General features: G+C 46.7%; 1 protein-coding gene across 1 annotated transcript; it reads left to right on the forward strand.

Moving 5' to 3' along the window:
• The first annotated feature begins 9057 nt into the window (after positions 1 to 9057).
• Positions 9058 to 48222, forward strand: ADRA1D (adrenoceptor alpha 1D). The gene is made up of 2 exons (XM_066317207.1): positions 9058 to 10187; positions 43842 to 48222. The coding sequence occupies exons 1-2, from the start codon at positions 9221 to 9223 to the stop codon at positions 44408 to 44410; spliced, it is 1536 nt and encodes a 511-aa protein (XP_066173304.1). The 5' UTR covers positions 9058 to 9220; the 3' UTR covers positions 44411 to 48222.
• Positions 48223 to 63092: the final 14870 nt, after the last annotated feature.

Below are 63092 nucleotides of genomic sequence, written 5' to 3' on the forward strand. Positions count from 1 at the left end.
TAGGTGTATGCTACAGTCACTGGGTGGTTGCTTGAAAAGTTTCCATGTTGTGTTTAGAAATTCACCCAACAGTGCTGCCCAAGGCCCCTTGGAGCAGCAAAAAAGAGGAGGAGGTGACCATGTCCCCTTCTCAGCAGCCATTGGTAAGGCTACTGAACTTCCATGGGATTTGGGAACCACATGGATGGTTCCCAAACCCCATCAAAGCTCATTTGCAGAAACAGGACTTGTACCAAAATGCAAAACCACCAGGGAAGAAATTTGGAAGCTGCAGCTCCGTAATGCTTCCCACCTGAAGAGCTATCCTTACACTGGGAAGTCTGACTCAAGGCATCTCATTAAAGCTTTGCAAGGGCATCCTTGCTACATCCTTGCATGGGCATTCACCTGGAAAATACATCTGTACACAGCCCCTGGCTCCCAAAGCAGTTGCTCTGCCAAGCTCTGGAGCCCCAGGCATGTTTTTCTCTTTCCACTGCCCTTTCTCCTCTTGCCAGCAGAAAGCCCTGCCCTGGAAGGCCAAGTTCAGTGGCTGCAATGACAGAGCAGCCCAGGATCACTTGGGAATAGCTAATAAGGAACTGATGCTGCCATCCAAATACCAGAGCCATTGCAATAAGGTCATTCCTTTAGCAAAACGTCTAGTAATGGGCCTTCTCTGACCCGTTCACCTCCAGACTAGAGAGATCTCTGTAATGAAGCTTTGCTTTTACTGGCCAGGACAAATCGGTTGTGTCCTTCTGGCTTCCAAAGCTGAAATACAGCCCTGCAGTTACTTGAGAGCCAGGGGAAAGAGAACAAGGCAATCCCACATGTCTCCTGCTAAAAGCAAACATCTGGCTAATGCCTTCACATGGCCATTGCTATGCTTGTTGCTAAACTCCTTGTTCTTTTAGCTCTCTGGGTTGCAGCAGATTCAATACTTAGACCAGCAGCTAGAGACACTGTTCAAATACATCTCAAATCTGAATATTTGCTCAGGTGCAATCTCTTTATTGGAAATAATATTCTCAGACTAAGCAACATTAACATCACTCAAGGGGGCATTTCTCATTGAATTAATAGGGAGATTTTTCAGAACGTCAGGGTTCAAGTAAAAAAAAAACACAAACGCATTTCTTACTTCCATCGGAATGTCAGGGGAGGCTGAGCTGATCAATAAGGTGTTGAAACAGGGAGAAGGAGATGCTCTCCTCCTGCTGCCAGTTCTGCCATAGGATTCCACTTTGCAATGCATTCCATTTGGTCAGAAGAAAAAAGCCAGGTATAACAAAGAAATGTAATTCTCTCAGTCCCTGACTGCCCATGTTATAGAGCCAAAGAGGCCTTAGGGTCCTGATGGAGAGAGATGGCTGAGCTCAGCCCAAACTTTGCTTTAAAAAGAAAACAGAGAAACCACCACCAGGGAGTAGAAGACACACAAAGCTGGTGACTGAAGACATCAGTGGAGGAGAAATTGTCTTCCTGGTGAAGTTTTCACAGGGAGCCACGCACCTTCATGCCATGGCTGCACCTCCACCCATGTGTCCTTGTCCTCAGGTCCTCAGCTTAATGCACACATTTTACTGACCCCTGACCCAAGGTGGACATGAGCTGAAGAGCCTAGTCAGGGGGTGAACTTCCTTAATGCCACAAAAATAAATGAGTCTGAGATTTATTCCTCATCTTTAAGTGTTCTAGGTAGATTATTAAAAACTACCCAAAGCCTCACACAAATTGAACACAGATCTTTTTAGTCTGTCACGAGGCAGCTCCTAGAGTAACTCTGGTTAGTTCCAGCTGAAGGCAAAGTTGAGGAACACCACTCAGTTTGCAGTCTAATTATAGTCTGAGCCACTCATTTTTGTGCCATGTTCTAATATTTGCTTGTACTTACTTGTGTTAAATTGAAGTGTGGAAGCCTGCAAGCTCCCTGTGTTCCCTTAAGAAAGCAAACAAGCTCCTCGTAAAAATTACAATGCAACTTGAACTTATAGAAATAGTACATATTTATTTATGTATCATAAAAAGAGAGTTCCAAAAAAGTTTAAGTCTGTTGAGCTTTATCAGAATCAAGATCATTACCTTGTTTCTAAAGCACCCTCCTGGCCTAGACCAAACCCATGGCCAAATTACCTTCTTGCCCCACCTCTGCCAACAGAGCAACTCCCTTGGGCACCCAGCATCACCCTGATGCCCTGCAATTGTCCCCTGATGGCTAAAGGCAAGTCCCCAAGCCAAACACTCAGGATCCTCTTTGAAAAACCTCTTGTTGTCCCAGAATCTCCATTTCTCTACCCAGCTCCCCATCCATTAAAAGATCAGCTGATGGGACAATGACTTTTTCGAGTTTTCTGGTTATCTTATGACTGACAGGATGGAGCAATGTCATGACAAGGTCTTGGTGGGTCATGCAAGAAGGACACAAAGCTATTAGAGAGTGTCCAAAAGAGGGCTGTGAAGATGGTGAAGGGTCTGGAGGGGCCATACCAGGAGTGGTAGAGGGCCCTTGGTTGGTTTAGCCCAGAGAAGAGGAGACTGAGGTGAGACTCGTCTGCAGCTCCTCCAGAGGGACAGCTCCAATCTCTGCTCCCTGTGACAGTGACAGGACCCAAGGGATTGGCTGGAGCTGTCCCAGGGGAGGTTTATGTTGGATTTTAGGAAAAGGTTCTTCCCCCAGAGGGTGCTGGGCACTGTCCAGGCTCCCCAGGGATTGGGCACAGCCCTGGGACTGCCAGAGCTCCAGGAGAGTTTGGACAACACTCCCAGGGACAGGGTGGGGTTGTTGGGGTGTCTGGGCAGGGCCAGGAGTTGAACTGAATGATCCTTGTGTGTCCCTTCCAGCTCAGAGTATTCTCTGAGTCTATGAAGTCCTAGTTTGGTGTCCTTTTCCAAAAACTGTTTCTCAGGCTTTTATTTATGAGCCAAAGAATCACCAAGGAGAGGCAGATTGTGACAAATCAGAGGGGCTTTGGTTCAGGGCTCATTCCATATCTGCCATTTGAAACAGCTGATGGTCTGGATTTCTAACTGGTAGGAAAATATACAGTAATGGCAAATAAACACTGACATTTCGGTGAAGTGAAATTTCGCAAAGACACAAAACTGCCAACAGAAATATTTTTGTGTGATAACAGGGCAATTTTTTGTTGCAATTTTGACCTTTTGTAGCGTTTTTATTTATATATTTGGTTCTGCAGTGATTTATCTTTTATGCTGTTATTTATTTCATTCTATACATCAGTGACTAGCCTTTTTACATCATCATTAGCAATTTTTCTGCTAATTGCTAGTTCTTCTAGTATTTCTGGAGTAATTAGCTTTATGTTTTGCTCATTCCTCCCTGAACAAAAAATGTGTTTTGCAATGTGGATCTAAAATGCTCTGCCTGGTATTGGAGTGTTTTATTATATGGCATTTAACAGAGCAAAAGGCAAAAGAAAGAACATCCCTGAGGAATGCTTCATTTTGAACACATCAACATTCCCACTGAAATAACAAACACGTCCCACCAGCCCTATAAACCACACTTTATCTGCTTGTTCTATCTACCCATCCCACCTGCCTCGGCCTCCCAGACAGCAACGTGGCACTCAGAGCTCTTCCTCTTCCACAAACAACTCCAGCCTCTCTCTTTGGCTCCTGCCCACTGGATCAGGCTGGGACTGAGATGTGGGGTGCAGGTCTGCACCTCCTGAATGCTCACATTCCTTGTGTGCCCATAGGCACTCCTGGCTGATGGTCCAGAAGGTGCTTTACCACCTCACTTTATGCCCTGAAAGCTACTTTGCCACTCCATTTTATCCCCCTCTTTTATTTTTTTTTTGAGTTTGGAGGGGCTCCAATTTGCCTCATCCTCCCTCCTCCACTTGCCATGTCAGCCCGTGCATCCAGGAAGCCAAAATAATTTCTGGTCCTCAGTGAGTTCACTGTAAATCACAGCAGGGAACCTGCCAAAGCACCTTCCCTGTACTAAGAGTGTGGTCAGAAAGGAATTCACGTGTTTGATAATTCTTTTCCCAAGGGAGGGCATTGAGAGCCCACCTGCACTGCTGCATCCAGCTCTGGGTTCCTCTGCACAGGAAAGATGTGGACTTGTTGCAGGGGGTCCAAAGGAGGCCACAGAGATTCTCCAAGGGCTCGACCACCCCTGGTATGGAAACAGCCTGAGAGATTTGGGATTGTTCAGCCTGGAGAGGCCTAGAGCCCCCTCTAGTACCTGGAGAGGGACTTTGGACAAGGGATGGAGTGACAGGACAAGGGGGAATAACTTTCCAGAGGGCAGGCTTAGATGGGATACTGGGATGGAATTATTCCCTGTGAGGGTGTGGAGGCCCTGGCACAGGGTTCCCAGAGAAGCTGTGGGATCCCTGGAAGTGTCCAAGGCCAGGTTGGACGGGGCTTGGAGCAACCTGGGATAGTGGAAGGTGTCCCTGCCCATGGCAGGGGGCTTGGGATGAGATGATCTTTCAGGTCCCTTCCAATCTAAACCATTCTGTCTTTTTTCTTTTTTTTCCCCTTTTATTCAGTTGTTCCAAAATTAAATTAAAAACCTGTAAGAGTAATAAATTGCTCTCTGCATCAGCTGGCAAGGATCAAAGAAAGTTTAGACTAGACCAGAAACCTTCCAACCAAGAGAACAAGGAGTCCACTGAAGGAAGAGCCTTCAGCCACCGTGAAGGGAGGTTTTGGAAAAGACTAATCCATCTTCAGGAAAGGGGCTTGGACCAGATCTCCATTGTCCTTCCCACGTGTGGTCTGAGATCACAGCACTTGAGTAGGGGAGCAAACAGTTAAAAACCAAACAGAGCGGTCACATTTCACATGAAAAGGAGCAAACTGGGAAAAAATAGTAAATGTAATAAGATGTGCTAGTGGCTGGGATGGTTTGTGGGAGCAGGAAAGCAAAGGAAAAGGGAATTGTAATTCATGTCTGAGCAAGTTTAGGTAGATATCATTAAAGGATGTTCAAAGTTTCTTTTCCCCCACCTTTATCATTCAGTCAAAAAAGTTGTTTCCTTTTCCTTCCTGCCTCATTTATTAAGCCATAAACATTCACAGCATAGCCTGCCTTCTTCTAGTCTTCAATAAAATTGCAAGAATACAAAACCACCAACAAAACATACATTCATCATAAAAAGCTTCACTTACATCAACAAAAAGAATTCACCCCAACAAAGTTATAATAACTTCTTAAGATCACTTAGGTTGAAAAAGAATAACATCCCAACACCAGCAAAGGTGGATAGTTTACCCCACCCCTCATTCACAATCAAAATCAAAATTCCCCACATTTCTAATGGTCTGCAGCAATTGCCCAGTCCAGGTTTTGCCCATTACATCTCCCAGTTATTGTCCTGATCTCCAATTCTCCGGAACCCTCACATTTGGAAAGAAAAGGTGCAGCACAACCATCCCTTGCAATCACTTTCAGCTCATTTTTAATATGCTTGAAGACCTGGGAGCAGCACAGGAGCCAGCAGAGCTGGACATGACCTCAGAGGGACAAGCAGTGAAGACTTATCTGACTTTTCCAGAGGATTTTTGAGTGCCCTGGCCAAAGCAAGGCAGACCACCTTTACAATCAATTAAATATTATAAATTTGCCACTGTTCTGCATTGGCTGTGAGCAGGATTCATTTCTCCCAGCTCTGGATCCAGGGAATGCTGCAGGCAGATATACCATGGATAATTTTCCTTTGCAGAGCAAGAGTAGAGTCACAGAACCATGGTTTGGGTTGGAAAGGACCTTAAAGATCATTTATTTCCAACCCCCTGCCACGGGCAGAGACATCTCCCACCCAGAATACCACTCTCCTTGGTATAAACCCCAGAGTTCTTTCAAATGTTGATCAAAATCCTTTAAGCCCTGGTGTTTTAAACCAAAAAATTGCATTGCCTTTCCTTTCCAAGATTTGGGCATAACATGTAGTTACAGCACAGCCAACACTGTTCACCAGGGGTGTGTGTGTGTTTATCTATCTGTTCATATCACCAAATGGCCCCACCTAAATCCAGGATAACTTCTGCCCCAAAAGGGTAAAAAGAAAGGGAGGGAAGGGATGAAAGGCATCAAGAGGGAAGAGCTGTACCTCCAGACTGGCAAGATCCCAGGTGCTCAGACATCTCTGTATGTGTTTACTTCAAATTCCTCCATGCAGACCTACCCCAACACTTTTATTTGGATTTAAGTGCATCAGTACACATCCGTTCCTCATTAGTTTAAATTAACCATAATGGCCCTGATTTGGAGTGAAACAACATGAAAAGCAAGGAGGTGACTGATAGGATGGCAGTGAGCTCTAATGTGCTTTAGCCGAGAGGCAGTGACAGCACAGGATGTGATCTCTCCCAGCCCAGGTGGGGAGGGCAAAGGCATCAGTGCAACCCCAAGGGTTTTCTGTGTGGTTGGGGCAGATGTGGCAGCTCCCAGGCTCTCACCCCCACCAAAAATTGCCCCTTCAGTTCTCCCATCCTACCCTTGCAGCCCATTCAAGCCCTGCAGTCCATGCCAGCAAAAACCTCTCAGCAACAGGGACAAGTTGTGTCTGGAGACACCAGGAGAGGAGGAGAGCTCACCCAGGGAGAGCAGGATCAGGGCAGATGCAAAATCTTCATCTCTATGAACCTCTCTTTTCTTCCTACATGGTTAAAATCCTGCTGTACACGAGAAGCTTCAGTCAAGCCTTCACTTTGGAGAGAGGCACATGTTTTCTTTATCTCTGGGTGTCACTGGATAGATTAGATGAGATATATTTATCTCCACAGCAATCTGTGTTGCTGCAAAGATAGGGCTACAAAATTCCATGGGATGAGATCTTCCCATGCTGAGTTTAGCATCCCAGTAAGAAATAATCATTCATTTTGGTGGCTGACATGTTTTCACCAAAACATAATTTGACCTCAAGTGTTGGGTGTTCGGGCTTTTTTTTTTTCTTTTTGATTCACATTAAAAAAAGCTGTTAAGTGTTTGTTGGGTGGGTTATTTTAAGCAAAACCATTCTTATGAACATTTTCCTTGTGCAGTATTTGTTCCTATTTTCTTGTATTTTCAAGTTTTCTTGTTCTCAGCAGGGCCAAAAACCCAGATAAGGGAGTTGGGTGAACTCTTAAGGAAGGAAAAAAGTGCATGACAGAAATGAGGAAAATCAAAAATGTGTCATTTTCTGCAATGATTATCAAGGGAAATAAACGAATAAATAAGCTATAATATTTTTTGTCCACTTTCATACCCACTGATTTTACAGACCTCCTACACTCTGACAGCACCAGTTCAATCATCCCACTGTCCACTTGGCCTGCCGTTTAAAACAACTATTTTTTAGGGAAAAAAAAAAAAGTTGAAAAATCATAGATAAACATACTCTAAGGAAATATTTCCTGTGTACAGTAGAAAGAAGGAAAGCCTCTGTTCACCAGTGGGGTCAGTCCCCATCGCAATGTATGGAGGCAGGTCACTGGGAGGAAACCAGTGTAAACAGGATCTGCTTTTATCAGTGGGAAAAAAAAAATAAAAAATCCCTGTTTAAATTAGCCAGAAATATGTGCATATGTGCCTATATGTTTTAGTCCCAAGCTGCTGTGTCCAAGCCTCACTGCAGGGTTCAGTCATGGAACATGGAACTGTCCCCAAATGCAAGACCCTGACTGTCCCTTCTGCTTTGGGAAGGAGCTCATGAGGGAATTGCCAGCACCCCGAGCAGGATGCCTGGGCTGGGAGGTCAGGATTGGGAGAACAGGGTTTGGCATGGGAAGGATGCTTGATGGAAGCTCTGGATGCAGGACCATAAAGGAAACCTGGCAAGGCATCCTCCTGGTGGGGTGTTGGGGCTGGGGGGGATATGCCAGCCATCGTCGTGGTGGGATACCGAGAGAGGGACATGCCAGCGTGGCGGGGCATCCTCCGGGTGGGATGCTGGGGCTGAGGGAGGACATGCCAGCGTGGCGGGGCACCCTCCGGGTGGGATGCTGGGGCTGAGGGAGGACATGCCGGCGTGGCGGGGCACCCTCCGGGTGGGATGCTGGGGCTGAGGGAGGACATGCCAGCGTGGCGGGGCACCCTCCGGGTGGGATGCTGTGGCGGGGGTCCCGGTGGCACGGGCGGTCCCCAGCGGGACGGGGCAGCCCCGGGACCCCGCGCCGCGGGCAAACCCTGCGCTCTGCTGCCCTCCGGCGGTGACGGGCGGGAGCGCCGCACCCCGGGACTGCACCCCGGGACTGGGCGATCCTCCTGGGGCTGCCTCCCAGGGCTGAGTGACCCTCCTGGGACTGCATCCCAGCGTTGAGTGATCCTTTCTGGGGCTGCACCCCAAGATGAGTGATCCTCCTGGGGCTGAACTCCACTTCTGAGAGAGACTCCTGGGGCTGCACCCAAGTACTGAGTGATCCTCTTTTTGAGACTGCACCTCACTTCTGAGTGACCCTACTGCGGCTGCACCCCACTTCTGAGTGTTCTGCCTGGAGCCGAACCCCACTTCTGAGCGTTCCTCCTGGGGCCGCACCCCAGTTCTGTGAGACCCCTCCTGGGAGCTGCACCCCACTGCTGCGAAACCCCGATAGCTGCACTCCAGTACTGAGTCACCCTCCTGGGGCTGCCCCCCAATGCTGCCAGACCCTTCCGGGGCCGCCTCCTCCCTGAGCGTGCCTGGACCCCCCGCATCATCATCTCGCCTGGACCCCCTGCATCATCTCTCCTCTCCCCGCCTGCTCTGCTGCCGGCTTCACTGTACCCCGGGCTCGCCTCGTCCTGCGAAGCAGCGCTGCCGCCTCCTCCTCCTCCTCCCCCGGCGGCACCTGACGCGCGGGGCTCCCGCCCGCCCCCGGCCCGTCCGGCCCCTCCCGCCGCCGCCGCTCGGAGCGCGAAGCCGCGGAGCCGCCGGGCGCTGCCGGCTGTGCCCAGCGCAGCCCCTGGAGCATGCGAGGGCGGCGGGGGGACTGTGACCGCGCCGCCCCCCCGGGCGGGCCGGCGGCGGGGCTGAGTGCCGGGGACAGCGGGGACGGGGGGCAGCGCGGGCGGACGGCGTGAAGCGGGCGGGGGGCGACGGGCAGCGCGTCCTGCCTTCCCTCCCTCCCGCTCTCTCCATCCCTCCGTCCCTCTCTCCGTCCGTCCCTCCACCCCGGCCGGGGGAGCGAGGTGCGGAGCGCGTCTTGGCGGGGGCTGCCGGCCGGGGATCATGCCGGGGGAGCTGCGCCTCGGCACCGCTTTCTCCTCGCCCTCAATGGAGCCCGGACGTTTTCTACAATGACTTTCGCCGAGCTGAGCAATGGCAGCTTGAGTGGGAACCGGACGGGACAAGGCGGCCAGAGTGCTGCCAACCGGTCCTGGGGGCTGCAAGGAGAGGAGACCCCCGAGGGCAACGGCACCACGCTGACTTTCGCCTTGGATGTGCAGGCGGTGGGCGTCGGGGTCTTCCTGGCCGTCTTCATCCTCTCGGCCATCGTGGGGAACATCCTGGTCATCCTCTCGGTGGCTTGCAACCGGCACCTGCAGACGGTCACCAACTACTTCATCGTCAACCTGGCCATCGCCGACCTGCTGCTCAGCACCACCGTGCTGCCCTTCTCGGCCACCCTGGAGGTGCTGGGCTTCTGGGTGTTCGGGCGCATCTTCTGCAACATCTGGGCAGCGGTGGACGTGCTGTGCTGCTCTGCCTCCATCATGAGCCTGTGCATCATCTCCGTGGACAGGTACATCGGCGTCAAGTACTCCCTCAAGTACCCCACCATCATGACCGAGAGGAAGGCGGGGGTCATCCTCGTGGTGGTCTGGCTCTCCTCCATGGTCATCTCCATCGGGCCACTGCTGGGCTGGAAGGAGCCGCCGCCGCCAGACGAGAGCATCTGCAGCATCACAGAGGAGCCGGGCTATGCCCTGTTCTCCTCCCTTTTCTCCTTCTACCTGCCCCTCATGGTCATCCTGGTGATGTACTTCAGGATTTACGTGGTGGCCAGGCGGACCACCCGGAGCCTGGAGGCAGGGGTCAAGAAGGAGAGGAACAAGTCCATGGAGGTGGTGCTGCGCATCCACTGCCGCAGCGTGCTGGAGGAGCCTCTCTCCAGCACCCGGAGCAAGGGGCACAACTTCAGGAGCTCCCTCTCCGTGCGGCTCCTCAAGTTCTCCCGGGAGAAAAAAGCAGCCAAGACTCTGGCCATCGTTGTGGGTGTTTTCATCCTCTGCTGGTTCCCCTTCTTCTTCATCCTGCCTTTTGGTAAGTGACTCCATCCCGGCTCTGCTGCCTGGGGCTGATCCCCTGGGGACTCACTTCTTGGGACAAACTTTTCAGGACAAAACTCATGCATGGAAATGAGGGATAGGTGACTGAGAGGTGAATAAACCAGCGATGAATTAATTCAATTAATTAACACTTATTCAATATTTATTAAGCAAAGTCATATAATCAATCAAAGTAGATAGCAAATGAATAAAACAGCAGTATAATAATTGCTTTAATTAATTCATTCTGCGTTCAGCATTTTAATTAATGAAGTTCAGGCTAAGGAGAAAGCAGGCTGTTTCAAACAGACTGTTTTTATGGCACAGTGGTCTCCAAACACTTCACCTGGATATGCCCCTATGAGTCCAGGGAGATGAGTGAGGTTTTATCCCTTCAAGGAGTGTGTCAGAGCCTGAAGCACAAATCTTGACTTCCCGGGTTGCTGTTGTTGTGCAGGCACCTGGAACAGGACCAGGTGTTAAGGGTGATGGGTGAAGATGCCATGTCGTTTTCCAGGACCGATCCAGCACCCCCAGGAGCTGTGGGCCTGCTGTAGTGCCCATGTGCTCATTTAGAGTTTTCTCATGAGTTGTGCTCTAAAGTTTTGGCAAGTTGGTTGTGAAAAGGATGCTCCCCTCTGCGTGCAGGGGAGGCTGAGCAGGCACAGAGCCCACCAGGGACATGTGATGTCCAAAGCAATGTGCTCTTCCAGCACCAGTGGCCCAGGATGTGCAGGGAAGCCAGTGTTCCTCATCCTGACAGCAGGCACCCAGCACAGGGGGCCTGACTAACCCTCTGGAATGCTGTAGCTAAACCGGAGCTGGGAAGAAAGAGATTAAAATAATTCCTGAGTGTCAGCAGCAGCTTTTGCACGGAGCTCAGCAAAGCAGAGAGGTCTGTCATTCCATCTGCCAGCTGGGACCCACGTGTCCCGCAGCCCATGGGGGACTTGTGTCCCACCAGCCCCGCAGCCAGGGGAGCATTCATTACAGCTGGGGCTGCACTTTTTCTCAGGGTTTTTCAAATCCTCTTGCCCGAGGCTGCCTTTCAAGTCAGTGGGAACAGCATTGTGACTGCAGGACAGATTTTGACCTGCTGAGGTTTTGAGCTCCCTCCAGCACTGGGGCTGTTTCCCTGGGCTGTGTCCCCAGGGACAGCTGGAGCCCAGGGCTGTGAGACACCCTCCAGTGGGATAATCCACTGGGATTGATGGTGCCTCAAGAGCTGAGGTGTCCCTGGAGTGGTGAATCGGGGCTGTGCATGAATCTGCTCTCACCATGCTGCTGTCTGCTGCTTCTTTGCTCCAGGGTCTCCATGTGGGTGAGGGTGGTGTTTGGGGGTTTGGCTCAGCTCTCCACAGGGCTGAAATCATTGCTGTGAGGAATTTCCATCCTGTTGGGAGCATTGCAGTTGATAGTATAACTCAGGCAGGAAGCAGTAAGGCTGCACTGAACTCCTCTCCCTGCAAGACCCGGGGTAAATGATCCCATTTGACCGTGCCTCTGTTTCCCTTTCATAATCAGATGTACTGGGGGGAATGGAGGGGAGGTGGTGTAACCTGCAAATAAACAGTTTGGGAATTGTGGGGCTCAGGGAGATGCCAATACATAAAGGCTAAACTCTCTGAGCAGCCCCATTCTGATACTCCCTTCCTTACCCAACCACGGCAGAAACCAGCTCCAAAACTCATTTGTACAGTTACACTTTAAAATCACTAAATCGTGGAATGTCTTGGGATGGAAGGGACTTTAACGATTGTCTAGTTCCAACTACCTGTCAATCTTCCATCTAATGAAGCTGGAAATCAGGATCCCGTTCCTCCGAGTTACTCCCAGCATTTCGAACTAGAGAAGGAACCTCAGGCAAATACTTTTCAGTAGAAAAAAGAATATTATTTTATTTTGTTTAACCATACCTGTTCTGCTTTGAAACTGTTGAGCCAGCTTCTCTGCTAATGTAAATCAGAGAAGTCAAAGGAGGCACACTGATTTCCACCATATAAAAATCCAAACTTCATTCTTTAGGTACCTCCCGTGAACCCATTTGCTTCCTCGGAGCACACAACTGGCCAAGTCCTTTATAAACACAGCTTTGATCTTTACTTCCTGCCATATTATATGTATAATATAAACACTGCAAAAGTTCATTTATTTTATTACTAAAAAATATGCTGCCTCTGATTTCTCCCCCCTCCTTTATTAATTGCAGTTTCCTATTCAAATCTGAGAATCATTCAGTGCTGTCAAGAAGGGAAGAGAAACTTATAATCTTGGATTTTACAGCTCAGAAGACAGGTCTGAAACTTGCAGAAATGAGTATATTTTACTGTAAATTCACAAACTGAAGCAGGCTGGGGCCAACTTTGCTAAACAGAAGGCTGTAAGTGGTAAATTTGAATGAGTTTTATTTATTTAATTAGACAAAATTAGGTGAAAGAATTTGGGATCAACTGTAAATTATATTGACACACATTTTAAATGAAAGTGAAATTCCCATGAAAAACAAAATAACTTTCAATTGAAGAGCAATGTATTGTTTCGACTTAAGAGTAAGTGGGAATTTATTAAAATTCAGAGACATTTCAAATTGAGCCTTCAAATCGCATCAAAGTGAAATGAATAAGTGATCTGTTTTCTTCTGAAAATATCCAAATGTTTTGACTTCTTTTTCTCTCTCTTTGACATGAATTTGCAAGAAGCCATCGTTGAGTCACGCTGTTCACTAATGTCTGAATAAAATTTTTGGTAAAATTAAATTTTTCAAGTCACAAAAGACTCTCAGCTCCACTTAAAAGTCCTTCAGCTGGGAAACTTCCGTAGTCGTGCCGTGCTCAGTGTCTCTAAGTCTGCACACATCCTTGCCACTCTCTGCAGAGTAGCTCCCACATTAGTTACACAGGAGTGACATTCATCACATCAGTGCCAAAAAGCTGAAATAACCCAAAATTTCAAATAACAAGAGCTATGCATGTGCTAAATGATGTCAGCTGTTTCTCCATGCTCAAATAACCTACAATGACTTTTTCTTTAAATCAGCTCAAACTCCCCGATACCGCCACAGCCTGTTTATCAGCTGAGTAATTTAACTCCCTCTTGGGTGTGTGGTCACAGTCCCTGAGCACGGGATGCTATCACCAGGAGTTTAAATACAATTAACAGCTTCTGTGGCTAATGAGGATCTTTAGCACCAGGTTGTTCAACCCAAGATGAAATCCCAGTTTGTAGCTCATGTTTAGGTCATGTCTTTGCCAAGTGTGGAGAGCAGTGGAGCTTTCCCCAGCCGCTCTCTGGGGATGCTGGGAGGTGGTTCTGGGTTTTGTGGCAGGTTTCCTGTTCCCTGAGCAAGACAAGAGAATTCCCCTGACAAGAGAATTCAACTGGAGGCTTTTCAGAGATGTAGGGCCAGGAGTTTAAGGTGGGTTTGTAGCATAGGGTTCATCTCCCTTTGGTTGTCTCAGGCCATGGAGGTGCTCCAAGGGCTGATTGCCCTCTGGTCTGGGGCCAGGCTGGGGGTGTTCATCTGGAGAGCAGAAGGCTCCAGGAAGTCCTCAGTGCCTAGAGGAGGCTTATAAAAGGAGAGAGAATGACTTCTTGTATGGGTAGAAATGGATAGGACAAGTGGCAGTGTTTTGAAACTGCCAGAGGGCAGGGTTGGATGGGATATTGGAAAGCAATTCTTCCCTGTGAGGGTGGGGAAACCCTGGCACAGGTTCCCCAAATAAGCTGTGGCTGCCCCTGGATCCCTGGAAGTGTCCAAGGCCAGTTTGGAGCAACCTGGGACAGTGGGAGGTGTCCCTGCCCATGGCATGGATGGTGCTGCTTCCAACCCAAACCATAGCGTGATTCTATGACTACAAAAGCATCCAGGCACAACTGATGAGCTGATGGTGTCTGCACTGCAGGTATTTGCAGAAAAGGGGGATATACCTAGTTTAGACTTTTTACTCAATGATCTCTGAGGGCTTTTTCAAATTCAACAATTCTGTGACTCTACAGAGGCTTCACTGGCTCTTTCGCTAATGGAAAATCCTGTTAAAAGTTAGGTGCTGGGTTTGTCCTTGCAGTAGGACCCCTGTTAGGTGGTCAGGGAACCAGAACTCCCTATAGGTAGATAGTCACCTGCTTTCTCAAACCTGATCCAAAAGGAAGTAAATAAGAATAGGAGTAGGGATGGAGGCCTGATTCCCATCACTCTTCAGCTGGGGAGCACCAGAAGTCAATGTGAGGCCTCAGGCAGGACCATCCCAGGAGTGGAGGTCAAGACCTTCTCCATCAGCGCCTCAGAAGGATCTAGGAGGAAACAGCCATGCCTTGGGGTCAAGGATGGGCTAGCTGGTACCCAGGATGGTGCCTTTGTTTTTTAAGCATGTTCTTTATAGTCTGAGCTCCCATGGTGGGCTCCCATGTTTTTTATTCTTTGGATTTGATCAGAGATCAAGGTTGGTGTGACAAAGAAAGACATAGTTAGTTCCACACAAGGATGAAGGCCACAACCCAAGGCTCCCTTCACCCTGTCCATCCACGAGTAGCAGACAAGGAATGCCTGAAGAGATCTCTAAACATGGATAAAAACCCTCCAGACTGATAGTCTCAGGGTTGCCTTGGGTTGGTGACTTGCTGTGTTTGCAGTGGAAGCTGCTGCTCGTTTCCAGGTGTGATCCAGAAGAACAGTGAACTGGCTTTTCCACCTTCACCCTGAAGGAAAGGCAGCTGCTACACCAGCCAGGCTCTGAAAAGTCTCCTTCAAGCCAAAATATATTTTTAGCCGCTGTTTGACATAGGGCAGGAACCCTTTCACAAAGTGTTTTGCAGAGCCGTAGCAGTGCTCAACTTCAGGAAGTGCCACTTGTAAAATAAATGATGGGGAAAATACTGGGAAAGCGCATTTCAAATCTATTCTGGTAGAAATGGAGACTCTAATTCTACGCTGATAAAAGAGCATTTAGCATGGTTTCCTAATAGGAAAAGGGCTTATGTTATCACTCTGTGCCTGTGATGAGCTCACCACCTGATGAACTCTTTTGTGATGGAATCACAGAACAGTTTGGTTTGGGAGGGACCTGAAAGTTCATCTCATTCCACCCCCTGCCACCCCTCTTCCACTAGAGTAGGGGGCTCCAAGCCCCATTCCCTCACCTGACCTGGTCGCGTTGCTCTGGATGGAGCCCATCATCAATCCCAGTAGCATTTGAAAAAGTGCTGAAAGTGCTCTAATATCCCAAGTTCCTACAAAAAATGGACAGATGGGTGAAGGACTGAAAACTTCTAAACTTCTGTCCCTCACAGAAGGAAGAGTGCTCCGAGTGAGCTCAGCACCCAGTTAGACATCAGAAAATACTAAAAATCTACCACAAGACACAATCCCAGGAAAACCCCAAACTTTAGTGTTGTTGTGCACAGGAGGACCTGATAAAAAAAGGTGATTTGAAAGTAGAAGGATAAAAGTACATTTAATTACTTTGATTGTCAGGGTAGTTCCTCGTATCTCCTGGAATTTTCTGAGTTATGGTGGAAGTGGCAGAACTGATGTAGAGAAAGGAATGCAAATTGCTCTGGAATAATTATGTATGACCCAGAGCATCAGATCAAACTGGAACAAGAGCCCTTGGGATGAACCATTCCATCTGCCACATGTTTCCCGTTGTTCCTGGTTCACAGAAACCATACAGTGATTAAAAACACCAGCAAAGACACAGGACCTCAAAAGCTGCTGGTACCAAGCTCTGCTTGGATTTATTGAACATCATCCAGGCAAGAGGCACCACAGGATGTTCCCATCAAATGGGCTCATGCCAAATTACCATAAATTAATTAAAATATAGAGGGTGGATGGATTCATGGATTCATGGATCTTCCAGTTCATCTCCCTTTCTCAAGAGGAGAACACTTGGCCCAAAACCATTCCTGAATCATTTCAAGACTATTCTTAAAGCATTAGAGTGAGAGGAAATCCATTGCTTTCCCTGACGAATTTTGCTTTTGGTTCAGCAGCACTCAGATCTGATTTCTGCTTCTCTTTTTCCCATTCAGGGTGTCTGCAATAGCATGAGGGCTGTGTAGCAGCCTGCCAGTGTTATCCTTGGGGCGTGATAGCAGGGATTTGTGCAGTGGGAAAGGCACAGGGACGCATGGGGATGTACAGCCCAGTGGGCTAGCACTGAGGAAACATTGGATTCACCTACAGGGATTGTGTCTGTCTAAAGAAACTCAGCAGAAAAACAACGTGGGAGCTGGGTTTCCCTCCAGGGAAAACACATTCCCATCCTGCAGGAGGGCACAGGAGAGAATTACAAGTAGGCACATGGATAACAAGCCTATGAGTAAATTATGCAGCCAAAGCATTAGTGTTGGTTCCATCCACGAGCCCAAGTGCAGAAGACACTAGGGTGCAGAAAAACAGGGAAACACTCCGTATTTGTTTGGAAATAATCAGCCAGAAACAGTTATTTGAAGCCCAAGTGTTTGCTACCCATTATCTGTGTGGGAAGGCAGAGGTGGACAGAGGGGTTCTGTGCAGTTTTTGCTGTTATAAGATGCCTCATTCTGGGCCTTAGCTAATGATTTGAACACCCAGATTTGAACATCTGCTCTGCTTCTGCCTGGCCAAAGCAATGCGGTGATTTGGAGTAGGACCCAAATATTCCATAACTTGTGGAAGGGATTATTCTGCTTCCAGTCCACCCTCTACACCACCAAATAAAACTATTTAAAACCAAATGTCCATTTTTATATGGCAGGGTCCTGACATATCTTGAGGCTGTTGCTATAAGGAGTGTACCACAAACTGGGGAAAAAATAGACCCTGAAAACTTGAAACTACTGGAATTCAGTGAACAAAATGTTACAAAATCTCTCAGTGGGAGTTTTGGAACCAATACCAGAATACACCACCTAGATGTAAATTCATCTATATTAAATTGGGTTTGATGGCTTTATTTTATTTGACAAAACAAGTGTGTTTCTTTGGGAAAGCAACCTGAATTATCTTCGGATGGATCAATAGGAGTTTTTCCTGCTGTGATTACTGTGTTGTATTCTAGGTAGGGCTGACAGCACCTTTTGATCTTATGAGACCCTTCTGGGATAAAGATCCAGTTTGTGATGTCAAACATTATCTATCAGGTGAAATTTTCCATTCTGTGTCTCTGTAACAAGCTGAGATTGCTCTGCCAAATAGGAGACAACATGGAATGGACAAACCTGTGAAAGATGACAGGCAAAACACAGAGTTTGGTTCTTGGGGTCTATATCCTTGCAGATACAAAGCAGGAGATTTATTTCCATAATTTCTTCTGGGATAACTTGCTGTATTGATTCTACAGTTCTGGTGAATCAGCTTTGTTCACTCATTAGGATGATGTTTAGGAAGAATTCCTTCATGGAAAGTGTTGTCAAACACCTGCAAAGGCTGCCTGGGCAGTGGTGGAATCGCCACCCCTGGAGAGTTTTAAAAGCCATGTGGATGTGGCACTTGGAATGGTTGGACTTTGTGATCTTAGAGAGCTTTTCCAACCTCAGTGGCTCTGTGATTCCCTGCCCCTACTTCTGCCTGCCCTGCATTCTCTGGTTTGGAGCTCTATAAAACTGTCACGTTGAAACAGAAGACTGCTCTTCGCCCTGCACCATAATTCATGGGTGAGATCAGCCCAGGGATGGATTAACTGGAGTGGCTGGAACAGGAGATGGTTTTTTGCAGCTCCTAATGAATAGCCTTTCTCCAAGAGGGCTCCTAGCTGATGCCTTTGGAGCCAAGCCCAAGAACCACCAGGTCTGGTGGCAGAAAACCAACTGCTAGCTTTGATCAAGAGAGGGTATTTCCTCCTCCTGGGCAGTTTCCAACCTGAGGCAATTCACAGATCAGTCATTAAGGCCCCTGAAATGCAGCTTTTATTTTTACCCCCTCCAGTAGCTGGCAAAAAAAATTTAAAAAGAAAGATTTACAAGGAATTCCTGCTGGGAGAAATCCCTGCACCCGCCAAATCCAAGGCATCTTTCCCGTTGTTCACAGCGAGCAAATTGATGGCATTCAGTTAAGGAAGATCAGCAGGAGACTGGGAATACAGGACTGGCCCCAGACAGCTCCTTCCAGCACAAATCTGCCCAAGAAGTGTGCTGGGAGCTGTAGGAGCATGGGATTGTTGGTGCCACTTGGTTTCAGGACCTGGAATCAAACTTGCTCCTCTTGTGTCCAGGAGTTTATTTGTCATGGTTAATGTGATCCATGTTTCCCCCAGTGAGCCAGAGGCTGGAGCAGGTCACAGGGGTTTCCCTGTCTGATCTCCTGAATTAAAGAACTCCTGGCTGTAGTCTCCTGCAAGGTTCTTGCAGTGCAAGACTGCAAGTGCTGAGAAACCCAAGAACAAAGCTGCAAACCTTCCAAAAAATGTCCATGATGGGGAAAAAAATAGCCATAAGGCAGCTCTGCAAGAGATCTGCAGTTAAAGGATCAATTATGCAAACATTGGGCAGGGAACAGCCCCCACTGCACAAGAATCTGGCCCCAGACTTTGCTGGAAGGGCTGTGCCAGAGCTCAGTCCAGGAGACAGGAGCAAGACCTTGGTGAAAGCATTTAGGTGGGGAAAAGATAAAAAATAAACTTGTTTGGAATTAGGGAAAATCACATCCTAAACCTAAAACTGATGGTTTGTAGCACAGAGACAGTGAGGAATGGGGGTATCTTTGTGGCAATGAGGCAAGAGGGGGTTAGGGCAGCAGGACCAGGAAAGGGACAGGAATCTGCCCTGCAGAAGGGGGATGATGTGAAGCCAGGCACTGCTGAGTGGAAGATGTCACCAGCACAGTGGACTTGTGTCACATCTCATCCCTGGATGTTCTCCAGCTCAAGTTTCCTCAGAGCAGCTCCACAAATCACTGAGAAACAGCTCATGAGTAATGTCAGGGATCACACAGGGCACTGACCCCAAAATCCAGGGGCTCAGTTTTGAGCCCCAAGGTCATCAGATGAAGCTGGGAATGGTGTTGTTTCTTGCCCTCTCATCTGAGTGTCCAGCAGGGGACCTGACACCTGGATTCCCTCCCCAGCTGTGTTCTCAGAAACACAGTTTGGAAGGGTATGGGGCACACACAAAACACAGCAGTGGTGGCAGCATCAGCTGCCGCTTGTCCTGGTTTGAGACCAGAGGACTTGGGTTCAGAGCAGCTTCCAGGTTTCAAGCCTCAGCTTTTGAAGCCAAGTTCTCTCAGAGACACTTGCCAAACTGCACCAGGAAAGTTTTTCAGCCATGGGCTTTTTCTGTTCCCATGGTTCCTTCCATAGGAATTATCTGGAAAGCTGTGAGGATGCAGTGTGAAGTCCAGCTGGCAGCCAGCCACGAGCTTGTGGGGATTTGGAGAAATAAAGCAGAGTGACTTTACATCACAGGGTTCATTTTCTGTGTATTCCTCACTCAGAGATTATCATGGAATCACAGAATGGCTTGGGTTGGATCCTAAATGCCATTCAATTCCACCCCCTGCCATGGGCGGGGACAGCTTTCACTGGCCCTGGTTCCTCCAAGCCCCATCCTATCTGTCCTTGAGCACTTCCAGGGATCCAGGAGCAGCCACAGCTTCTCTGGGAAACCTGTGCCAGGGCCTCACTACCTTCTCAGTAATGAAAAAGAAGGAGCAAAGGGCAGGATTTTCCAAATACTGCATCTCTCTCTTTCTTCTGCCTTGCAAAAGCCAGATGATTTGGGATTAAATCATGCTGTGCTTCACTTCCAGTGACACCACACAGTTGCAGCGCTCTTGGGCTCTTTGCAGACTGATCTATCATGATGCACAAGCCTATTAATCACGTGCTTCTGCCTCTTCTGTGTCAGGGGCTGTTCAAACAGTAGCGTTATTTCTAGACTGGAGCAGCTCAAACTAGTGGATCCAGATGGATGTGGAGGCAGGAGAGCACCCCGTAGTATCTGCAGGCAGACAGACTGCAGTTTTGCCAGCATTTAGGCAAAGGAGTGGTGCAGATACTGGCAGAGAGCTTCTGCTCTCCTGAGAAAGCCACCCAGGAGAAGGGAACAATTCCCATTGCACCTCCTCACCTCCCTTGCCACCACCTTCCCTCCTGAGTTGCCTTCCCTGAACACCTCCTTAATCAGTGCTTCCCTTCCCATCCATGGCTCTGATAGACAAGGAATGCAATCACTTCTGGTGTGCAGGTCGACAAAGAAATTTGGACCAGACTCACAGGTGAAGATTTCTGTGTTGTCTATCAGCAGATGGATGTCTCATCTCCCATTATTGTCCATGCCTACAGAGCCTTGATTGCTCACCAGGCTTGGATTGCAATTTACTTCCCTAAAATATGTCTGGTGCCATCCCTAATGGAGATGAGGAAACCATGTGAGGTTTTGGTTGTAAAACAGGATGGAGAGAAGCTCCATGCTCTTCTAGAAGGACATCCCGGGTCCAGGAGGGACATCCCAGGGCATTTCCTCAGTGGTATAGGACACGTAGGTAACCTCAGTGTCTGCTTTCAGATGACCTGGATTGCACCCTGGATTGCTTTCCCAAGAAATTAAAAAGAAAACCAGACACCCTCATGTGAAATACATCCAGTAACCTCCCCACACTAACGTTTCATTCTCTATCCCATAAACTGGAGTTTAGGGTGAGCCCTGCAGCTTGATACCTTGGCATGTCAATGCCTTTCCTTCAGATGCACCTATCCACAGGCAGATTCTGAAGCTGTGTCCTGAAAATGAAAAAAAAGGGGTCACTGCTGCCTGCTCAGATAGGCTGAGGGGAGCCAGCCTGGTTTCCTTCACATTGCTGCCAAGGATTAAAGGGCACACCTTTGCTTCAGTGCAGGAGTAGTAGGAAATATTTATAAAAGTCCCTGAATAAAGGGCTTAATTTTTGCTGATGGGAAGAGACAGAGAAAAAAAGACATTTGTGTGATTTTACTGGTCTGACCTGACCATTTCTTCTGTAGTCTCCATCACTTGGCCTTTGCTCCAGGAAAGCAGGATCCCACTGACTTCCATAATAGATGGGAAATGTGGATTTGTCTGCCAGTTTGGCCTCTCCATTTAGGACAAGTAGTGACAGTAAAGTGTAGGACAGGGTGGTGGTGCACACAAAGCTTGTCCCATCACAGCTTTAGGTCTTTGCCCACCTGCTAATGCTGAGATGGTGAGAACCAGGAACACACAAAGCCAGGTTGGATGGGGCCCAGAGAAACCTGGGAGGTGTCTCCTTGTCCATGGCAGGGGGTTGGAGCTGGATAACCTTAAGGTCCCTCCAACCCAAACCACTCTGCAACTCCATGGTTTTATAACACATGTAATGCTCAGATTCTTCCTGGGATTCATTAGCATCCCTTAACGACCCCAGTGGGCAGCATGGCTGCTGCTCTCCTACAGGAAGGACCCATGAACTTCCCCCAGAGGTCAGGGGAATGAGGACGTGGGCGGTTTCGTTTTCCTGCTGCAAGGACAGGACAAGGGAAAGTATTTACATTCAAAACAGAACTTTCCCAGTGTCTGTGGCTGCTCGAGTCAAAGGCAGGGAGGGAAGGGGACCGAGTGGAGAGTGTTTACATTAAATGGGGCCATCAGCCTGTCAGGATGAATTCCACACGTTCAGCTGGAAAAGGTCTGTTCCTTCCCTGTGTACTCTCGCTGCACACCCCTCAGCATGCACTCAGAGAAACCACAGGTGATTAAATAAACCACCTAATGTATGGAACAAAAATAATTTGTTCCAAAACCATGCATTTACTGCTCAAAGCAAAGCTGGATGACTCACAGCAGAATTCAGATCAGCCATTGGAGAGCAACACTGCAGAAATATGATCACGTCTGCCATCCCACCAAGTGCATTGGCAATCCCTCAGGTGCCTTCTTCCTTTGTAGTTCTTCTTCTCCCTTTTCCTGATTCTCCTCCTGTCTGTACCCCTCTGTAGCTCTGGTGGCAAATAACATGGGCAGTTGTCACATTTGGAGAAAGGATTGACTGCAGATCCCCATGGATCAGCCATGATCCCATTCATAATCACTTGGGCTTCATGTGTGTCCCAGTCCTTGAACCTCTGTTGCTGTGCCTTGGGAGAGGCCATTCTGGATCTTACCGCATCCAGTTCTTGGAAATTTTATTGTTTGCAGTGGGAACATATCCGTGTCTCCTTGCAAATTCATTGGTTTTGTGTCCATGTCATCTTCTTTAAGTAATTAGATTCTTTCCATGGACTTCACACTTCCAGCAAGCAGCTTCTTAGTGGTCTTCTCCCCCTGTGGCCTCTGTTTTGTTGAATCCATCCCACTTAAATAATTGCTCCTGCCTTTACAAGCCATATTCCCCCAGTGATCCATCTGGATTTACTCCCTTTTAGGTCACTGATGGTTTGGGTGCTTTGGGAGACCAGCCTTGTACTTTACACTCAAACTCTTGAAGATGCAGCAGAAAAATGTGTGTCTGGGCAAGCAGCTCTTTGTGGTAATAGCCCTGATGTCCCTGTTAGAAATGGTTCTGACAGATCACACTTCCCACCCGGAGAAGAGACGGAGAAGACACCCACCCTGACTGTGTTGGCGAATGTCCCCTGTGGCTGCCTCTGTCCAGGCTATGCTGTTTGGTGCTCTTACTGTGAAGCTGGCACTGGGTTTGGACAATTCTGGGTCATGCCGCAGAGATCTCCAAGGAAAAGTGTCTAACAAGTAAATAGTTGCTCCCTGCCATGCCCAAGCTCATGCTTGGGGTTGTACCATGGGGTTAATTTCATAAGCCTGTCTTTTTCACTGCGGTTTTGTTCCATAAGGGATTTTCCATAGGATCCTTCCTCCAAACTCAGCTGGAAATATCTCCCCAGATCACTGGAGGAGTCACACCTCGAAGCCCTGAGGTCTCCATCTGGCAGTGCTGACATGTGGATGAGGAAATGCTGTTTCCCTGCCAGATATGAGTCATCCTCCCTCTCCAACACTCCCTGATGGTCACCAAGGGGACCGGGTCAACCATCTCAGCAAAATGGTCTGGGAAAGTCCATTTTTCTGTCTTCCTATTTATTTCTTGACACTTCTAAACACCTTCCTCTCACTCTTCTTCAGCCCAGGAGTGACTGCATTTCAGGTTCATAGGTGACTAAGGAACCTTTTTTTTTATTCCAAACTGCATCTTCAAGGAGGCAGCTGTACCACACACATTTGAAATAGGTCTCAGAGTCCATGAGAAATCACTTTGCTTGTGAAGAGACAAAAGGACTGAGCCAGCTGTAGGTGAGGAAACCCTCTTCAGGGTCTAGCAGGCACTCAGGCAATGCTGTGGGCACTTTTAAGGGCTCTGCAAAGCAAGACACTGAATTTAGGTATCTGCATTGGGGTCACCACTGTCACCTGGCACCTGTAGAGATCTTTGTACTGAGAGATTGTTTTCTTCTTTCACAAGGTTAAATCCTTCCTCCTTGAGTGGCTGTTGGTCTCCACTCCACTCAGAATGCCTTTTTTGTCCCAGTTCTGCTGGTGCTAGGCTGGTCACTCAGAGGTTTCAGCACTAGCAAGTTTTCCCTTGTTTCCATCCTCTTCTTGGTTATCCTTATTGCTTATTGCTCGATTTCACTCCCTGCAGGAAACAGAAACACTGTGTCAGGTTTTGACAGGTAAACTGGAGTTTGGGCCCTGCAGATTTTAGCAGAAACCACGAAGTCTGACATCAGGGCTAAGCCATCCATTCTCCCAAATACTGGCACGGAGTAAAACCCATCCCACTAGGCAGATGTTTCCATTAAATTTGGGAATGTCTGCAAAACCACTCAGAAAAGGCCTACAAATGAAAAACAAATTGAGCTGTTTATTGCCATTAACAAACAGGAAAAAAATAAACAACCCAAACAAACAGCAAAACAACAAAGAATGTGATCATTTGGGAACAATTTGTTATTTGTTATTCCTACTAATAAAATCTATTTGGACTGAAGTTGCATCCAGGAACGTGTGTGTAGAAGCTGGAATTTCCATTGTAGAATGGTGATTCCTCACTCCAAAGACTTCCCTGCCTTGTTTCTGTGAGTTTAACTGTGCACATCGTTGACCTCTGGGCACCATTAGTTTGTGGGGCTACCACAAGTGCTGCACAGCAGATGCACAGAAGAATATCAAGCATTAAAATGTGAAAAGGCTTTTCATTTCCAGTGAAAAGTTGGATAATGAGAATGTGGAAGCACCCAGGGGAGATCCAGAAGGCTGATAATGGTCCTTTATCAACAGATTTAGAATCCACCAAGGGAGGAGTTGGGCCAAAAGAAAATAAACTCTCTTTTTCAAAATGACCCATAATGTCCTGTTTCCTCTTGAATTTTGATTAGGTTTGATTTGTAAACTTAAATGTAAGCAAATTTTAATATAAAATACTTTGACATGTGTGTTTCTCCCTACCTCAAAAGAAAAGTTTTGCTTAGAAAACATTCAATATTGAAATTCGGCATTTGTTTTCCAAATTCTTTCTTTCTCTCTCATCTTCCTTGGCAAAAATAATTTGATGAGCTTTTCCACATGAAAATTTGTTTTTGTCTCCTCCAATATGTGAATGAAAGAGGCAACAAATAAATTTATGGTGCCAGGTCAGGATCAGGCACAAGGACAAATCCCTTCCAGTGTTACCTTCAAATTCCTCTCTGGTGCTCTGGGCATGGATGGTATCACCCAAACCTCCTGAAGTTGGCCAGAGCTGGGACATCAGTGCCCCAGGGAGCAGGAATAAAGGCAGGTTCATGACCCAGGAGATTCCTAGGCTGACAGTCTGCAGGGCCAGCCTGTAATTTGGGCTGTTTCCCCTCCCTCAGTGGGAGCATCCAGGGATTTCTCAGTGCCAGGACATCAAAGAGGAGATTATAACCAGCTGTCTCATAGACCTAATTGACAGCAGGCCTCTTTATCCCACAAAGAGGTCTCTGAGGGAACCGAGAGAGGTCGAAAAGAACAAACAAAGGATCATGGATGTTCCATGGTGTGAGGAGGGGAGAGATCACCTTCACCCCAGGGTGACCTCCAGGGAGCAATCTCCAAGCTGGTCCAACCCCCCTTCCTTCCCTGAGGGCAGAGTGCATCAGTGGACTCTGGATTGATTTGTCACCAGGGTAATATTTAATGTCACCCAACTTCTTCATCTTGTTTACGTAGCCCAGTGCAAGGACAGGGCATGATGTCAGTACAGGCTGGGGGATGAAGAGAGAGCGACCCTTGGGGTGCTGGGGGATGAACAGCTGGACATGACCCAGCAATGTGTGGCCACAGCCTGGAAAGCCAACAGCATCCTGGGCTGATAGCCCAGCGTGGGCACCAGGGAGGTGGTTCTGCTCCTGTTCCCTGCTTGGGTGAGACCCCACCTCCAGCTGGAAACTGCCTCCATACCTGGGGCCAACAGCAGGAGGATGTGGAGCTGCTGGAAAAAATCCAGATGAGGCCATGGAGATGCTCCAAGGGCTGGAGCTCCTCTGCTCTGGAGTCAGCCTGAGAGAGCTGGGGGTGTTCACCTGGAGAAGGCTCCAGGGAGAGCTCAAAGCCCCTTGCAGGGCCTAAAGGGGGCTTTTAAGAAAAATCCAGAGAAGCTCTTTACCAGGGCCTGTAATGACAGGACAAGGGGCAACAGTTTTAAACTAAAAGAGAGTAGGCTGAGATTAGATTTAAGGGCAAAATTTTTTACAGTGGGGGTGGTGTGGTACTGGCACAGGTGGCCCAGAGAAGCTGTGGCTTCCCCTTCCCTGGAAGTGTCCATTTCTTAAGGCACGCTTCAACCATCTCCAATAACTGGAAGAACTTTCTTCCAATAGAAGGTGAAATTGTCTGAGTAGAAGCATTTTTTCCTCCATTTTCACCAGAAACCAAAAGAATAAGAGGCTCAATTTGCCATTGCTTGCTGCATTTCTATTCTAAATCAGCAGCCAACTTGGTGCCTCATCCAGCCTGGCTGGGGAGGGAAGTGTTAGTTTTTCCAGCAGCCAGGAGTGCAGGGCTGAAATGTCTGGTGGCATCCACCCTGCTGCAAAGCACAAACCTGCCTCTATTTTCATTTTCAAACCCTGAAAATGGCAATTCCAGCTCCAAAATTGGTGGTTTAGCTGCCTGCAGGTGATTGATTGCATCTCTTGCATTAAATTGCTGGGAAATTATGCGTTATATATGTGAGGAAGGAACTAGAAGAAAGAAAAGAAGACCATTAAGCAGAGGTTAAAGTGGGAATGGAGAACAGATCCATCTGTGCAACCTCTCCCTTTCTCCTTCCTTGATGAGTTATTCCAGAAGGTCCAGTGCTCCCCAGTGTCAATCCAGAGTCAGCAATAAATACAAACTGGTCACATTTGACCTTGTTGTAACATTTGGGGTACGGACTCAGCCTCCTGCACATCTGCAAAGCACTTGTCACTGTCTTGGGTGCAGTGGCCCAAAGTGTGTGAAACATTTATGTGGAATTTACGAGATTCCTGAGTAGCTGCTCTGGATGGCTGCCAGCAAAGGAGGATTTCATTGGGAAACGCCAGTTGGAAAACCAAGCGGAAACGTCCCAGGTTCAACAGCCTCCACTTCAATCACTCCTCGTAGCTCCAGGGCAGCCCTTCCATGCCAAGTTTCCATGGCTTTCTTACCATGCATCCATCAGAGTGAAACCTTGGCAGCTCCGGGCTAACCCGGGATTGACTCCTGGATCCAACACCAGTAACCTGGAAGCCCTGAGCATCCTGGCTCCAGAAAGGATTTTTCTCATGCTTCAAGGCTTCCTGCTACAAGTACGTTAATTTGGAGGACTTCAGGACACTCCAGACAGCCAGATTCATAAATTCCAAGGATTGCAGGATTTTCATTGCCTGAACTTCTATGTGTCCCAGTCCAGGGAAAGCCCAGGGAATATACTTAGCCAAGGACTTGGCATTTTCTGCACTTTGTGGCTACGGAAGCTTGGGAAAGAGGAGAGAGCAGTGCAGATCTATCTAGTGGTGGTTGACTGTTGCCATGGTTTTTTTCCATGGATTAACAAGTGTTTCCATGTCAGCTGGTCGTTGTCAGGTTCCCAGGAATCCCTTTTAGACAACAGTGTGCATTGGAGGTTCTATGAATTCATTTTTTTAAAAAAATTCATAGCTCTTCAGAAATTTTCATTAACTTTTTATTGTTGCTGGGTTGTTTTGATTTTTTTTTTTTTAAAGAAAACAAATATCAAACACTGAAATTCCCCCCAAACCACGCATCTGGATTTCCAGGTAGCTCTGTTCCTGAGCATGGATTGACACATTCTGCAAAAGAACCAAGTCTTAACAATTCCATCTAATCACATTAAAATCATGGGGATTTGGGCCACTGGCTTTGTGGAATTGGAGATGACTGGGGATGGGAACTGTCTTAAAAGATGATCCTGTCCCTCCCTTTACCTCAGGTCAGGGAAATAGATCTATGAAATGAGGATGTGGTGTATTTCTGTTACATGGGAATTTCTGGCCATCCTGATGTTATGAAACTGGTTGCAGTGTGCAAATCTGCTTTTGCTGCTTCATGTAATCCAGGCAGAATCTGCATCACTACAAGTCAGTTCTGAACAGGTTAAGACTGAGAGAAAAGCTTTTCCATCCTACAGCAGTGTGACATAAATTCACCCAAAATCCAGTTCCTGATTAATACTTCAGCCTTTGCTGTCTCCCCTTCCCCAACAGCTCCATTGTCCCAGTCTCATAAGTGACTTTCTTTATCCCAGACTCCCATACACACACCACACACCTTTCATCCTTCCAACACTCTCACCCCTCCAACTGTCTGAGAATGTAACTGGGATCCCTGGAGCCTATCCCTGTTTCAAATGGATGTGCTGTTATCAAGGAAGGACTCTGAGCTGACATTCCCATTTCTTTACCAGGCCAGGACTGACATGCCAGCCTTCCATTTGTCCATATGTTTCCCTGTGCATGGATAAGGCCACGTCTGTCTGAGGCATGGCCAGAGATGAGCTCGTGCCCTTTGGCACCTGTTGTGAGAGTGAGATGTCACCACAGGGAGGAAAGCACAGGAGAGAGTCACTGGCTGTAGCTGTTTCCTTGCCCTGTGAACAGAGAATATTTTGATGGGAATCTTCAAACAGTGTCCCCATAAAAAGCATTAAGTGTGAGAAGGAGAAGGGAGATTTTTTTTATAATAAGCTTTTTTGTTGTTTGAGGGTTTTTACTTCTCTTGATCTTGGTTATCCATAGTCTGCTGGTTTGAGAAGGGAAAGCTCACACATCAGGAGAAAGGCATGTTAATAGAGAAGCCCTTTTTCGCGATGTTTTCCACTAATACATCCACTAATACAAGCTCCTTGGAGGGTCCTTAGAATCACTCCCAGGTGGGCTGCATGTCCCACAGATACAAGGCTGTATCAGCAGTCAGATATCCAACACCGCAAGGGCAGCCCAGGCTGCTCCCCACAGCTGTCCGCAGAGCTGCAGGACAGTTTTAGCACCTCGTAGAAACACCATAGAATAATTTGGGTTTAGAAGGACCTCAAATATCATCCAGTTCAACCCCCTACCATGAGCAGGGACAACTTCCACTAGCCCAGGTTGTCCAAGCCCCATCCAACCTGGCCTTGGACACTCCCAGGGATCCAGAGGCAGCCACAGCTTCTCTGGGAAACCTGTGCTGGGGCCTCACCGCCAACAAAGAGAGAAATTTCTTCCAGGTACCCACTACCCTGAATGTCACACACTGATTTCCTCAGCAGCACAAAAAAAAAAAAAAAAAAAAAAAAAAAAAAAAAAAAAAAAAAAAAGTCGAGCTTTAATGTTGCTGGGACCTGAATGAGTTTCACGGCTGGCTCAGGGCTCTGCTCATGGCATTCACAAGGTCCTTGCAGACTTTGACACCTGGTCAGCAAGTGCCAGTAACTTTCTTTGTGAGGAAGGGCCCAAAAAGGCCTCTGCAGTGCTTGTTTCCCAGCTTTGTTTGCTCTGGGTAATTACTGGTGCACCAAAGAATATTAACTCTGGACATGAGAGCACGGAGAGACTAACTGCTCTCAAATATCAACAGTGTAGTTCATTGTAATTAATTAAATGCTGACATGATCCCCAACAAGCAAAACCTTCATTATGCTCAAATTAAACCCCCTGACATGGATGCTTGACTCACTGTCAGTGCCTCCAAGTGCAATCAAATGCATAGAAATGCAGACATCACAGCACACGTGTGGAACACAGGGAAAGATCTTACAGCAGAGAATAAAGGTCACTGCTGTTCCTAATTAAAGCAGTTTCTAGAGCAGACAAGAAGTTTCTTAAATAGTTCTTGCACTTATAATGTCTGAAGTTCTCTGTGTCAATATAATTTTTACAACTCTTTTATATTCAAGACCCACCACATTTTGGGATGCAGTTTCAAGATTTGAAGGGACTGCTCTGTCTGCAGTGATTCACAGACATCTGCAGCCCTTAGCACCTCATTCAATAATTTTTTCAACTCCCCCATAACTCAAAGAAAAGTTTTCTCCCTGACGAGACACTCAGCATTAGCTCAGGACTGCAAATAATGGAGAATCCCTGCCTCCAGTTATGCTTTTCTTCAATTGCTTTATATCCTTGCTATTACAAATGACTGCTTTCTTCCCAGAGTAAATTTATCTTGCTAGAACTTCAAGCCACTAAATTTTTCTACCATTCTTGGCTAGATTAAAGACACGTTTGCTATCAGAAACAGCTTCTCCTGTATTTCACCATGAAGTGTGAGCAAATCACTTCAGTTTCTCCTGGATAATGCAAATACATCAAGACCCTTTAATCTCATAGTCTAAGTTGAGTTTTCCAGACCTTTGTGTTGTCTTGTAGAGGTTCTCAGGGCATTTTCTGTCTCCTTGGCTTCTTTTCTGCTCTGTGGGCAGAGAAAAGGGACATGATTTTCCATATGAGTAACCTCCATTTTTCAGTACCTCTTGGTCTGGTTCACCTGCTGCTGTTCTTGGCATTTTATGATGTGAGGGTGAGTTATTACTATGAATTCCCTGTGACATGTTGGTCCTAGGTGAATCACACCTGTCTTTTTGCCAGCAGCCCTGACAGCCATTTTGTGAGGGAGGTGACTGTGGGAGAAAGTCATCAGCTTGCTCCTGGAAAGAAAAACATTCCTCCAATGAATCATTTAACTAAAATATTCCCACATGCTACTGTTCAGGGTGAGCACAAATACTGATCCAGAACTGACATTATTGCTAATATATAGTACTGGGGTTGATGCTGGGAACTAACATGTTCAGAAGATATTTTCATGCTTAATGCCTATGAGTTTATTGAGAGTTCTGTGGGCAACAACCTTTAAAATCTGTGCCACGACCTTTATATTAGGGATCATCACACGGCTCAGCTTCACCCAGTGGTACAGGATATTTAATTATGAACAGGTTGGTAATATCAAAGAAGCAGGTCAGTGGTGTTGTCTGAGGCAGATGGCTTCAGTTGCCAGGGAATTTTCTCTTTTCAGTGTTTTTGCTATCTGGAGGAAATTTGTAGGGGATCTGCATTAAAGGCAAGTTCAGTCCTGCCTCACATCAAGAGCAGAGTCTTCTTACACAGCCTTAAATTCATTGCACAAAGAGGGGACTGAACAACTCTGCTCAAAGATCTTCTGACCAAGACACCCTGGGGACCCACTGGGAACCCCACAGACTCCCCCAATGTCCCCCAGAATCACCCCAGGTTTTAGACAGCACGGCTGGTAGAAGTGCACAAGCAGAGCCAGTCATATATGGCATGGGTTTTTTGTTCCCTTGAAGTAAGAGCACATCAAAGTCACCAAAGAGGGAAGTGGCAGTCAGGAACTAGTTGGTGATGATGGAAAAAAGAGAGGATAATAATTTCCTGGCATGATTCCTTTCTTGGTAAGGGCTGTCACAAAAGCATCACTTTCTCAAGGAGAGGTTGAAAGCCTACCTAGAGTCCCTTCCCTAGAATGAGAAGTAAACATGCAAAAATTTGCATATCCAGGAGCTAATTAGGGTCATATCAAGGCAGGGAGAATACCCCATGTGCCATGTCTGATATTTCTGAGCAGTGAGTGAAGAGCAGTGGGAGCAAAGAGACTTGTTTATCCAATGAAAAGGTGGAAGACAGGCAGGCAGAATCTCATGGGCAGCACTCAAAGTGCCACAAAAATGGAATGCAAATCTTCATCCTTTCCCTTCAGGTTCAGAAATTAAAAAATAAATAGGGATAGGGCTGAGATGGAGCAGGAAGCATGTCAGTGGAGAGAACACCTCATTACCATAATGAGACACTTTGAGACACTCTTCTCTCCTCAGCAGAGATCCCACTGCCCTGTGCAGGCATTTAAACCAGGCAAATGCAGCATGGTTTTTGCATTTTTTCTCCTGAAATACCTCTTTAAAACTCCCTGTGGCTGTAAAGCTGATACAAAACCACTGTGATGTGAGAGTTGGCCTGCTCCCACATTTCTTGGTTCTTCCCAGGATGGTCTCTGCACTTGTCCCAGGCTCAGCTCTATGGATAAGACAACCAGGCAGCCAATTTTTGCCTCTTGCCTCAAAATATGTGGCTTAAGTGCATCACTGCTGAATAACCAATAAGAGCATCCTGCTGTAGTGGTGGCATCCCTGCCCATGGCAGGGGTTGGAATGAAATTATTTTTAAGGTCCCTTCAAACCCAAACCATTCCACAGTTTTGTGGTCACATCAGAGGGACGTGACCTTCCCTGTGGAGATGAGGGAAAGGACTGAGTAAGAGGGGTCCTTCACAGGCAATCAGTGCAGCATTTACCAGGAGAATTTATCCCTTCAAGTTAAGGGTTTCAGGAACTGTTGGGAGTGATGAGGATGTTGTTATCTCACCACTCCTGATATATTTTTGGAGCTCAGTTCCACTGACCCATTGTTTTCTGAGAGAGGGGGGAAAATGTCTCTTTTTGAAGTGCATATGTTTAGAGCTTCATATCAGCTGAAAAATGTCTTTCAGGGTTGGGGAGAGACAGATCAACTCTTTGCTATCTCCCCTGAATATTTCCAGTTTGGGGAAAAAGACGGAAATATGGTTTGGGGTTTTAAGTTTCCCGTCTCATCGCAGGAAAAAACTTAAAGAAAGAGAAAGTGAGTGATGAGAAATTGTGGATTTTTCCATGCAAGCTAAAGCCAAAAGGGCTGTGCCTTGGAGCCGAGTGCGGAAACAGGGCAGGCGTTGGAGGATTTTCCCCTCCGAGCCTGAAAAGAAATGAGAAGCTGGCTGGCTGGTCTTGAATAACCCCTCCTGAGCCTGCGAAACCAGCAACAATTTTTCATCAGAGCTGAAAATATCCACCTCCCCCATCCTTTTTCCCCTCCCACCCTTTCCTCCGTGACGCCATGGGCCCGGGCGCGGCGGTGCGGCTCTCTGGAGGATGCTGTCCAGCATCCATCAGAGCTGGCAGTGCCGGCAGGGACACGGGCTGCAGTGCCAGGCTCCACGGCCAGTGACGTCCTGTCTGCCCAGCTCTGATACAAACAGAAAAGCTCTCGGGGCTGGCACAGTGGAAACGTGCCGAGGAAGCTCCCACACTTCCTCTCGATACCGTGTTTTCCCAACGCTGACATTCCCAATGCTGACGAGTTCTCCCCAGCATTCCCAGCCATCAGCCTCCACAGTGGCTCACTGTAGGGTCCTTCCAGACCAGTGGTGTCACCTGTGTTGGGATCCTGGCAACACACACCCGCCCCAGGTGAGTTCTGCTCAGCCTGAACTTCAAACTGAAGTCAGGATTTGTGCGTTTTGCTCTGGTTACAATTTTTTTTTTCCCTGAGTTGGGTTGGTCCCAATGAAAAATTGCCTTTTTCCTCTGTGCAGCGCAGATCTGGCCTCACTATACATAATATGCCATGTGCTCCCAGCAGGATTCAGCCCTTCCAAGGCCTACCCCGCAGCCAAATCTGATCTACATATTTACGAGCTTGTAAACAGGACAGGGCGGGTGAGTTCACATTCTTAGAAAACCAAGTGCAGAGAAAAGAACTTCTGAGTTGGAAAAACAAAGAGTAGTCTTGGGCCTGACCCAGCAAACACAGTGGTTTTTCCAAGACTCGGATGGCTTGCTTGAGAATCATTCCCCTCCACTCCTTTTCTACAGGATTTCCCAAGTTTACCTTTTCATTGGGGAAAACAATATTCATTCCAGATGTTTCTGAGCAGAGTGGAGGAAGCAGCTTGGTAGAAAAGGGATATTTTATCTTGGAGGTGACTGGAAGCCAGACCTGTGTTTGCAGAAGCCACCAAAGAAGAACAGTTCCTTGCAAAAGGAGGTTTAAGGAAGGTGTTAAAAGTTGAACGGCAGAAGGCAACTGAAGGACTCACCACAAAGTACCACTGTCAATAAATGCAAGGAGTCTGGAACAGTAATTCCCAAACTGTGCTGTCCAGATCTTGACAGTCCATGAAGGCCTGGTAAATGGTTCACGGAAAACTAGAGTGCAAGGGAGCCATCCAGCAAAAAAATGTGAGGATTAACAGTTTGTCATAGAATCATGGAATGAGATGGGTTGGAAGGGACCTGAAAGATGTCATTCTAGTCCTGGCCATGGGCGAAGACACCTTCCACTATCCCAAGTTGCTCCAAGCCCTGTCCAACCTGGCCTTGGACACTTCCAGAGAAGGAGCAACCACAGCTTCTCTGGGCAAGTGGCTCCAGAGCCTTCCCATCTTCTGAGCAAAGAATTTCTTCCTGGTAACTCATCTAAATCCCTCCTCTTTCAGTTCAAGAACATTTCTCCTCATCTTATCACTGCCCCTGTAAAATCAATGCCTATGGTTGGATTTTTGCCCATGAGACATTCCACCTATGGTTTGTCCCTGGTGAGATGGCAGCAAGTCAGGTTGTCTGTAAATGTTTTCATTTCCCAAGCTGGTCATCCTGGCTGTGCTCCCCTGAGGTGTGCTCAGGGAAGAGATTCCCAGGCTCAGGCACATCATGAGCTCAGGATGCTCCAGTTTGGAAATCAGAGAACCCCAGGAATGCTTCTCTCTGAGCAAGCTCTGCACTGCCCTGGAGGGAGCTTAGCAACCCCACAAGGCCATTGTGTTCGTTCAGATCCCGAGCCAGATGGAAATTTTCTTGTTCAAGGCTGCCCCAAGCGTGTTTCCTCTGGTGAACCATCCAGGCACAGATCTCAGCCGTGCTCACTCCAACATCAGCACATGGATTCCAGTCTCCTTCCTGCTCAGACAGCAGGACAAGAGCTCTTGACATGCAGCTCGGTTGCCCTGACTTTTTCCTTCTCTCAGGAGACTTTTTTTCCCTTCATTTGCATCTGGTAAACAAGAACCTTCCTGATATTTCCCTTTGGATTTGTCAGACTGGTCAATCTTGTCCTTTTTTTTTTTTTTTTTTTTTTTCCTAATTTTATTTATGTCCTTTTGCTGAGTCTCATGATTCTAAGATTTGTTTTAAGGTTCCCTCTGGGGCTGGAGGCTATTCTTTGTGAATCAAGGAACAGGCAGTTGGACACACATATATCTTTCCCAAGCATAAGGAACACTGCAAAAATATTACCTTTAAGGGAGTCTATACTAAAAGTAAGATGTCAAACGCCTACATCTTTGTCTTCCTTTTAATTTTGTGGTTAATTTTAAAGTCCATCTTCCTGTTGACCATGCTTAATTCAGCACTATCTGTGTCCTGAATCTGCTGCCAAGGCCTTCTTCTTGGAGGATGAACCAAGCAGCTAAAAAGACTATTCCAAGGCACTGTTGAAGTAAGTTAATGGGCAGCATGATTTGAAGGTATGTGTTGGAATTAGATGGTCTTCAAGGTCCCTTCCAACTCAAACCGTTCTGTGATTCTGTCATGAAAGCATTGCCTTAACCATTTAAAAGATTTGTTACAGAGTTTGGTTTGCAGTATCCAAGCCCAGGTCTGCTTTCAGAATTTCTCTCCCTTTCCTCTGCCTAGTCCTGCCTGAGTCCACAGATCTGTTGAAAATCAAGAAGCAGGAAAAACTCATGGAATCACAGAATGCCAGGTTAGAAGGGACCTGAAGGACCCTCTGGTCCAACTTTTCTTGGGAAAAGCACAATCTGCACAAGATGGTCCAGCGTCATGTCCAACTGAATCTTAAAATGGGAATCCACCACTTCCCTGGGTGAATTATTCTGATGGCCAATTGCTGTCATGGTGAAAAACTGTGTGCACTAGGAGTATCCCCAGGAATAACTTGTACCCATGACCCCTCATCTTTTCCAGGTGACTCCTTGTAAAAAGGGAGTCACAATTTCTTTGTAGCTACACAGTGATAAAACCTCCCCCTCAGCGTTCTTTGCTCAAGAACTTAGCAAGTGCAGTTCTCTCAGCTTTTCCTCACATGGCAGCTTCCCAGTGCTTGGATCATCTTCCTGGCCACTCTCTGGACCCTCTCCAGCCTGCCCACATCTCTTTTGCCTGGTGGGGACCAAAACTGAACCGACTAGAGTGTCACAATTCCCTCTTCATCTCTACTGGAGATGCTCATGTTGATGCAGGCCTGGATTTTCTCCAGTAATATCCACTGTGTGCTGCACGTACAGCTTCTTCTTACAGACCTTGATATCAATCCCTCTGCAGTAGCAGGCCATAATTCCTCAGTTATTCCTTTGTTTAAAACACAACTTCCTTCTTTAGAGATCTCTCATGGAAGATGCAATGTGGTGTACTCCTTGCAGGGCAAGCTTTTGTGCATGGAGCATCCAGGTCTTTGGAAGGAGGATGCAGTGGATGAAATGACCTTCTGGGGATTAGCTGATGATTATTTCAGCTGTGAGTCCCCAGATAAAGTGTCAGTGCCTCCCGAGAAGGATGGTAAAATAGAGGATTTGGATTATTTAGCCTGGAAAAGAGAAGGCTTTGGAGTGACCTAACTGTGGCCTTCCAGCACCTGAAAGGAGCATATGAGAATGATGGAGAGAGACAATTCACAAAATCATGGAGTGACAGGAAAAGGGAGATGGATTCAAACTGAATGACAATTGGTTTAAATTAGGTATTAAAAAAATTCTTCCCTGAGAGGGTGGTGAGGCCCTGGAACAAGTGCCTGGAGAAGCTGTGGCTGCCCCTGGATCCCTGGAAGTGTCCAAGGCCAGGTTGGACAGGGCTTGGAGCAACCTGGGATAATGGAAGGTGTCTCTGCCAATGGCAGAGGATGGAACTTAAATGATTTTTCAGGTGCCTTCCAGCCCAAGCCATTCCCTGATTGTTGATTGAACCTTCTTTGGGCCCCCTCACCTGTCTCTGATCACATCACGAAAGCATTTTCTAATAATATCCAGCAAATTACAAGTTTAGCTACAACTTGCTCAGGATTCAAACTAAGAGCAACTGTACTAAAAAAAAAAAAAAAAAAAAAGCCAGTTTATAATCTCATCCCCTGGAGCAAGAGCAGGAGAGCAGAGTAAATACTTCACAAGATCTTGCCCAAAGCCTGTCTTGTGCCCCATGCAGTTCTCCCATGGTCCTACCACGTAATTCCTGTCTTGTGAAGTTCAGGATCTCTGGCTGAGTATGAGGTGCTGTGGCAGCCCACCAGCCTGGATCTGCAGTGTGGAGCAGAAGCTTTACATTTCATACCCTGTGATGTGGCACCAGGGCATCTGGAGGTGGTTAAGGGAGCAGAGTCTGCTGGGGCAATGTTGGAGGGCTGCAAAGTCAGTTCCTTTTGTTGTTTTGATGATGAGCTCTGGAATAAATTGTTCCCTGGACCAACTTCATCTGGAGGGGTCTGGCTGGACCTCGCTAAGCAAATTAGCACTATTCACAATTCTTGAAATTACTTGTGAAGTTTAGATGTAGATGAACCTGTGTGGTTTTTCACTTCACCTTCCACTGGTGAAATTATTCCTGTGATCAAAGTCTTATCCTGTACAGGGAAAAAATTGGTGCATGGGAAGCTTTGGCAACTTCTCAGAGAGCACCAGACCACCAGATGATAATAACATTCAGGGTGAAATCCATCAGGAATAACCTTGGATGCCCGTGATGTGGTTGCCCATGAGCCAAGAGTCTGAGTCCAGTCACCTGAAACCTAGTGTGATCCATCTGCCCGGTGACTTACACCCAGGATGAGATGGATCACTCCACTCCCACCACAGAATCTGCCCTCTAAGCCATTGACTCTAAGAGGAGCCCCAGGACCTGCTCAGGTGCCTGAAGTCACTCAGGTGATTCAAACAAAAGCCACACTTTTCAGGAAATTTGATTCCTCATAAACATCCTCACCTCGATGACCCCTACCAGTAGTCCAAAATTCCCAGGATTACTCTGAGAAGATCTCCAATATTTGAGGGGAATACAGGGAAATTTCAGTCAAAGTCCTACTGATGTGCAGCACCTTAGAGAAAAGTTTTGGGGACATCACTGGGACCATACTCCTAAATGTTGGGAGACAGGTTTGGGGGCCATGAATTTGACAATGAATGACCAGAACAAGGCTCTGATTCATTATCCTTCTCTTGCTGACACACAAACCACACTCAGGCCTCAAATTTGAGATCCTTCTTGAGAGTGTTGGTGTTTTTCAGAGCCCTTGGCTGGCTTCTCCTCCCTTTGCAATCTGCCCACCACTGCCAGAAGAAAAGTTTCCCTGATCTCCATCACAGCTAAAGACTTCCCTCCCTCCCCACCAGGACCCACACACCACGTTTGCACACTCCACCACGGGCTTTGGCATGGCCAGGGGCTCTCCAGGAGCATCCCTCCAAACGTGAACTGGGACAAAACACTGCCCAGAAGGTCAGCAATGGTCGGGGGAGTGGTGGCTTCTCGCTGCTTCTCTTTGAGCCAGACCAGGATGCAGAAGTTGGACACACAGGCAGCAGAGAGACATGCAGTCAGCTCATTGGGGCTTTCATTGGGAAGCTGCTGCTTATCTGTGACATTGTTTATGGGGTTGGCTGGAGGGCTGACAGGCCGGAGGAATTCCACCCGATATCCCAATGCCATCGTCCTCCAGGGAAAATGCTTGAGTGGCTGTGAACATGCTGTCCTCCTCCCCAGGCCAAGCAGCTCTTGGATCCATCCTAGGAGGGCAGTGAACTCCCTAATCACTCCAAGACACACCAAGGAGGTGTTAACCCTCTAGAGACCCTGATGTGCCTACAAATACCCGGAGGAGGTGGTTAATAGAGAACGGAGGAGAAGGTCAGGAAAAACCAGTCAGAATCTGAGTCCCACACACTGGAAGTCCTTGCTGAAATCCAGCCCATTCTCCCACAGCTCGGCAGCCTCATCAGGAGCCCTGGGACGGAACTGGCAAGGAGAGATGCAAGCTGGGTATTGAGCAGAAAGGGGCAGCTCATGATTGTTTTTGAGCAGATTGAATTGATTTACTTTGTGAGAGTCAGAAAAAAAGAAGGAAGAGATTGAGGGTAAATTTAGGTTGGACACAAGGAAAAGGTTTATGAATATGAGGGTGGGGAGGCCCTGGCACAGGGTGCCAAGAGAAGCTGTGGCTGTCCCAGGATCCCTAGAAGTGTCCAAGGCCAGGTTGGACAGGGCTTGGAGTGACTGGGCGAATGGAAGATGTGGAAGGAAATGGGCTTTATGATCCTTCCCAACCCAAATCATTCCATGATTCTCTGACTTCCTATGGCCAGGAGGACCCATAGTGAGCAGCTGTGGTACCTCCTGTGCCAGGGCTTTTTCTCTACCAGCTGCAATTCTTTTGACTTGCTGCTTTGATACCTTCCAAGGGAGTCCTCAATTCCCTCCTAAACCTTTGAGGCCACATGCAGGAGAAGCTCAGATGATGGCACACCTGTCCCCACCACAGTCCTAATCCTACACTGGATTTTTGGAGCTTCCTAACTCAGAGTGGTTCATACATTGGTTTTTTTTTTTTTTTTTTTTTTTTTTTTTTTTTTTTAATTTTATTTTATTTTCCATGAGTTTGGCCAATCAATTTTTATGTCCTGCTTGCAGGGACATCCATAGCTGTGAGATGAACCATGTCCTCTTCTTAGCTGTTTATCTGCCACCTCCTGTGGAAGGTTTCACCTTCCCTCTCCTGTGATGACACCAGCTCTCCAAAAGCTATTTTTTTGCAAGCCCATTCCTGATACAAAGCCCATGCCAAGCAACACCACCACCTTTATCAGTGTTGAACAGTCCTGCTGGTCCTTGCATTTCCAACTTGGGGCAGCACTGGGACATGCCTTTGTCCTTTTGTTTTGCCGACCTGTTCCCATGTCTGCAGCATTCCTGTGCTATGGACTAGTCAGGACACGCTGCAAAGCAGGGACCTTTTAGAACAAAGATGCCCTTGCCAAATAAGCCTGCTCATGAATTCTGGCTGCACACTGGGAGCCAGGGCCAGAATTTAGATTGGACTGGCTCCACTTGCATTGGTGCATTTGTCCTTTTTTTTTCTTGTTTTGCTTTTCTTGAGCGCTGAACACTGGGACCAGCAACTCTCCGAACAATCCAAGTGATATCACCTTCCAGTGAGTCATGGGGAGGGCAGGGTGGAGAAGGGCAGGCAAGGAAAGATCATGAGATTTTGTTAGCGCAGACAACCCAAAAAAAATTAGATATGTGTTTGGATACATGGGGGGCAGATTGCACAGATTGCATCCACTGCCACCCACCACAGAACGTCACAGTTTTGGGAAGCATGCCCATGGCTCCAGAGATTTTTACCTGCTTGGTTTTCCCAAAATATGAGCAGGGTGACATTACCAATTAACTAAAAAAAGAAAAAAAATGGTATGAGCACATACTTTATTGGCTCGACTTTTGCATCACCAAAAAAATTGAAGTTCCATCTTCAGATTGTTACTTCAGTCACTTTGCAAGGTGCAAACAGGCTTTGCCTGAGCTCCCCTGCAGCTTTCTTAATTTCTGAATGGTCCTGAAGATAAAAATTTAGAATTACAACAGGACATACAGCCCTTGCCCTGCCCCAGCTCTCTTAGACTCAGATTTTGCAAGATGTGGGATGATCTTTTATAAAATGATGGAGAGAATAAAGTTCCCAAATGGACTGTTAAGACCCTATTATTATTATTATTATTATTATTATTATTATTATTATTATAAATATATTATAAATTCTGACGGTGTCCCTAAGGTGAATATCACCACCTCCTCCTCCCTCAGCCCATGAGGTGTTGAGCTGGATGCCCAGGAGAGGTGCCCAGAAGGCTGATTGGGAATGCACAGCAAAAGCTCCTCTTCAGACAAGACCATGTTTCCCGCTGGATTGTGACAAAGATGCTATGGAAATAGTGTTTCCTGTTCTTTGATGTTGCCCTGTACTGGCCTTGATGCTTTTTGGGGCCAGATCACAAAAAATTGCTCTTAGTCCGAGGTAACAGACTGAAGTGCTGGTGCATCACTCTGTGTTGCTATTCCTGATCTTTTACTCACATTCTGTATTTCTGCACCCTGGATACATCCTTCTGTGTCCATCACAGAGCTCTTCAAGTGTCCATCACTCAGTACTCACTTTCATTTATTTATACAAGAAATATTACAAAGGGGCCCAAAACCCCTCAAAGTGCTGTTGCATATTCAAGTATATGAAAGCAAGAACTGATTTCTTCAATTTTTTTACACATTCCCTAAAAAAGACCCCTCAAATCCTCTTATGTGCAGCCTCCCAGTGCCCATCAGAAGATTCTGATGCTCCAGCACATGCAGAGGAGCTGTTCTGGGGACTCCCTGCCCAGTTCTGTTCATCCCAGGGTGAGAAAATGAGGAAACTGTGGATGCACTCAGGACACGTCCCTCCCAAGGGGCATGCTTATTTGCATGGTAATGAGGATGGTAATGGGCCCCTTGTCTTCATATGTACACAAGGTTCTCACTGGGTGAAAACCAGCCAGAGTTGAAATTCAGAGAATTCATAGCTTCTTTTCCTTTTCAATTTGTGTTTTCTATCTGGATGCAAAAGACAAAGCACACAGCACAGAAACTAGATTGTGCCCTGAACTGCTAAACATCAGATAGAAGTTATTATTTTAGCAACCATCAGGCTGTTTAGGCAAGCACCAATCTCTTAAGTAGCCTGGCTCAAGCAGTAATTACCAGTTGAATTTAAAAAGGGACCCTTCTTTTATTTGCTTTGTTACCATAGTTTTTTGTTTTCTTTCCCTCTCTCTTGAAGCTAAAAAATGCTTCACATCTCAGAGCTGCAGGTCCTCTGAGAACCCAGGGCACGCTGCAAACAGGGTTCACAGCAACACTGTGAAGAGCTCATATTAATTAACCCTTTCTCTGTGGGGAAACTGAGGCAGGAAACCTCTCCCTGACAAGGGAATAAGCAGGACTGTATGTTCGATTAAGTCCTTCATCTTCCTAGAACCCATTTCCTGACACATCCACAGTTCCTGTAGGTCCAGGGGCATAGGCTAGGGGCACTGTGAGAAAGGGGGGTGGCCCCAGCACCACTGGGGTGGTTCAAAGCTCCTGGCTGTCACGTAGGGAGGTGTTTCGGATGGGGTTAAAATCAAATCTGGTGATTCCAGCAGCCCAGAGCCAACCTGTAAATCTCAGCACTTTCCCCAGGAGAATAAACTCCTTTAATCTACAACAACCAAGGTGGGGTCATTGCCTCTACAAAACTGACCCCTGTGTTAAGGGAGCTGACAGGGAAGATGGAGAGAAACTATTTCTGAGAGCATGGAATGGCAGGACGAGGGGGAATGGATTCACACTGACAGAGGTCAGGGTTAGATGGGATATTGGGAAGGAATTGTTCCCTGTGAGGGTGAAGAGGCCCTGGCACAGTGTGCCCAGAGAAGCTGTGGCTGCCCCTGGATCCCTGGAAGTGTCCGAGGCCAGGCTGGACAGGGCTTGGAGCCACTTGGGATAGTGGAAGGTGTCCCTGCCCATGGCAGGGGGTTTGGGATGAGATGATTTTTCAGGTCCCTTCCAACCCAAACCATTCCATGATTCCATGATCATTGCTCCGTTCAAAGCCACTGGCTGCACCACCAGCAGCTGCTCATTAAAATGCAAATACCTTCATTTCCAGGAAGGCCCTGAGTCTTCCCAGCGCAGAGATGTCAGTCCTGCTCACTGTCCTTATTCCATGCCCCCTTCAGCACTGAGCTCCTTCAGCTGAGCTCCAGCCTGCCTTGGGTGGGCCTTCAGCATATATTTAAGCTGCTTTGCCTGCCCAGCCACCAAAAAATGCTGGGATCTGTCTCCCATACATCACACACCCGTGATGGAGCTGCCCACGTACCTAATGTTGAGTCTGGCTGAAATTTCTCCACTTTTTAGGGATGGGTGCATGAAAGCTTTGCTGGAACCAGTTCTCTGAGTTTCCTGGAGGGTGGTTTTGCTTTAGCAACAGCCTGAGGAGATTTAATGTAGTTTCAGTCAGGATTTTCTGGCTCCTGGCACCTGTTTTACTGTTTTGACACCAGGCTTAGGAGTGCAGGGGAAAATAATAATGATATCTGGAGTTAATGTTATTTACTAAAATACAAATTAACGCTCGGTCACATGGTGGGATGATTTGTCATCTGGAGCTAAAATTAAAAGAAATTAAGGCTGAGTCAGAAAGTTATTTCAGATCCAAGTGGGGAACGCTGCTCTGAGGCCATGTGGGAGCAATACTGACATCTTCTGGCTCAAAAAAAAAAAAATATCTCCAGCTTTTTCACTAAGAAAACCACTGGGGAAACTGCAAAAACCTAAGGAGGGACTGGGTGGACAAAAGTGTTTTAGAGTATCAAGGACAAGCTTTGGAGCAGTGGATATTATCTGAGTCCACTTTGAAACCCCCCGTTAGCATCACCACAGAAACTGAACAGAGGGTGTGTGACACTGGTGACCCAGAATTCATGAGAGGAAGGAGAGGAGAGGAGGTGAAGAGGTGTTGCTCTTTTCGCAGTGCAAGTGACAGGGCTGTGGCCGTACTTTTATGCTGAAGTCTCTAAGTCTGGAGACAGTAAACTACATGAAAGTCACATTCCACTAGGCCACGTTGCTTCATGCCCCGTCCAACCCGGCTTGGGCAGTTCTAGGGCTGAGGAAATACAATTTCTCTGGGAAACATGTTCCAGAGTCTCACCACCACCACAGCATCAGCCTTTTCTAGATTCCTCACCTCTTCCAGACTGGATTGACCACCACCCTGTAGCAGTGAGGCAGGGTGGTGAAATGCTGCTGCCTTCTCAAAGCGTCTCCTTCAGAAGCCGCTGGGAGCAGGGCGCAGGAACAGCCATTTCCAGTCCGTGCACATCCCACAGACAGCTCAGCGAAGGAAAGACGGGAAGGGGCTCCTGTGTGAGGAATTCCAGTGAGGGTTTATTATGTCCACCACACCAAAGGGATCAGGGACCAAAGAGCAGGATGAAAGGTGTGCACAGGGTTAAGTATGGGACCAGGAACCAATGGTCTGAGGGCACAGGGGCAGTACAGAGGGCAGGACAAAGGGCAGTGCCCTACAGGGGACACAGGGCAGGCCACCAGGGATACCACCAGGGAAACAGGGAAAGGAGAAACCACGAAAACTAGGGACATACGGGGAGAGCAAAACTGAAGTAGGTCACATAGTGTTGCAAGGCACCACGGGGGAAGTATTTTCTTTCAGCCTAGGTAGGGAGACTGTGGTAGATTCTCCCAGGGCAAAGCCCTGGAGATTCCCCTGAGGGGTCCAAAGGTTTCCACACCACCCTTATCACCTTACTCTACCACATCTTTCCACTTCTTCTGACCATATTCTTTCCAATCTCTCCCAAGGTTCCTTCTTCCCGTCCCTGAAGCCCTCCGAAATCGTCTTCAAGATCATCTTCTGGCTGGGGTACTTCAACAGCTGCGTGAACCCCATCATCTACCCGTGCTCCAGCAAGGAGTTCAAGCGCGCGTTCATCCGGCTGCTGAAGTGCCAGTGCCACCGGCGGCGACGGCCCATCTGGAGGGTCTACGACCACCACTGGAGGGGCGCCTCCATCAACAGCTCAGTGCAGGACTCAGAGACAGACCTACGGCCCAGGATTAACACCCTGAACAGCTCCTTCATATTTAACTCCTCCTTCCAGGAGAGAGCCAGTAAGAGGCGAACGCTCAGCTTCAAGGGCTGGAAAATGCTCACCCCTTTCCAGAAACCAGCATCCACCCAGCTGAAGGAGAAGATGAACAGCCTTTCTAACAAAATCCGGGGTGGCTCCACCAAAGGGGGGGTGACAGCCACCTACAAGACAGAGGTGGAGTCTGTCTCGATTGGAATCCCTCATGATTTCACAGAAACCATCGACTACCAAACCCATGACTTAACAGACTGCTGTGGGCTGAGAGAAACAGATATTTGAAGCCTCTGGGGCAGCTGTTGATGGTTTCTTTAGAAGTATCCAGCAGAAACATGGAGGGATACCACCTGTGGGTCTGTCAGTCAGGCTGGAAGAAGCAATCAGGTATTAAATGCAGTTGCCCAAAGGTTGTCCAAGCATCCCCCATGCGGACCTCAGCCCCTTCTGTGGGATTATGGGTTTCTCAAATTAGAGCCAATGGCATATCCCATTCTAACAAGCCACAGCAGGAGGAGAAGGTGTGGATATGACCTTAGGGCAAGAGCTGTCTCCTCTGGTGGATGGTTGGCTTTTGGCTTTGGAAGAAGCTGTGCAATTAAGGGAAACCAGGAGGTCTCCTATGCCTTAAAAACACCACAGTGAAATCTAATGGAAAGATTGAATCCCAAAAGTTGCCAACCCTGCCTTAGTACATGTGGTCATGTTTCCATCCAGAGGCAGCATCCAGGATGGACACTGCCAAGCAGTAGCTGGCAGCTGATCCTCTATGTGGGTGGGTTGGGAGCTTGTAGGTCCTGAACAAGACATCCAGACAATGGCTGGGCCTTGGAGGGATAGCAGACTGGGGTATTCCCAAGCAAGATGGAGGGATCCTGGCTCTCAGTCATCATCTCTGCAGTGGCCACAGTGTTGGCCCTTCCACACCACCTGGTTTTAGGCCAGAGGAGTATTCCAGATGTGTGCACTGTTGCCCAGGGGTGTGCAGGTCTCTCTCCTCTGATTCCACCCCGTGAAGCATTTCGCATTTCACTTTCCAGAGAAACACTTGCAACCCACCTTGCTTTAGTGAACATCCACCTGTGACACACAGAGAAACCAGCTCCTTTTGGTGTCAGTCATCCCCAAACTTTCCTGTCCCCTTCTTTGCTCTCGCTGTTTTTCTCAAAAAATGCAGGATAAAAATGCATCCCAGGGGCTTCACTCAGGACAACAGGAAATGGCCTCAAGTTGTGCCAGGGCAGATTCAGGGTGGATATTAGGAAGAATTTCTTCACTCAAAGGGTGGTCAGGCACGGGACCAGGCTTCCCAGGACAGTGGTGGAATTGCCATCCCTGGAAGTGTTCAAAAGACTTGCGAATGTGGCACTTGAGGAGATGGTTTAATGGTGAATGGCGTGGTGCTGGGTTAATGGTTGGATTCCATGATCCAACAGGTCTTTTCCAACCTTAATGATTCTGTCATTCTGTAATGTGAGTCCTCAGCCAGCCTGTGCTGTGGCTCAGGAAAGGTGGGATGGCTGAGTTTGGAAGTTTGCATTTCTACTGCCCATGGAGTCCAAGCTGAACTGGAGCTGAGGTGCAGTTGGAGCTCCTTCAAGTAGAGGGATCTTCTCCCCAGTCAGGGTCACACTTATGATCCTTCACCCAAGGGACTTCCCACATGCTTAGTACATCAAACTTTTGGTGGCTGCCAACAATTGCCTTGGTTGTGTCAAAAGTAATGACAATTAAAGTGGTGTTTTTTTTTTTTCCCTGCTCACAGTCCTAGAGTGTGAGCACCCCTCAGGAGGGCACCACAGCCTACCCCAGGAAATTCAAGGAGCTGAAGCCATGGCAAGCACACCTTGACCAGGAAGCTCAGGAAGTGGTCACCCAAACCCTACTTGGCCATGGACTGCAGGCACTGGTTTGTAAATTCAGAGTGGTTTAATCAAATTTCAGACAATGAGCCCCAAGGAAAGACCATCAGGTTAAGCCATAAGCAGGAGATACATAGGTGATGGAGGCAGAGGATGACTCTGAGGTGAAGTGCCTCAAGCCAGGGAACTAAAGAACAGGAATGGGAAGTCCTGAGGGGTGGAAACATGGCACTGAATATGTCCTGGGGGGAGACTGCTCCACATCAGCACTGCCCCTTGAACCCATGGGAAGCCTTTCAAGGGAATGCCTGCAGCACATCTGGCTCATCCCACTAAGGGTGGCAGCCAAAGGAAGATGAAAGTCTCCCAGGCACAGCAAGGAGAATGTCACCTTTCTTTCTGACGTTCTGATTTGCTGATGTTCCTGATTAAAGGAAAACAAAACAGAAGGGGAGTTGGACTTGTTTTGTTTTTACTCTTTTTGCAGTGCATATTGAGACAAGGTATCTAGAGCTGGCCCTGTCTCAACACCTTGATGCAGGACAAACTGGACCAATTATTGCACAAATACCAGCAGATTTTGTCCAGATATTTTCCTCCCAGCAGCATACCTCAACACTTACACTGAACTCAGACTCACAACCACATGCATGTTCTCCAGCATCTGAAAAACCAGCCTGAGGTTGCCAGCTCTGCCCAACCAAAGCAGGAAACTTCCCAACACCCCATGGGAACTTCTGTGGGGAAATACTTTTTTTTTCCCTGTCTCTTTGGCATTGAAGGGAAGTGAGACCTTACAGTGATGATAGGGTGACACAAAAAGTCGTTTTGTAGTGTGAGGACTACAGCTGCCACTGGTCTCCTGGGTGTTTTTGGGATCCTGATGGGAGGCACTGGGGATGTGGCAGAGAAGGGAGCAGGGAGAGGACAGTCCCTGAGTGCATCCATGACCAGACAGACAGACACCCTTCACTGTGTTTACATAAATGTGTCACTCCCAAAATACCAGGCACTCTCCTACAAATTGGCAAACATCCCTCCATAAATGAAGATTTAGCAAATGCTGGCAAGCAGTGCATTCCCATAAATGAGCTGGTATTACTGCTTACACTTCTCCCTGATCTTTTAAATATACCTTTTCTCTTTTTTTTTTTTTTCCTTTTTTCTTTCTTTTTTTCTTTTTTTTTTTTTCCTAGTACTGAAATATTTGTATTTACATCCTCCAGCCCCTTGAAAGCTTTTCAAGAAGGAAAAAAGGATTAGTCTGGAGGTTTGCTGCCTCTCCATGCCAAGCCTTTACAGACCTAGAGGGGAGAAAATAAATTTTATTTAAGCACACACATGACACACACACATATAAATGCCCAAATTCTGGCTCAGTTACTCATTGTATTTGATCTGTCCTCAAGAGATGCCCTGGAAGGTGCTGTAGGAAAGCCTTCAGCTCTACTGTGCTGCATTCAGGCAAAATACTTGTTTTTCCCCCCACTTTCATCTGGCATCTTGCATCAGAAACAGTGCCAGGACTGGACTCTGAGGCTGCTCATGCAGAGCTTCATTTAGAAGAGACAGGGCTGTCTTTGCTGGCAGGGAGGAAAAAAAATCTTGTATGAAATATGACCTGAATGTCTGGAATTGAGCATTTTCCTTTGAATCCCTGAATTTCCAAGCTCTCCCAAGTTTGGAAATGGGCTCAGACTTTCAGGAGGTAAATTCATTCCAATCCCACAGATTTCCCTGGATCCACAAGGGTGTGACCAGCTGAGGGAATGGCCCTGTTGCAGCAAATTTTCCAGGCAGGCCATTTCCCAAAGCACCTGCACCTCAGTTATCCATCAGATCCCACCTCACTGCACTGGCTCTGTGTCACAATTGCATTGTCAGACCTCGCTGCTTCAAGGAACCAAGAGTTGAGGGTGGGAAATGAGGTTTTTGCGTCACTGGACTCTCCCAAGTCCCCGAGGGAAGGAAGGGCCCTGTCAGCCTGAGCTTGGCTGCAGCTGGGTTGCATTACTATTGTTTACAGTGTGTATATAAGTGTACATTTTCTTTAGCAGAACATTGGTATTTTTTAATGTATAGATTTTTATTTTTCATCCCCAGATGTATTTATTAGCCGGAGCATTTCTGTTTTGTGTTTCAGGTTCTGCCAGATTGATGTAAGCTCTATGGAACAGAATGCACATATTTTTGTTTGTTTGTACCAAATACATGCACAAACCTGTCTAAAATGTTGCTGTGAATTGTTGCTGTGTCTGATTTTTAAAAGGGTTATAGGGGATGAAGGAAGGAGGAAGAAAAACTTGAAAATTATCCACTATTGCTTATTTCTCTAAGGCCCTTTTTTGCAATTTGACAAGGATAATCTTTCCTGCTTGGAAAAATTAATGATAAAAGCAAGTCAGGATAGGACACTCTCAGTTTCTTGACACACAGGCATAAACTGATTGCACCAGCCACATCTAGAGAGCAGGTTTAGACGGGATATTAGGAAAAAATTCTTCCCCGTGAGGGTGGGGAGGCCCTGGCACAGATTACCCAGAGAAGCTGTGGTTGTCCCTGGATCCCTGGAAGTGTCCAAGGCCAGGATGGACGGGGCTTAGAGCAACCTGGGATAGTGGAAGGTGTCCCTGCCCATGGCAGGGGGTGGAATGGAATGGGCTTTATGATCCCTTCGAACCCAAACCATTCTGGAATTCTTATCTATATGATGCTTATCCGAGACTGGACAGGGAAAGGCAGAAGGGAAAATCTAAAGGCAATTTAACATGAAAACACTGGTTCAATATCTGATAGCAGTCAGAGGTGAAAATTACTTCAGGGAATTTGGGGGAAGAAATGGAGAATGGAAGAGATTGAGAATTACCTTGAAAATATCTTTGCACTTCTGAATATGTATAATTTGACTCCTGTTTTCTTTTGTGATTATTCAGTTCAAAAAGGGTAGAATGGACATAGAATCAGCCAAAGTTACAGGATAGTTTCCATCCAAGGAATATTTAAATCAAATGTCACTCTGATGACTGAGAATTCAGGTCTGTAAAACCAGGAGTGCTGGGGAGAAGACAAGCAGTGAATGACTGTTCACTGCCTCTCATGGTACAAGAACTAAGTGACATCAAGCCCAATTATCAAAATGAACTGAGCGAGGTAATTCTTCACACGGCTCATTTTTGAACAGTGGAACTCTTCACCTCGAGATATTGCATCTGTCTGTAGGGGTTAGAACAGCAATTAGGTGCCTTGGTGACAGATAAACCCATCAAGGGCAGTTTGAAATGTTTATATAATCTCTGAGCTGAGAAATCCCTGAGGTAGCAATAGCTCAGAGGATATTTCAAGGGATATTTCACTGTTGGCTTTTCCTTTCCCTTTTTATTCCTTCTGAATTTCCCGTGGTCAGAGAGGGGACTCAGAATGATCCAAGCTCTGGGAAGGTCCAGCACTCTCTGTGTCCCTTCCGTCTGCACACTGAGCCAAGTCCATGCCAAAACTGTACCCTGCATTTTTGCATAGGCAAAAATGAGGGCAAAAAAATGGAAAATTCAACTTCAGTCCCAAACGTACATGAAGTCATCAAAAGATTTTACCATCCCTGTGTGCCAGTTCCTGATGGGAAATTACTTTTGTAACTCAGAAATTGAAAATCGTCCCCCTCAATAAACTGACTTTGACAATCTTTTCACAGCACAGGGATTGTAGCTGGAACTGGGAGTTGCTCCAGAGGTTTCAGCCATCCTGTGTGAAAGTTTCCATTTTTTTTCCACTTTCAGGCCTTTAACAGTCCCTCCCTGGAGACTCACAACACACAGAGTTACACTAAGGTCACTGACAAGTAGGTTTGGGGGTTTTTTTTGAAACTTCTGTGGGATTCAGCTCATGGAGTAAAACCTCTCCATTCCAATGAGGTGCCCATGTCTCCAATTCCATTAGAGAAAAAAAAATTAATTCTGGATTAAATATGGGTATTTCATGCTGTTTGAGCCATTCTAGGCTATCCAAGACATCTGCACATCTCCGGAAACAGGACAGAAAACCTGATGTGCAAAAGTAGCCCATGATCGTGGCAGAAGGACCTGGGCTGGGAGCTGAGGAAGCAAATGTTGGGCAAAGAACAGAGAGAAACTGAAAGTCTGAGCCCTCCTTTTCTCTTGGGAAATGAGGACATGGGACATTTACTGTGGTTGAACTCATCACCAAAAGTTAGATCAGGATAGACCACACCACCCAGCCCCTGTGACATCCTGGGACACTGAGTCCTGCCAAGAGGCCAGGAAGGACGAAACAGAGATTGTAAATTACACTGAGGTCCCAGGAGGCCATCAGAAAAAATAGTTTATAGCAAAAATGTTCAGTTCCATTCAGTTCAATAAACCAAAGTTGCCCAAATTTAAAGATTTCCTGTGTGCAATGCTGGTGGAAAACAGACGTCTTGGGGTTTGAGGGAAGGTTGTAGGCATCAAAAATAGGTTTTATGCACTTTCTGAGAACATCATCGGGCATTTATTGTGTCCAGATCTCCAATTTAACTTTTCATAATATAGCCTCAAGCAGGACCTTTCACACAGTCTGAAGATTGCTGGACTTTCTTCACTTCTCTACTTTTCCTTCAAAAAGACTGAGGCAAGGAGGGACTCGGCCCATTTTAGTCCAGCTCACCATGGCTAAAAATCTCACTAAAAGAAGGCATTTGGGATTTTCACAAAAAAACAAGGCCTGATCCAGCTCCTGTGCTGAAAATTTACTCTTCTTTTCTCCACAGCTGCTGTTTTCTGGATGAAAAATATGTAATAATAATTTCCTAAGGCCTATAGATGATTCATAAATCTCACTGAAATGTGACATAATTAAGTTAGCAGCACTGCTGAGAAGAACAGCACCGCCTCTTCAAACCCCTCTGCTCTCCCCTGGCAGATCCATGGTTGCTTTAAAACCTGACAAAGCAACAGATGGATCAGGAATTTGAGTCCAGCTGTGGCATGAGAGTTTTTTTGGGAAGAGGGGGTCCCAAATCTTAGCTCCATCCATGGCCAGGAGACTTCAGCTGGAATCATTAGAAAAGGAATACCATCGTCTTTCTCCTTGTCGGTGGAGATTTCCCATTCCCAAAGTTTGCAGGAGGTGCTTGAAATTCACAAAACTGACAGGAACACAAGAAAAGACCCCCAAAAGCCCTAAACCCAGCATATCCCAACAGGAACAAAAAGCCAAACTTCACCTGGGCCTAGGTATCCCAAAAGATCTTCCTCATTTGCAAGTTGGAAGCTGGAATTTCTCCACACATCTTTGGGAAAAGGGTAAAATGCCCTTGGGTAGCCCTGTTTTTCTCACAGCAAGGTGGTTTTATGGGTTTAAAAGGTTTGCTGCCTTGACAACACAGTTATTAATATGTGAGTAAATTTCTATTGTTTTATGCATGTTTATTACTGCAGTCCTCAGCAGATGATTCATGGAGCAAATCCAGTTTCACTTTGATTGCTGTGAGGCTCTCATTTTTCAGCTGTTTCAGAGTTTCAAGCTTAAATGCTGCTTCTTACAGCTTTCAGAGACAAGGGAGGGGGTTTGACAGGCTATAAATGTGTTTTTATATAGGTGTATATTCATATATTTGTATTAATAGATATGTATACTCAGATCTGCATGTAAACACAGATAAATATGTGTAGAACGTATCCTAACGCTTTCTCTGTGCTCTCTTTGCCAAAGCACTCATGGGACTGGGTCCCATTTGCTCCTCAGGCTACCCAAAATTCCATATGTTCAGTGCAGCTGCTGAATCACCACACAAGTGATCCAGGAATCACCAATGAGTGTTCTAATATTCCATTACCTAAATCACTTGCCCAGCTAGGATGTGGATTCTCCACCACTGGACTCCAGGAAAATGTTTATCATGGGTGGCATTTCAGATAAGATGGAGTTGGAGGCGTCTGAGGCTCCTGTGAGCTGCATAATTCCAAATTCTGTACTGGTCCATGTATTTGCTGTCACCTTTTTTTTTTTTTTTTTTTTTTTTTTTTTTTTTTTTTTTTTTTTTTTTTAAGGAGCTTGTTAAAAAGAGGGACAGCAACTTTCTAAATGAGTAGATTTAGTGACAGGACCATGGGGAATGGCTCTAAACTGAAAGAGGGTAGGTTTAGATTGAATACTAGGAAGAATTCCTTCCCTGTGAGGGTGGGGAGGCCGTGGCCCAGGCTGCCCAGAGAAGCTGTGGCTGCCCCTGGATCCCTGGAAGTGTCCAAGGCCAGACTGGACAAGGCTTTATTCTTCTCCACAACACACTCCCAAGGAATTAGAAACTTTTTTTTCAATTTTTGTGACTTTCCCATCTATTTCTGCTTCCACAACAGGTATTTATCCCACCTCCAGCTTTTCAAACTGAGCAAAGATGAATAATTGTGCCAACAAACTGCCTGTGAAAAGGGATAAATGCATCCCTGCTGATTAATGTACCAGGAGACACGATTTAACTTTCATTTCCAGTCTCCACCTTCTCCAATCAGCCTCTAAATTATCATCTTTGTTCTGGCACAGTGCTGTTCCTTAGAGTCTCAGAGGCTCCAACTGATCCCAGCCTCTAGGGAGCTGGGAAGCAGGACTCTGTCATTCAGCAGGCAAAGGAACGGAAAATCCACTGGCAGGGAGAGGAAAACTTTTTTAAAAAAATTAAATTAAAATTAAAAGCAAAATAAGCACAGGGAGTAATTAGCAAACAGTGAATTTTCTCAAAAAAGTGAGGGCAGGGTGGTTGAAATGCAAAACTTGGGAGAAAAGAAAGAATTATTTTGCAATGCATTGTCTGGCTGAGGGACAAGTAATGAATTTGATGTAAAAATTTTCTCTCCTGCCCTGCTTGTAGAGGAGGTCAGGCTCAATTATCAAAATATGCTCTCTGCCCTTAAAAATAAAAGTTTTTCTGCCTGACTTGGCAAGTCCTGCTGAGCTTAAAGTATTGGCCAGAGATTGCACCTGTTTTGCAAAGGAGAAAATGCTGTGCTGAGGCCAAGGGAACCTGAATAGGAAGGTAAGGACTCTCCTCTCCTCTCCTCTCCTCTCCTCTCCTCTCCTCTCCTCTCCTCTCCTCTCCTCTCCTCTCCTCTCCTCTCCTCTCCTCTCCTCTCCTCTCCTCTCCTCCTCCTCTCCTCTCCTCTCCTCCTCTCCTCTCCTCTCCTCTCCTCTCCTCTCCTCTCCTCTCCTCTCCTCTCCTCTCCTCTCCTCTCCTCTCCTCTCCTCTCCTCTCCTCTCCTCTCCTCTCCTCTCCTCTCCTCCAGAGGCCACAGGAGGATGCACTGAAGGGGGAATTCTCCTAGAAATGAATTCTAAAAAAAATAAATTAAAAAAATTCAAAGAAAAATAAATTTCCTCTGAGTCCAGTGCAGCTCTGGACCAGAGATCCAGGAGGACTGTGCAGCTACACGTTGTAGATACCTGAAACTACCCAGAACAAGACCCTGGGCAATTTGATATTGGCTTAGTGTTGAGCCAAAGACTGAATCAGAGACATCCAAAGTCATTAATTCTTCAGTCCTATGATCCTTTGGAACATAGATCCCGTCTATGTGAGGCTTCCAGCTTTAGGAGATGGGTTTTTCTGCAGGCCACCATTTGTCTTGGGTGAAATTCCTCTGAGGCTATGGTAAGAAATGCCATCCCTTTTTCCATGATGTGCAGAGGGCAGAGCTTTACATTTTCTCCTAGAGAGAAACAACCAGATCAGAGGCTCTGAAGAGCTTCAGAAGCAGCAGCTCTTATCAGACCTCAGAGCAACTGTTCATATACTCCTCAAAAAGCCAGACTTGGCTGGGCACAATTTTAAAGACACTTCATTAAGAAACAGAAATACTGGCTTCCATTCAGGATATTAAAAAGACAATTTTAAAAGAAATAAAACTGCTCTTCTCTGCTGCTGGTTTTGATTTGTTTACAATCATGGGGAGAACGCAGTCCCTGTTGTTTCATTTCAGATGTTCTCTGGAGGTCAGCACACCCTGCACCCCGGCAGTGCTCATAAATCAGGGATGACCTAAGTTTTCATCACCCAAATTTGCTCTGGCTGGTCAGAGCTTTTTGTTACACTTTCCCATCATCTACATGGTCAGAAACTGAACCATCACCAAGGTCAAGTGATGTGTTTCCAAGGGAAAGACCCTCCCAGACTGATATCCCAATATTTATGCTTGAGTCTCAACAAAGTGGATGCCAGGAGAGAGGACAGGAGTCTGTGGAGCACAGCAGGAGCTGGTTGTGACTCTCCTCTCCAGGACAACCCACATGGGTGTCACCAAGCTCACATTTCCAGCCTCAGTAGGGTCTGGGAGCCATTTGAGGGCAAAAACAGCATTTACCCAGAAAATGGAGAAAGTTAACAAAAAATGCCGTGCTCGGCTGGATTGTTCTCAGTCTCTCCAAAACAACAACAAAATAAGTGTGTAAATATCATCAGCTAGGAAAAAAATGCTGATGACTGGAAGTGAAATTTGCCATTCAAAGTGGAAAATAAATGTGGTGCACTCAGAAGCATCTAGACTTAGAGGCTGAGTCATTTTTATGCTAATATATCCTGGCCACCTCCCCAGTGGATACAAAAAATGGTCTTATTTATTGTAATTGATGTTTATGATAAAAGCACTTCCATAATCTCTATGTACATACACAGTTACTCAGAAAGAAAACTTATTTTTCTCTTTTTTGTTTTCCATAAATTGTCCCTTGTTTTCTCTTTGGAAAGTGTGGCTTTCATGCAAAGCAAGCAGCAGTATCTGCTCAGGCATGTAAAGGAAGAGGTTGGCTCACACAAGGTCCACACTTCTATCACTCCTGTCCCTGGTCACCTGTGGCTGGTGATGTGGCACCAGTTGACTCGCACTGATGACGTGCACAATTTCATTTGTTGTGTCCTTATCCTTCTCTTTATCCTCCTCCTTAAGGACCCTGAGCTAAGAAGAAAATTTCCAATTACTGGAGGGCTGTTGTTCTGATCTAAGAGAGCTGCAGTTCAATAGAGGCCCAAAATGCAGCATTCAGCTGTGGAAAAATCAGCTCCAAAGGAAATAAATAAAAATCTGACACTTGTTCTGATGCCTGGGAGGACCGGCTGTGAGCATTCCCATATCAGAGCCCACTGATCCTGATCTCTCCCCATGTTTTGTGTTCTCAGTTGTGGCTGGCTCAGATCTCTCTATAATTAAAAGTTTTGAACGACACCAGCACCTTCTCTCTCTACCTCCTTTCAAAACCTTGGTGATGCTCAGAACACTCTTCATTCATGCAGGGATTGGGAAAATCTCCCACTCCCACATTTCTTCCCCAGTATCCAATTTTTCTCTCACTTCCACCATAGCAAGGAGATCTGCTCCAGGCCACCATCCCTCCTCCTCTCCTGCACTAACAACCTGGAAAACATTAAAATTTGCATGATTTATGGCCTCCTCACATCAAGAAATCCACAAGCACCTCTGCTCTTGCCCTGGCGCAGAAGTGGAATGAGACCAGAGGATAATGTAGAACCACGGATTGGAAAAATATCTTGTGTTTCATGGCACTGAAGGACCTGCTGGAGGGTTAATGTGATGTGGTCATCACAAAATCCCACCAGATTAAATGAGAGATACCCCAGAGGGTTAAGTTCCCTGCCAGGTACATGAGAGGGATTTCAACATTTTGATTGCATCCCACAGAGAATCACAGAGCATCTCCATTTGGAAGAGATCCAGAAGGAACACAGAGTCCAGCTCCCTGCCCAAACCCATCAGTGAAGAAAGCTGAATAATCACATGTGAAGGAACAAAATTGAGAGCAGGTTTACCAGAAAGTTCCTATGTCAGGAAAAAAATATCCAGCAAAGAGTATCTTTGCCCTTCCATGAATGACTCAAACTATGCAGAGAAGCTGCCAAATTTTTCATATGGCTGATGCTGCCAAGGGTTTTGACTTCCTGGAAAAGGGCCAGTGCTATGATCAAGCATCTAAAACTTGTGTTTGGTCAGAGCAGCAGCACTTGTGGCTCTCAAAAGCAAATAGCCTCTACCAGGCTGCACAGGGCTCCAGAGTGGCTGCCTCCACCCATGTCCCCATGGCATTTTGAGATGACAGCCACTGGCAGGATGGGGTGTGAAATTAAAAAAAAGAAAAACTCTTCTTGACAGGAGAGCAGGGTCTGTCATTCCATGGCCCAGGAGATGCTGCATTTCTGAAAGTAGTTAAAGGGAGCTTGTAAAAAAAGAGAAGCTTTTTAAACAGGCAGATAGTGATAGGACAACGGTGATGGTTTAAAACTAAAAGAGAATTAAATTAGATGTTAGGAAGAAATTGTTCCCTTTGAGGGTGGGGAGGCCCTGGCACAGGGTGCCCATAGAAGCTGTGGCTCCCCCTGGATCCCTGGAAGTGTCCAAGGACAGGCTGGACAGGCTTGGAGCAACCTGGGATAGTGGAAGATGTCTCTGCCCATGGTAAGGGGTAGAATAAAATGAGCTTTAAGGTTTCTTCCAACCCAAGCATTCCATGATTACAGAATTTTGTGGGTCAGTGGTAGCCTTGGCAATGTTGGGTTGATGGTTGGACTGATGATCTTAGAGGTCTTTTCCTAGCTAAATGATTCTCCCTTGGAGGTATTGTAGGAAGACAGCTCAGGCTCTGCTGTGCTTGCTGGCTTCCTCTGGAAGGAAACCTGACTAGGCAACCTAATCCCAAGCATTGTTTTCCTTTTGAATCTTCAGGACAACAAGCCCCAGCACTGCTGTGATCTGCTTCATCCCAGGACATCCATCAGCCTCAATTATTCCATGTGCTTTTGCAAAATAACTCCTTAGCTGTGTTGCAGACAGTGCAAGTGTTTTTCAGTCTCTCCCTGTGGCTCAGTTGTCTCAAGGCCCTGGATCCCAGTCGCCAAAAGCTGAGTGACCCTGATGTTACTTTTTTGAGGACAACACATTGACTTTTAAGAGATGGTGCCATCAGTATTAGTCAGCATTCAGTATTTATAAACCACTGTTTTGTTTCCTTTCTGCAATTACAGAGTGGAAAAGAAGCTTGTATTGAACTGTGTGTCCTGATGCAGAGGTGTCACTCTCCACAGGCTTGGGTTAGATGAGAACTCTGGCCTACGCAAGATTTGCTTGGTTTCTCCTCTGCGTTAGTTTGCATTTTACCCATCCCTAATTACCTCTGCGGTGGTGATGCCAATTCCTCTGGCTTGTTTAGGTGTCTCCGAGGTTCCTGCTTGCTTTTCTACCTAAATTAGCTCCACGTCATCAGGAGGCTCATTGGCCTCTACTTCTCAGCCATGGATCAGCCCATTAGCCAGCACAACGCACCTGGGACTGATCCCTGACCTGGGACCTTCTGCCACAACCGACTCTTCCATTCTCCATTTGTCTTCTCCCAGAATAGCTGTAGAGACACCACAATAGTTTCCCACTGACCCTGTGGCCTCTTTTCTCCTCTGGGAGGCTTTTTAGACCTCTTGAGTATCCAAAGGCACCATGTCATCCAAGTCTCCCTGATCCACCCCTTGCCTGATGCAGTAATTGAGTCCTAATCCCCCTGTATACTTCTCTCCTCTGGTCTGTTGGATCTCTGCTCTCCTGTTGTGACACATTTCCCTGAAACATCGTTATCCTGGTTTTAAATACCATTTCAAACTAATTTCCCCAGAACATGTTAAAAGAGGGATGCCCTGTAATTCCCAATCTCGTCTCAAGGCTTTTTGAATATAAATGCAAAATTCCTCATATCCCAGTCCTTCATTCCTTTCCTTAGGAAGCCGATCAAGTCCTACCAAAACAGCTTAAAAATCAGCCCAGGCAATCTGGATCCCAAGGAGAGATATCTTCCAATACTTCCCAATACCTGAAGGGGCTCCAGGAGAGAGACTTGGGACAAAGGATGGAGTGACAGGACACAGGGAATGGCTTCCACTGCCAGAGGGCAGGGATAGATGGGATATGGGGGAGGAATCGTTCCCTGTGAGGATGATGAGACCATGGCACAGGTTTCCCAGGGAAACCTTGTTGCCCCGAATCCCTGGAAGTGTCCAAGGCCAGGTTGCACAGGGCTTGGAGTGACCTGGCCTGGTGGAAGATGTCCCTGCCCATGGCAGGGGGTGGGATTGATGGGCTTTAAGGCCCTTTCAAACACAAATGCTTCTGTGCTTCTCTGAAAAATGCCTCACTGAAATGTGGAAAGAGAACACCTGTGGAGTGAGAAACTGCATGTCTTCCAGGTGGCATTTCCATCCAGCACCTCATGTGCCGGGCATTGTTTTCAGAGCACCTGACTCTTCGACATATCTCTTCTAAGATACCACTTCCTCCCTCTAAACAACCTTGTAATTTGCTCTCTTTTCTCCAGCCAAAAAAATTTTGTCTTAGGAAAGGGAATGAAATCTTGTGATTTCAATGAAGATTAATTGGGCAAGCTTCAGGCCCTGCACTTTTGGTCAGCCCATTAACTTTTTGTGTTTTCACTTGCTTTCGAAAATTTTTCCCTTTCAATTTCAAGGTTGCATTCCTTCCAATTCTTTTCCTTGCCTTTCCTGATTTACATTTCTGGCCTGATTTCAATTGCAGTACTTTGGGCAAATTTCATCTCAGTCCATTTGCTTGCAATTGCTCCACTTGCAGATTTTCTTGGTTTTTTTCAATTGCGCTGTTTCCCATCATATCTCCTCTCCAGAGCATCTGTTTGATTTTGTTTTCTGATTCCAAGATTTCATTCCTTTTCCTGAAAGGAAGACTTTCCTGTTGCAATAGGACACAAAATAGATGCTTGACTCCAGTCAGAAGGCAGTAGAAATCAGGCGGCTTTATTTACAATTCATTCAGCCTTTTTGTAACACGCTATGCTAAGAAGGCACGTTATTGGTCCATAGGACTGACACCTCGCCCATTGGCTAAGTAACAGAAATAGCAAACAACACCTGTTGTTACAGGAAAGGAATATTGTTTACACAAGGTTGTTTTGAGAAAAAGAAAACTCTTGAAAAGTTTCCCTTGGGAAGAGCTAGCATTTCTCAGGCTCAGAAAATATCGGGTCCACCTCTCACCCTTTATTCTGTTAAAAAAGAATAAAAAGAAGAAAGGAGCAAGATGTTCAATGTCTGCTTGTAGAGGGACCATCCAAGTTATCACTCACATCTCTGCATCTGGGTCATCACTCGAAGGTTCTTCCACTTGATGACTTTCATTCTGGTCACAGTCTGAGGTTTGCCTGTTGGCCCTGTTCTGTCTTTGCAATTGAAAGTCAGGATGAACACACTTTGTAGGTAGCCAGCGCACCCCAGTGTCTGCGGATAGACATGCATACCCACCTCCCCGAATTGCTAAACTCATATGGGCCTTCCCACTGCTTGGTGGTCAAATTTTGTACCCAAATCTTTGCTTGAGACTGACGCATCTCGCCCAAAGCCTGCAACGAAAGGTGATGGTTCAAAATAACAGGGTTATTTGAATTCTGTGGCACCGTAAGGTGATTGATCGTAAACAAAGCCTTTGCCAATCAGCTGTGCAGGGTTTCACCCTGCATTCTCTGTTTTTGTTTTTCAAGAACTTGCTTCAAAGTACCATGAGCACATTCAACAATGGCTTGATCAGTCAGGGAATGTGGAATACCAAATTTGTGTGAAACACCCCAAAACTGCATGAACTGCCGCACCTTCTGTGAGGCCTAAGGAGGACTATTGTCAGTCTTCATGGTAGAAGGTATACTTAAAATGGCAAAAGCCTGCCTCCAATGAGCAATGACCTCGCTAGTTTTTTCTCCAGTATGAGCAGAGGCCCACATAGCAGAGGAGAAAGTGTCAATAGACACATGCACACACTTGAGTCAGCCAAATTCCCTTTTTGGGTGACATCTGTATGCCAAATCTGCAAGGCCTTGAGGCCTCTGGGGTTTACCCCTGCCAATAAAGGTTCAGCCGGCGGTGTGACAGTCATCACAGGAATTGACAATGTCATGAGCCTCATTTGGGGTCAACTGAAACTGCTTTTGCAACATGTGTGCATTTTGATGAAAAGGTTCATGTGATGCCTTGGTGTACTCAAGTGTATGAGGCTGACGTGCTACGCACTTGTATGAGTGCAAGTGTATGAGGCTGAATCCATGACCAAATTAAAAGGTACCTGGGAAAACCACTGAAATGCCATGACAGCAGCCCTCAATTCAACCAATTTGGCTTAGCCAGTTTCATGACCTTCCAGCTCCTGCCACCCAGATCCATCCTGTCAAGTAGCAATGGCTTTTCCTGTTTTCCCCGAACCACCAGTAAAGACAGTGGGTCCTTGCATCAGCTCCCGATTATACTTTGGCTGCAAAAAGAAATTAGTTGCTTTTGCCACTTTCAGTAGCTCGTGACTGGGCAGATAATAAGTGATCTGCCCTGTAAAGTTTTCCAGAGCACTTTGCAGAGAAACACTGTTTGCAAAGCTCCAGTCAAAGTCTCCCGCTGTACCGGCAGTACGATCTTTGTGGGATCTGCTCCCATCAATTGCAAACACCGTCGCATTTTTGCCTGCAAACTCCAGATAAGGCTCGGGTCACATACCATCAGCAAACAGCCAGCGAATTTCACATGCCTTGCGGCAAAACTCTCCATTGATACCTCTGGACAGGCTCAGTATCGTTAATTGCTGGCACTGTGAAGGCAAATTTTGGTTTATCATCAGGATGCACGGGAATTTAAAGAAACAATCCTTGAGATCAAAGATGAGAACCAGCCAATCTGCAGGAAGCATGGTGGATGACGGCATACCAGGTTGCAGCGTCCCCATGTTTTCCATCATGGCATTGATTTTCCAGAGGTCTTGTAACAACCTCCATTTCCCAGATTTCTTTTTGATACAAAGGATAAGAGTGTTCCAGGGACTGGTAGAAAACTCAAGACAACCCTGAACCAATTGCTCCTGAACCAATTCTCAAAGGGCAACTAGTTTTTCCTTAGGGAGGGGCCACTGGTTCTCCCAGATGGGTTTGTCCACCAGCCACCATAAAGGAGGTGTAGGATATGGTGCGCCCTTTGTCACAGAGACCCCCATCAAAAATCCATTCCAATGCATACCCTCCAAGCTGCCAGTACATCCCGCCCCCCAGAGGTTAGCAATAGCTGTAGTGACATAAGGTTGAACCATAGCCGAGTGCCCCTCTGTGATCAGCACAGCCTGCTGGCTCACGAAACTTCACACCGTTCCATGCAATCCTGTGATGGGCAACTCCATAGGATCCAGAGGCTTCTGTGGCGGCCACATAGGGAAAGAGAGAACGGTCAGATCCACGCCTGTGTCAAGCACACCTCAAAGGTGAATCTCTGATGGGTTGGCACCAAGGAGGCACAGAGTACACCACAGCTCGGGACATGTGTCACTCATGATTCTGTTAGCGAGGAAAACACATAATCATGGAATGATTATGAGGTGCTTTACTGAAGAGCTCTGGGAGTCAGGGTACAGACCCAAATCCAACTCCAACAAGGGCTCAAGAGGTGTACAGTATTATACCCTTTCGTTATACAACTCTATGTTAATCATTAAGCCCACATTGTTCTATTGTATACACCCAAGCATGAATTTTGGTAAATATCTTCCCTTGTGATTCTAACGATTCTGTTTAAGGTAATGATCACATTCAGCTACCAAGAATCGTTACAATTATACCATCTATCATATGATGATTAGGTACAGTTTCACCTGACCTAGTAGAGAATAGCTTTATTTCTAAGATACATAGGCCTAAGTACAAATTGTCCTAATCCTCCCTCCCCCCTGATTACCCAGGCAAAGTTATACTTGATGTGGTTAAAACAATAGCATGAAAGCAACATCCTGGTTGCAGTGAAGCTGAGGTTCTATTCTCCAGCTTTGCAGCTGCAGAAATCACGTTGACTTTAACCCTATACCAACAATTGCAGTCTAGTGAACTTGAGGCAGATCCGAAGCAGCCGTCCCCTCAACACCAGTCCACAGTCCTGGAAATGGAAGACTTAAAAGGCACAAGTTGAGCAATGTGCGTTTTCTCGGGGCTGGTGACGGGGGAGTGGGTGTGGAAATCATAGCACAAATCAGTCCCATATAATCTGCATCACTAAATCTCAGATGCACAATGATACCCTGAAGGGTGGCACCAGACCTCCTATGAGGAAGGCACTTTTGCCCTCCCCCTAGGGTCCAAAGGAACTTTGTGGACTTTGCAAGAGTCTAAGACAACTGTTCCTGCTGTGCAAACATCAACTCCAGCTGAGCCACAGGTGCTGGCTGTAAGCTAGCTAAGCAAGCCTGCATTGGGACCTGGGGAAATGCTTGTGTCTGAACACATTTCCCCCCTAGTGCTCAGCTTCCCATTTCCCAAACCTGGTAAAGGCTGGCCATTGGCATCGAGTTTTGCTGTGCAAGCCTCTGCACAGTGGTACAGCTTTCCACACCAACCACACAAAAATGAGGGAGTTTTCCCTTTCTGTTTTTGTTTTCCCTGCTTTTTGTTGGCTTGTCCATTCACCTGCTTCTGCTGCTTGCCCTTCGGCCCTTTCGAGGACAATGGTAGAGCAGAAGACAAAGCAGCCATCTTAGAATCTGTGGTGCCTATATTAGCACAAGCCTGGACCATGTCCAGTAAGGAAGGCTCCGTGGGGAGGGCCATGATCACCCTCCTGCAATCCGCATTGGCATTGCTTCTTGCAAGCTGTTTGAGCAATAGTGCTCTCAAATCTGGATCTTCAACCTGTTTCTCCAAAGATGCGGAAAGTTTCTCAACAAACTGCAAAAAAGGTTCTTTAGTCTCTTGGAGTATAGTGACAAACTTCTGTTTCGGAGCAGCTAACTGTATGGTTTTCACCAGCGCTGCTATGACTGTTTTCTGGCACTGGTCCAGCACTGGAGGGTCAAAGCAGCCTACAAATCAGGGTTAGCAAAAGTGCGTACCCCCGTCAATTGAGCAACTCCAAGCCCATGCCTGGGGTCTTGTGGAAGGAATTAACTATTGTGTGCAGCTACCCTTATAGCCAGCTGCCTCCAACTGGTTTCAAAGACTTCAAGCCGAACAGGCTGAAACAACACCTGAACTAGGTGTCTAATGTCATATGGTGCTAATAAGTCATCTTTGATGCCTCTAATCATCTGCAT

This window comes from Sylvia atricapilla, chromosome 4, assembly GCF_009819655.1.
Source record: "Sylvia atricapilla isolate bSylAtr1 chromosome 4, bSylAtr1.pri, whole genome shotgun sequence".
In the NCBI taxonomy this organism is placed as follows: Eukaryota; Metazoa; Chordata; class Aves; order Passeriformes; family Sylviidae; genus Sylvia; species Sylvia atricapilla.

Bases quoted from the DNA above. Each gene is read 5' to 3' on its own strand.
- ADRA1D (XM_066317207.1), top strand. From the start codon at position 9,221: ATGACTTTCGCCGAGCTGAGCAATGGCAGCTTGAGTGGGAACCGGACG. The intron at 10,188-43,841 runs GTAAGTGACTCC...ATCTCTCCCAAG, and splicing joins CTTCTTCATCCTGCCTTTTG to GTTCCTTCTTCCCGTCCCTG.